General features: G+C 45.9%; 1 protein-coding gene across 1 annotated transcript; it reads right to left on the bottom strand.

Annotated features, from left to right (window-relative positions):
* Positions 1-1,489: 1,489 nt before the first annotated feature.
* Positions 1,490-54,755, bottom strand: EVC2 (EvC ciliary complex subunit 2). Its single transcript, XM_056855513.1, has 20 exons — positions 54,604-54,755; positions 52,528-52,593; positions 49,142-49,328; positions 48,264-48,370; positions 46,948-47,010; positions 43,228-43,350; positions 40,842-40,993; positions 37,011-37,335; positions 31,531-31,770; positions 28,903-29,078; positions 26,112-26,271; positions 22,671-23,125; positions 20,184-20,388; positions 18,183-18,302; positions 13,114-13,341; positions 10,729-10,943; positions 9,952-10,039; positions 4,654-4,847; positions 3,375-3,473; positions 1,490-1,735 (listed from the first exon to the last, which is right to left on the bottom strand). The coding sequence occupies exons 1-20, from the start codon at positions 54,745-54,747 to the stop codon at positions 1,495-1,497; spliced, it is 3,588 nt and encodes a 1,195-aa protein (XP_056711491.1). The 5' UTR covers positions 54,748-54,755; the 3' UTR covers positions 1,490-1,494.
* Positions 54,756-56,917: the final 2,162 nt, after the last annotated feature.

The raw sequence follows: 56,917 nt of genomic DNA on the forward strand, positions 1-56,917 counted from the left end.
ACAGGCATTTTACCACTGAGGTTTAGTTGATCCCCAAAAGAAGAAGAGTTGGTTTTTATTAGCCGACTTTCTCTACCACTTAAGGAAGAATCGAACCAGTTTATAATCCCTTCCCCTCCCCACAACAGACACCCTTTGAGGTAGGTGGGGCTGAGAGAGCTCTAAGAGAGCTGTGACTAGCCCAAGGTCACCCATCTGGCTTCATGAGGAGGAGTGGGGAATCAAACCGGGTTCTCCAGATCAGAGTCCACCGCTCCAAACCACAGTTCTTAACCACTACACCACGCTGGCTCTCTCAACCCAGGTTTAGGAAGTATCCACCTGACTGAGGCAAGGAAGCTTCCAAACTTGTTTGGCTGGCCCAGGACATGGAAATGTATCTCCTATATAAAGAATACAGCAATCATCATTATTTTATTAAAAATATTCAGGATATTTTACATTATATATACACTGTGCAGAGTAATCGAGGAAAGACATCAGAAATTTTACTTCTAACCAGATCGTCAGAAAGAGCTAAGTAGAAAAACCAGCACATCTTTGCCTTGTGCAAGTACCGTATTTTTCGCTCCATTAGACGCACTTGACCATAAGTCGCCCCCCCAGCTGGCCGTCGGGGCGGGGAATGTCGGCTTGCGCTGGAACGATGCGAGCTGGCTCTGTGAGCCCTGCCCGCCTCCCAGCTGTTCCAGCGCGCCCAGCCGGCTTTGTGCGCCCCCCCCCCCGCCTCCCAGCTGGGCGCGCTGGAACAATGCGAGCCGGCTTTCCCCACCTGCCTCCCAGCGCGCCCAGCCGGCTCTGTGCGCACATTCACTCCATAAGACACACAGACATTTCCCCTCGCTTTTGAGGAGGAAAAAAGTGCGTCTTATGGAGCGAAAAATACGGTAACTGGCCTACTTCGCTGCTCTTTTAAGGGAGCCAAAAATGGTGAGATGGTTTTCTGGACTAACACAGCTTTAATTTCTCAAATCCGAATGTTCGGGTATCTGTGGGATTACGGGGCCAGGAGCTGGTCTGCAGGAAGAGGAGATGCAACTTTCAATGCTCCTCCTTTCACGCTACAGTCTCCTTCAGAAGATCCCTTCGTGTTCCAGAACTGTGTTTTGTACTTTGGAGAAAGGAGCCCTGATCTCCGCTTCTGGATATGCTGAACCACTTACTGGGGACACCAACGCTCGCCGATGCAAAATCACCCTTTCGCCTTCCTTGGTGGCAGCAATCCAGTCAAAGGGAGGGAATGTTTCTCACAGGGCATGGGGGGCGGTCACCAACATCTTAAAGGAGTCTGTGTCAAGGAATAAACTCGTTGGTTCCATATCATAAGAAAGCAAATATAATTTTCTGAGCTGCAGGTAATTTTCAGGGAGTCCAAAACAGAGAGAGATTTGTATGTAGAACTCCAAACAGAACCACTCTCCGCTAACTGCCCATCCAAACGGGGAGATGTGCTCTGGGGGCCTGCTTCATGTAAGGGGCTGATCCTGCCACATTTCACTTATCACTCTTTTGAAGGCCCAACTTCTTTGAATTTAGAAAGCTGGTCTTCTTTTTTTTTGATGAAGTACCCATGGAAAATGTAGAGTCCCGGAAAACAAAGATCTTCTCTTTTGTGTCTGAGAGCTCGATCACATCTGTGGTGTTCTCAGCGTCTGGCTGAAGTTGTTCAGACAAACTTTCTGGATGGAAGAACGTGGCCTTTTCCAGAAGGGCCGGCTGTTTTTGCTTCAGTACACTGAATTCAGAAAGGCAAAAGGAATATTTCAAATAGTAATAATGAACAGGATCCGAGAGGTGAATCTACATTGCGCAAGGTACATACTTTGCAAATAGGGTTGCCAACCACCAGGTGGTGGCTGGAGATTTCACACTATTACAACTGATTTCCAGATGACAGACATCAGTTCCCCTGGAGAAAATGGCTGCTTTGGCAATTGGACTCTATGGCATTGAAGTCCCTCCCCTCTCCAAACCCCGCCCTCCTCAGGCTCCACCCCCAAAAACTCTAGGTATTTCCCAACCCAGAGCTGGCAACCTTATTTGCAAACCAGGATGAATGTTTGTAATAAAATGTGGCCTAGCTCAAAGTGATGTAGTAGCCAGAATATTTGCACGATGACGACTTGGGAGATTTGGGTGCAAATCCTCCTCTGCTCATTGGAGTGACCTGGGCCAATTACTCTCTCTCAAGCCAAGCTACCTTTACACGGCTGTTGTGATGAAAAAATGAAAGAGGGGAGGGCCATGCATGCTGCCCTGAGATCCTTAGAGGAAGTGTAGCAGGATAAAAGGTGACCTATTATTTTGAAGATCTATTAGGGTTATTATGTTGATAGCCCTCGCCTGGGTAGCCCCAGGCCAGCCTGACCCCGTCAAATCTCAGAAGATAAGCAGGGTCAGCCCTGGCAAGTATTTGGTCGGGAGACCTCCAAGGAATACCAGAGTCCTGACGCGGAAGCAGGCAAAGGCAAAACACCTCCAAACGTCTCCTGCCTTGAAAACCCCACCCGGGATCACCCATAAGTCAGCTGTGACTTGATGGCAAAAAAAAAAAAAGTTGATAAAAGGACTTCACATGGGTATAAGTTGGCGTTAGATTGGTGTATTTAATATGTAGTTGTAATTGAACAGCTGTAAAGTGGGAGGGGTTTCAGGTGCAGCAGCAGTACTCGGGAGGGACCCCACACACACACCTGCCCTCCTCTAAGACCATTTTGACCCAGGAGGACGATTTGGAAATAAGTTTAGTTAGGGAGAAAGTAGCTCAAATGTATGTGGGGGGGGGAGCACTGCGGGAACGAGAATGGAAGGCAGGGGCTTTCGTAGAGGGTCTCCCATCCCATGCAGTGTGCAGCCACTGAATGAGGAGACGGATCTGCTGCCATCCTATCATTTCCACTTCTGCTCCCATTCCCCCTGACTCCATGCTTTCAATAGCTGGTAGAAAAGTAGTTAGATATGAATACAAGAAGCGTCCTGCTGGATCAGACCAGCGGCCCCTCTAGTCCAGCATCCTGTCTCATCCAGCAGCCAACCATTTCCTCTGGAGGTCCAACAACAGGGCATAGAGGCCGAGGCCTTCCCCTGATGTTGCCTCCTGGCACTGGGATTCAGAAGTTGACTGCCTCTGAACATGGAGGTTCCCTTCAGTCACCATGTCTAGCAGCTGATGGACCTCTCCTCCATGAGTGTGTAACCCCTTTTAAAGCCATCTGTGCCCACGGCCATCACTACAACCCGGCAGTGAATTCCACAGTTTCCATATTAAATACGACAAAAGCCACATAATGAAATCCCAGAATGCTTTACTGAGCTTCAGCTTTTGTGCACCACCCCACCCCCACCCCCAAAACAGCTAAAAAGCTTTGACGGACCTTTTATTGCTGTGAACAGTATTCATTTTCCCCAAGTTTGCGTTTATCATCTCTTGCCTCAACTTGATTTCTAAGGTTTTCCATGACTGTTGGTGCCTCCTGAAGGAAAGTTAGAGAAAAGAAACCTCTTTAACACATTCCCAAAGATAAACAGGGGAAACAAATCTTATTTATCAAATAGTTTTAATAGCAAAATATTGTCGAAGGCTTTCACGGTCACAGTTCATTGGTTCTTGTAGGTTATCCGAGCTGTGTGACCGTGGTCTTGATATTTTCTTTCCTGACGTTTCACCAGCAGCTGTAGCAGGCATCTTCAGAGGAGTAACACTGAAGGACAGTGTTACTCCTCTGAAGATGCCGGCCACAGCTGCTGGCGAAACGGAAAGAAAATACCAAGACCACGGTCACACAGCCAGGATAACCTACAAGAACCAGTTCTAATAGCAGCTGGGACACGTTCAGCATGAACACAAAGTGACAGGAGTGTTGATCACAGACACACACACTCACCCTTCACCTTCTCAACCCAGCCATGCCCCTTTGCCCTCATAGCTTGAGCTGACAGAATTTTTCCTCCTCAGAGGTGAAATGGATGCCGCAGAGGCCAAGGGGAAGGGAAGAGACAGGAAGGGACAGAGCACAGCAGCTTGGCCAAGGAAGAGGCCCATAGGACAGGCATGTGGGCACAGGAAGGCTCTGGGGTCCGGCCAAGACGTAGCTAGTCGATCTGTTGAACAGGACTTTGCAGGACCCATGGGGACTGACCAGGCAAGTGGGTACTGGCCTGACCAGGCTGGCCTGATCTCATTAGGTCTCAGAAGCTAAGCAGGGTCAGTCCCTGATCAGTACTGTTGGATGGGAGACCACCAAGGAAGTCCAGGGTTGCTACGCAGACAATGGCAAAACTACCTCGGTTTCTCTCTTGCCTTGAAAGCTGCAACTTCATGGCACTTTTCACCACCGCTGCCAGTGGGGCCCTTCCACCCAACAGAATACATTATGCACACAGATAAAAAGGGACCAGGGCAATAGAGGCAGCAAGAAACTGAGGGCTGTCGCACTGCGGAGGTTCATCAGCTACACTGGGCAGCCTAGCCAAAATTTTGTTTAAAACCACGTCTTTAAATCCCTGTTTCCCTGAGAAATGGTCTGTTTACCCAGCATACTCATTCATTTGCATTTTGTTGCTGCCGTTATATTTAGCCACATGTTTCTTTAAAGCAACAGGCAACACCTGGAATTTTCCGCTAAAAGCATCCGCCAGCCCCCCACCCCCTACCTCTTCTGACAGTTGCCGGCTTCCTCTTCGCCGTCTCTTTTGAGGATGGCTTCAGAATGCTTATTAGCGATCGAGCCCAGAACAGAAAGGAGTTCATTCGGCAAGCGAGTTGGTAGAAGCAAGTGCAGGAGTCTCTGTAATGTCCCCACAGGCATGAGCATCAACTTTGTTAAATAAGATGCTAATCTGAGCTCCTACAGGAATATAAAGGGGGCAATAATTGAAATAAATATTGGTAAACCAAGATGCATTTTTAAGACTACATGGTGGGGGGTTGCTGCCATGAAAATACAGTCAGGGCTTTTTTTACACAGGGCCACACTGTAACAAAAAGGTTCAGTGTATAGTACATACAGTCTGTTTTAAGATCCTACTATGTAATTTCTGCATCATTTAATGAGTCACATTTAAATGCATTGTTTCAGATTTAAATGTTTGTTTCAGATTTCTGCTTGTTTTCACACTTCTGCGATTTAAACCCTACTGCGTTGTTTATTGGATATCCTGATGACCACACTGACTTACATCAAGCCACTTGTTTAACTGCTTATTCCATACATCAGGGAAAGAGAGGGGAAGATTCACATAATACCCTGTTTAGCAATGTGTAGTGAAGCTATTCCTTTCCTGAACAGCATCTGCATGCAGACATCATGGAGCTATTTTGAAAACACCCCTCTAGTCCGAGAAGAGCAAGCAAAAACTGTCAGCCAAAGACAGCTTCTTGGGGAGAAGGGATGTATGTTCCAGAAAGGATGAGGGCTTAATGTAGCCCTAAAGAATCTGTCCTCGCCAATGGGGGAACGGGGCCACCACAATGGAGAGCTGAAACCCTGTGGTTGTAGGGAAGAGCCATTCTGGCAAGGTCCTGGGCAGGGCCGCAGCAGGAAGGCAGAGGGGCTGTGGGGGGTGGGAGATACCCTTTTTTTTTTTTTTTCTGTTGGTATTGTTTATTATATTGTAATTTCCTCTGCCGCTGTGTTATAATGGTTATAATATAATAAAATGTTTTATTATGGGTTGAATATGATAACTGGCATACAAGTCTGTAAATAGCCCTGAGCTTTCCGGAAAGGCAGAATAAAATGTTCAGAAATATTTTTCCCCCTGGCTATCTCATATGTTTTTAAATCTCCTTCATTTAATTCTTTTGTTATGCTGCCATTTTAATAAAATGTTGTTTTAATAAAATAACCAGAGCTCTGTATACCTGGAAAAAACCAAACTGTTTGTAAAAATTACATGATTGTTCTTGCACTGCCCGTTTTACTCCACTTCTGTGACTAATGGGGACTGACAGGCCAGGGCAGGCCAGTGGTCTGGGTGTTGGACAAGGACCTGGGAGACTCAGGCTTGAATCGCGACTCTGCCTTGGAAGTTTGCTGGGTGACCTTGGGCTAGTCACACACCTTCAGCCCAACCTACCTCACAGGATTGTTGTGAGGACACAATGGAGGACAGAAGAACAATGTAAGTTGCTTTGGGGAGAAGGACATGGAGTGGCTGCTGTTGAACAGCAGCAAGCAGGCAGTCCTGGATGAGTCCTGGATGAGTCATGTGGTATCAAGTTACCAGTGGTTGCTGCCAGTCCTGGCCCTGATGAGCCCTCCCTCAAGGGTCAAAACAGCCCTGGAAAAGGCCCTGCCCCTCCCTGGGGCTTTTACTTACAAAAACCAAGGTTTTAAGGCGGGAAATATTGTTGTGGTTGCCCAGCAAGGGTCATAGAGAGCATTCATTATCATCATGGAATCTTGGAATCACAGAGTTGGAAGGAGCAATACAGGCTATCTAGTCCAACCCCCTGCTTAATGCAGGATCAGCCTAGAGCATCCCTGACCAGCCTCTGCTTAAAGACTGCCAGTGAGGGGGAGCTCACCCACCTCCCTAAGTAGCTGATTCCACTGTTGAACAACTCTTACTGTAAAAAAGGTTTTCCTAATATACAGCCGGTACCTTTCCGTCTGCAATTTAAACCCATTATTGTGAGTCCTGTCCTCTCGCAATATCCTCTCGCATTCATTACTTAAAGCTAGAGGCTCTGCTTCTATTATTTTGGGGGTACTTAACGCCCAGTGTTTTTGTTTGTTTGAATTTTAGATTTCATATTTTTCTGCAAACCTGGAGCTTTTCTCAGGATTTTAACAAGATCTTTCTGGTCTGTTCATGGTCCCAGTCTCCAGATTTAAGTATCCACAGATGGGGCAACATCGAGAAATAGATATACAAAAGAGAACCCACAATGACTTGTGAGATGCACAGTGAATGCTAATTTTGCACACTTTGATAACTTCCCCAAATCCGCCAGTGCTGATTTTGGAGCCTTCAGTACTTCTCAGAGCAACACAGCTTCAGCCAGTAAAGCTCTAGTGAATAAACCGAATCTCCACTCAGCAGATAAATACGCAGCTCTTGCTAATTTAGATAATATCTTCAGCACAGGGCAAGGTGGTAGCGAGCAAGGAAGTGGATTTGGTGTTGTCAGTACAGCACCAGCAGGTCCTGCTGTATCAGCCCCAAGTCAACCAAGTGCATCTTCAGACAAGTATGCAGCTCTAGCAGAATTAGAAAGTGTGTTCATTTTCCCCTTCTCCACTCTCATTTTCCCCTTCTCCACTATTTCTTCTTTCCCTTTCCTGAAAGCCCCCAGAGCTTCCCCTTTTCCTGCCTCTTTCTCTCCTTCCAGCCCAACAGCCAATCTACAGTTATCTGCCAATCTAGTTACCTGTCTTCAGCTTTCCCTCTCCATTCCCATCAGCCTCTACCTAGGAATTGTGTGGTGCTTGCTATTGGGCCAGGCGCACTTGAATGGTAAGGAACCCTCAAGGACTTGTGGGTGGGGGCAGCATCTCACTTCCCCCCCCCCACTAATCCTCTTTCCCTTTCCTGAAAACCCCCACAGACTCTCCCCTTTTCCTGCTTCCTTCTCTCCTTCAGGTTGCCAGCTCCAGGTTGGGAAATTCCTGGAGATTTAGGAGTAGAGCCTTGGGAGGGTGAGGTTTGGGGAGGAAAGCGACCTCGGCAGGGTATAATACCATAGAGTCCACCCTCCAAAGCAGCCATTTTTTCCAGGGGAACTGATCTCTGTCAGTTGGAGATCAGTTGTAATTCCGGGTGATCTCCAACCCTAGTTACCCTGGAGAAAATGGCTGCTTTGGAGGGTGGAATCTAGGGCATTATATATCTCTGAGATCCCTCCCCTCCTCAAATACCACTCTCTGCAGCCCCCCCCCCCCCAAAAAAAACCTCCAGGTATTTCCTGTATTCTAGCACGGTTTTAATGGATTATATTGTTTATTAGATGATCACTGAAGAAGACATGGTCGAAATGCGTTTGGTCATGTATTTCTGAATTGTTTTAGATGGAGATAATTTGAATTTATTTTGTTTGGTTTTGCATTTCTGGTTTGTTTTGGTACTTTATGTATACAGAGACTCTTTGTATCCATTTTTATAATATATTTATACATATTGTTTCTCTGCAACTTTTTATTCCTTGGAACAGTAACAAGCAGCCAGGCAGTATCAAGTCACCTAGAGGTTGCTTCCAGGCCTAGGGTTGCCAATTGCCAGTCAAAAAAAAATGTATTTCAAATCAGAAGATGTCACAGTTCTGCTGCACAGTGCATTGGTCAGGCCACACCTGGAGTCCTGTGTGCAGTTCTGGAGGCCTCACTTCAAAAAAGATGTGGACAGAATGGAGTGGGTGCACAGGAGAGCGACAAGGATGAGGCCTGGCGACCAAGCCCTATGAGGAAATGCTGAGGGACTTGGGGATGTTTCGTCTGGAGAAGAGGAGGTTGAGGGGGGACATGGATGCTCTCTTTAAGTATCTGAAGGGCTGTCACTTAGATGAGGGCAGGGAGCTGTTCCTGTTGGCAGCAGAGGATAGGACTCGGAGTAATGGGTATAAATTGTGGGCAAAAAGGTACTGGCTGAATATTAGGGGGGATATTTTTACGGTAAGACAGTTGCTGGGCAGTGGAATCAGCTACCTAGGGAGGTGGTGAGCTCCCCCTCACTGGCAGTCTTTAAGCAGAGGCTGGACGAACACTTGTCAGGGATGCTCTAGGCTGATCCTGCATTGAGCAGGCGGTTGGACTAGATGGCCTGTATAGCCCCTTCCAGCATAACTAATGGCCAATCAGAAGCCTGCAGGTTAAAACTCCACCTGACCCTGCCCACTTCTTTAAAACACTTGGTGGGCATGATGCACGGGCACCATGCTGGGGACCCTGATATAGGGTATCCATGTTTATCATCACCACAACTAAAAGATAATATCTAACCCTAACCTAACCTTCCCAATGTCTTACAACTTCCTTAGTGCTTTAAAAAAATCTGTTTAATTGAATACTAAATATCACAGCCAATCCAGAAAGCAACTAGTTAAGAAATTAATTCATTTACCACCACTGAATGCTGTAAAGTTAACATATAAACAAGCAATGACAAGAACTTCTTGCACATATAGTCTATGTCATACAGCAAAACATATTCTGATGTCAAATGATAAGTATGTACTTGTCCTAAGGATCACTGAGAGCCACAACAATATCATTGCTGAAAATACTCAGCGCCACAATGAAATTTCTAGGTGCCATGGCCACCGTGTCCCTGGGATTTGGTAAGCTCTGCCTTTGTTATCTTAAAAAAAACTCCTCACATTTGCAGAGCCTCTGATGGTCCCCTCCCCCTCTGTCTATAAGGCAAGTAATTCTCTTCTGTTACGCTAAGTGTGGTCCTTGCGGTCATCAACAAATGAAAAGAGAAACTGACTAGCACTTCAACAAAATCCCATAATTGCCCTGTTTCCCCTTCAGACACAAGAAACCACTTGTGCCAAGAGCATCATGCCCAAGAAATACCACTTTTCAAAGGTTTAAAATAAAGCACTTAAAAAAAAAAAAGAACAGGCTGTTAACGGTCTGTGCACAAAGAGAGGGTAATGTTATGTGGAAATATGCACTGGTTGAGTGGTTAAAATGTAAGAAATCCTTGGTGTGCAAGAAGCCCTGGTTGCCTTCCCAAAAACAACAGCAGGTACAGGCCATGCTGGATTGGTAGTAGAAAGGATGAAATATCACGATTTGATGTAAAGGTTTCACTCACCTTATTGTTTCCATCCATGACCTCTCTTTACCATACACACAGCAGCAAGTTCCCTTGGAGTTGCAAGAATCAAGAAAGCTAATGACTACGAACAGTCATTACCCAACCTAACCAAAATGTTGTCCGTCCCCTGTCCCCCTGCCCAATAATTCTATTTAAGTTTGAAAAAAATGGCATGTCCTTCCTTACCTTGGTATAAAGTGCCAAAAGGGTATCCATTTCTACGTTCTCCAGAAAATTTTCAAGAACCACTAGATTATTCTGAACTTCTCTTAAACTAAAGTAAAACAAGGCAACAATATTATTTTGAGAGTCAAAATATATTCCTTCAGCACTCATTGGGGGGGGGGGGAGCTGCAAGTTTTGCCCCTGTGAATTCTGGAGTCCAAACTGCAACCTGAGACTTTCAACAAATGCCACCCACAGAATCAGTGGGCCATACTGCACTCTTCTTTTCCATGTTTAAATTTCATTGCTCAACTTCTGAAGGCGTGGTGCATAGGTTTTTCCTCCCATTACTCAAGAGGTAGAATCACTGGCCATTGTAGCCCTGGTAGCAGTGGAAGGATATCAAAATTATCCTGATGCCCAGTGGCCAATGGATAGTTCATTGAAATGTTTTGGTATTTCTTCCAGCCACCTACCCAATTCGCTAACTAATCCAAATAATGCAGCCAATGCAGCCCGTCCCTACGGTCTGTCTTTATATTTGCTTTGAATTTCAGCTTCCTTTCACCCCTTTTCCTAATTTAAGTAATGCCATTTCTAAGTCTTCTGCCCAACTCCTTCCCAGCCTTGCATTACGTACTGATGTGATCACCTACTTAGGCAATAGTGGATACACCACCACATTCAATTTGGCTGTTTATGGTAAATAACAAACAAAACAATCCCCATGTCTGAAGAGAGGTCGAGAAGGCTGCACCAGTGGAACAGGCAGCGAGAGAGAAAGCCAGGGAGCCTTGCCTTTGTCTGTGCAGGCACACCAACTCTTTGCGCTGGGTCAGTGCTTGCTGTAGGAGTGCAGGCACTGGCCCGCCTGAGTGCCAGTCCTCAGCGGAGTTTGTAGTGCCCAGTTGGTCTGGACTCCGCTTCTTCCTGTTCATCAGAGAAGGCCGTCGCTGAGTCAACTCTTGATGCAACAGTTCATCCTCCATCTTTTTTTCCACCTCCTCAATTTCCTTTATTTTCAAAGCAAACAACAACATCAGCACTACCCCAGCCACACAAACTAAGAGAAAACAAAACTTGATTTCCCCCCCTGCAAAGTTACTTCTTTGACCTTTGTAAGAGAACTCAGCTGAAAACGCGGAAGGCACGTTCCTCTGCTTGCAAAATGCTCTACATTCTAGAAGGGGCTTTGGGGCTGTTGTTTTTTTGGCAGGAGGCAGGGTCTTCAAAGAAAGTGCTCCCCTTCCTCCAGCACATTGTGAATGAACTGCCCTCCCACAATGACAAATCTAACTGACTGCAAGACAATATTCGCAATGTTAAATTGGAAAACGGTTACTTTTCAAAGAGAAATGGTGCAAAGCTGAGCTGATGGACGTTGCAAACAACACCAAACCTCCACAAAAATGTAAGATTGGAGAGGGGTCTTCCAGGAAAAGTTTTTGCTACCCCCTCTCCAAACCTTTTGTTTCAGTGTGTTGAGAATGTTTGCTAGAAAATTCTCTGCTCAGCCCACCTTCCCTAACCCCATGCAACAACAGAGGTTTCTAAGCACTTGTGAAGGCTTCAAGAGAGGCCACACAGAGCAAGTTCCGGGTATGCGATCAGTGCCTTAACAACATTTGTCTCAGAGCAGCAGCAGGAGAAAAGCAAAACTGTGACAGCACTGACGTCACTACGTCAATTCTGGGTTACACCTGGGGGTGACGTAGTGACATCAGCAATGTTGCACCCCCCCATGATCCCGCCCCCAGGCCTCCTGCCAGGCTCTTAAATGGCAGCTGGACAATACAGTTGGAGAGAGAGGAATTGGGCCCACAGCCAGTACACCACTTTGGTGTGCTGTTGTCCCCCACACCCCAGCCATTCCCATAGTTACCTAACACAGAGACACCTTTTTGGCTTGTTGTCCCTGCAGGCCAGAGAAGGACCGTCAAGCCCCTGGTGAGCTGTCCTCCATGGCCAACTGGCTGAATTCTGTCATGTGGGTCCACACTTGCGGGGGCACGATCACATAGACATGCGCTGCTTTACAGGGATTGGCACATATTTTTGCCAAAATCTCACGATTTCAATACAGTGGAACAAACTGACCAGTGGAAACCAAGTCGCTATTTTTTGCAAAGTGCATTTTAACAGATATTTTTAAAGCTTATAAAGTTGTCACCATTTTGCAGAGCGCTGCTTGGGGGGCTGCCAGAATTAAAGGGGGAGCATAGCCTGTGCTTGTGAAAGGCAGCTGGAAAGACCCCTCTCCCCCAGTGGTGCAAAGCTTTTAAGTTACACCGCAGTTCATACAAAGTGCCCCCTCCCATCCACATCAGGACTTGTCGAGCTATGTGTAGAATGGGGGGGGGGGGGCTGTGTGGGAAGGATTGTTCCTTGAGAGAAATGCCTCAAAGCTGCCCTTCTTACACACAGTTAGAATATGCCAATATGCTTAGCTATCCTAGAGAGTCCATGAAGAACTCTCTACACTAATTTGTGTGATATAAAATCGCAAGCAGCCATACTGCTTCTTACACAGAACTAACCCCTGGGGGGGGGAACATATGTTTCTACTCCATTTTAATGCACAGCTCTGCTTTTTGACAAATCATTTTTACCTAACCCTGACCTTACTGGTCACAATTCTCAGGATGAACCAGGAAAAAGCCCCTCATCCTTGACCAAGAGTGTCACTGTGACTTTGCTTCAGGCATCACTCAAAACTTTTGGCTTCGTTACACTAACTACATTTAGTGTGATAGTCAGTACACAGATCACTCCATTAACTATGGTTAATTGTGATTAATCTAAACAGGATCTGACACAGATATCTGAAGTTGGTTCATGAGATGAACGAACACAGACATTCTGGCCTCATCCTGGCTTGTTCTCCAGCACTGCCCTCACATGCCCCCCAAACTATAGAGACGCCTTGTTAGAGAGGCTCATAATGAAAGCCATTCTCGCCTTTCACTGCCTGTTATTAGCAACCTCTATAACTTATGAAACCAGCATTCATTGAGGCAAGCCAAAATCAAAATGATTGTCTACTACCGAAATCCCGGTTTCACAAACTAACCAGTTAAAAATAAACCACGGTTTCATGTAACATCTGAACCAAGTCAATGTCAATAGTTACCTCAGTTTGTGCTCAATAAAGTCTCAGTTCCAGCTACTATTTCTGTTACTTACACGGTTGCTCTGCTCCACGATTTCAGCCCAGTCGGAGTTGCTCATGGTCTTCGATGAGCTCAGCTCTTCCAGAAGCAAAGTGCATAATCGTACGACAGCCATGTAGAACTCTAGCGTTTCTGGTATTTTTGCAATTTTTTGGAAGTGCAGAGAACTGATGTACTCCCCAATTTTATTCTCCAGAGCCTGCAGCTGACGTGATCTTGTCAGCTGCAGTTCACTGAGAAGCTGGAAGAAAAACAACAACCCAAATCTCTGGTTATGGCTAGGCTGACAAAATCCTGTCAGGTATTTCTAGAAATTGAAAATATACAATTGAAAATTTACAATAACTCCTATAGAACTACAGACTTGGGGTGAGATAACCCAAATGTTTGTGAATGTTTGTAAGTTTCCCCCCTAAATACTCTTGCTGGACTTAAGTGTGGTGGAATTTGAGAGATAGCTATAGTAAGATATGGCTGGAGAGCTTTATGTTGATCTGGACGGCCCATCTCAGTGACAGACTCTCTGCCAACTCTTTGCACCCTGAGGTTCAAAATACAAAATATGATTGATATGAGTTGGGTCACAGGTGCCCACCCTGGCCCATAGCCAAAGGTCTGATCAAAGCGTTCTCTTGCTCCATTCAGATCAGGAATGCTGCTGGGGAGGGGAGGGGCTTCAGGCCGCACTGATGGGCTGTTTTCACCAGCGGAGGAGGAGGAAGAAAAAGAAGAAGTAGAGTTGGTTTTTAACCTCTACCTTTAATGAGTCTCAAGCAGGCTTACAATCACTTTACCTCCCCCTCCCCCACAACAGGCACCTTGTGAGGCAGGTGGGGCTGAGTGAGCTTTAAGAGAGCTGTGACTAGCCCAAGATCATGATCATCCATCTGGCTTCATGTGGAGGAGTGGGGAAAACAACTTGATTCACCAGAGTAGAGTCCACCACTCCTAACCACTACACCATGCTAGCTCTCTTGAAGCCTGGGGGAAAGGCAAACAACCCCCCTGCCAAGTTCTGCTGGCAAAACAGTGCAGAAAGGAAGCCTAAAGCTGTTCCTTCCCACTCACAGCACTCCTGAGCCAAGCAAATCCAAAATGGTGCAGGCTTGCCTCCTACATTACTTTCTACAGCCCAGTCCTGAAAGGACTTCTTCTGGTGGCTACATCCCAACCTAATCAGAATTAAGTGCAATAATGTGCAGGTTTTCTACTTTCATCAGAGGATGTGCCAGCATCTACAGGCCCCAGAAGGGGCACACAGGTAGAGAGGGTACTCTCTCACAAGGAGACTGCTGTCAAGATTAATTCTATCACTCACATTTTATTATCGAAGAGACAGAACTGAATTTGAAATGTGACGATACAACAAAACTGCTTATTCAAGAGGATACATGAGCGTTCCTCAAATATTAGGCGATACAAGACGTCCTTGAACAAACAGAAAGAAAACTCATTAGAAGAGTCAGTGACTGCCTAGAATTTCAAAGGACACCCATTCTCATGACCTCTGTTATGCAGTACCAGAGACGAGAGAGGTTTACTAATCTTTTCAAGCTGAAATATGAAAGTACAAGCAAGTTGGAAGGAAAGAGCATCATTGTCATTAGCATCATTACAACGAACGACTCATGAATAATTGGCAATGCAGTTGCAGGTCCTTCTGGCTCCCAAAGAAATGGGGAGGCTTCGAGGACCAAATGGACCCCTTTGAACAGCAAAAGATTGCCTTTTCACTGCTGTGGGGAGGAAGAGAAGGGGGACTGGGCTTGGGGGACAATCTGCCAACCCCCTCCCTCCCAGCAGCTGGTTGAGGGTTTGTGCTTGTATGCTGCCCTCTTCTGCCTGGCTCCTCGGCAGTGGGAAGCCTATACAGCCCTCTGCCCTCACCAGGTTAGGGGCTAATGCCAGCCCCCATTTTTTTCTGTAAAGGTCAGTACTCTCCTACCATCTCCTGAGGTATCTGGGCTTCTGGGGTGTCCACAAGGGAGTACCCTGCTTTGCAAAGGGAAAATTCCTAAAATCATCATGCCCAGCTGGGGCAGAACAACCATTACCATGTCCCAGAAATGTTCATCAAAAGCTGTATCTATTGTATAATGCAAGGGGCTCTTAGAGTTTAATTCCTTGTTCCTTTGCTATCTAGCAACCACGCTCTCTCTTCAGCACACCTGCCACTCACTTTCTTGACCCACAAATCTTTCACGTCTTTCTCTCTGAACTGGTGCAGCTGCCACATGTGGCTGCCAACTTGAAGGTGAGACGGGGAAGATGACATTCTGGGTTCTGATTTACAAAGTTGGTATCCCCCAAGGAGGAGAACGCTGGCGACCGCTCCCCCTCTCCCCTGGTCTCACCCAGGAAAGAAGAACAACCTTCCTGCAAATACAATACGAGCCCTGCCTGTAAGCTCTCCTTTATGCCTCTCTGGCAGCCCTCCTCCCTGGGGATAATCTGGGGTTTGGGTCCAGAGCTCTCCAGCTTGCTCAGTTTTCATAGTAGGATACTGTCCCGGGGGGGGCACCCCCCATTCCCGGGCCGAGTCTCAGCCCCTCCACTCACCAGCCTTCCGGGGGGGGGGCGAGTCACGGAGGCCTGCTCTCTCCGCAGCGCCCCAACGAGCCGGCAAGAGGAGAGGAAACCCGCCCACAGCCGCCAAGAGAGCCGCGAGCCGCAGCCCCGCTGGTCGGGCCGACGCCGTCCCAGGAGCCGCGGACCACTGACGCACCAACCCGGCCGGCACTGTCTCAGGAGCCACGGGCTCCAGAAGTGCCGGCCCGGCCAACGCCGCCCCAGGAGCCGCGGCCCAGACGCGCCAGCCCGCCTGCGGCCAGGGCGGGCTGCCGAAGTATCGGCCCGGCCAAAGCCGACAAGGGAGCCGCGGGACACCGGGCCGCCAGCTGACCCGAGGGAGGAGGGGGCCCTGGAGGCAGCGCGAGGGGGGCGTCCCGGTTAGCCGGTCTCCCCGGGCCCCAGCTGGTGTGTGGGCGAGCTCGGGCGGGGAATAGGGGTATCCCTCGCCCGGCACCTCAAGGCTGGAAGACGACGCCTCCCAGTCCTTATATGGACTTCCGGGGGGCGGGCTGGGGGGGGCGGGGCTTGGGAGAGACTTCTCTGGCCTGGAGGATATATAAGGCCAGAGAAGTCTGAATGCCGGGGAGGAGAGAAGCCAGAGGCTGCCCGCAAGGTGTGTCCTGCGGCAACCTGGCGACGCCCGAGGGAGAGTCGAGCTCTGACTCCCCCTCGGACTGGTCTGAGGCAGAAGAGATTGTCTCAGCCTCAACATCCTCCAAGCCAGAGACCCTCCCGGCGGTAGGGCACAAGGCGCCTCGCGACAGATACATCCTGTGTTGCTGGGGGGGGGCATTAATTACTGAGGGAGGGCCATTTTCAGTACGCTTCTGGTTTCACTTTTTTGTTTAAAAAAAGCTTTGGGACCATGATGGTAAGTTAAAAACAACAACAACAAAAAGATGGGCAAGTAATTCGTAAATGAAAAGATATGCAAGAAACCATTTGTTCCTAAATGATAAAAGTTTACTTTACATGCATGTGAACTGGCAACAAGCAGAGGGATAATTTTCCTCATTAAGTTTCTACTCCTCTAATCTTCCAAATATAAACTCACTTTTGCTATGATTAGTCAACTAAAAGCAAAGACAGTCAAAAAGCAGACATGCCAGTAGATTCAATGATGTTCCTAAAAAAAAGACTGAGCAGAAGAAGAGTTGGTTTTTATATTCCGACTTTCTCTAACACTGTCTTAAGGGAGACTCAAACCGGCTTACAATCACCTTCCCTTCCCCTCCCCACAACAGACACCCTGTGAGGTGGGTGAGGCTGAGAGAGCGTGACTTGCCCAAGGTCACCCAGTTGGCTTCGTGTGTAGGAGTGGTAAAACAAATCCAGCTCACCAGATTAGCCTCCGCCACTCTTGTGGACGAGTGGGGAATCAAACCCGGTTGTCCAGATCAGACTCTACTGCTCCAAACTACCGCTCTTAACCACTACACCACACTGGCTCTCCATGTGCTATTATTCCAGTGTCTGTCCTGAAGTGTGCCAGGACGCACAAAACTCCACGCAAGCACAGGGAGAACTACAGAAGTGGACAGATTGCAGAAGATCCTTGCGCTACTGTAGAAGCAAGCTCCACTGTAACGGGCCAGCCCAATCTCATCAGTTCTCAGAAGCTAAGCAGGATCGGCCCTGGTTATTGGTGGTGGTGGTAGAATAAGAAGACGAAAGAAAGAAGAAGAGTTGGTTTCTATATGCTGACTTTCTCTGCCTTTTAAGGAGAATCAAACCAGCTTACAATTGCCTTCCCTTCCTCTCCCCACAACAGACACCTTGTGGGGTAGGTGGGGCTGAGAGAGTTCAGAGAGAACTGTAACTAGCCCAAGGTCACCCAGCTGGCTTCATGTGGAGGGGTGGGAAAACCAACTCGGTTCACCAGATTAGAGTCTGCCGTTCATTTGGAGGAGTGGGGAATCAAACTCGGTTGTCCAGATTAGAGTCCACCACTCTCAACCACTACACCACGCAGAATAGACCACTAATGAAATACAGGGTTTCTATGGAGGGGCAGGCAATAGCAAGCAGCCTCTGAACGTCTCTTGCCTTCAAAACCCTACGGGGTCGCCACAAGTTGAGTGTGACTTGACAGCACTTTCTACCAGCACGAGGCACACCTTCTCTACTCTGCCCAGAGACCTCTGGGGGTCACAGCCAAATATTATCTGCACTATGCAGACATTTATGGTCCGATCTTGTGTTATATCAGATCATCAGGATGTTCACTAGAATTACAGGTGCATGTCCTTTGTCTTGTCCATGCTTACGTTCTTCTCAGATCCAAAATCCCTGCACTGCCCATGCTACCAGCTTCACGCCTTTCTTTGGGCACTAGGTTCATGATCTCCACCCTCAGCACAGGGTGGCAGTCTTTGATGAAGAGCCCCCACTAAGGGACACTGAGGATTGTGCCAGACCTTCTGTTAAGCTCACTTTCCTTTTATTTACAGGCAACTACTGTAAAAATGATATTCTTTAGTCCCAACGAGCACAGCAATTGATCATCATTACCTGGTTCTCATATTGGTTTGTAATAGATTCTTTGTAGATGTGAATCTTTTTCTCTAAAGATTTCTTTAGAACATCTATCTTATTTTTGTTCCTTGTTTTTCTTCTGACTTCAGGCTCTTGCTGAAAGAAAAAAAAAGGATCCATATATTGAATTCAGTTCTCATTAGACAAATCAGAGTTACAGACATTATTACTTTAACACACATTTCCTCAAAATCAAATAGAAATATAGTTAGAGACAAATACCTGACCTGCATTCAAACAGAATGTTCTTGAAGGACAGGCATTTTTTTCAATCCTTCTCACTAGATACAATTACAACATTATGCTAGGATAGTTCCATCCGGATGGTATAAAAGTAGGAGGTTTTTTCCCCAGCCTAAAGTTTGGACGCTGAATGTATCTTGTCCTTCTAGCAGCCTGCCCAGCAACCAGGCTGCAGGCGAGACCAATCTAGATCGGGGTGGCACAGGGATGGCCTGTGAATGGGGACCTCTCTGCTTCTACCCACAAAGCAAACAGCAACTCATGGGGACAGTTAACCTGTTTGGTATATTTAGCTTCAAATAAACACCACAACACCACACTGGTAGCTTGTGTTGGAAAAGACCTTCCTCAACTAGAGATCCTGGAGAGCTGCTTCAAGTCAGAGTAGACAGTGTAGAGCCAGGTGTACCAGTGGTCTGACTCGGGATAAGACCGCTTCTTACATGGGCCGGCTTTGCCCATCTCATCTGTCCACATCTCTAAACTTGCTAAAAAATTTTTTACTCCGACCAGAAAGGTTAGATCAGGTACAGAAATGTTAGATTTTGTTGCCATCTTTTGGGCATGGAACAAGGCTCACTGGGGGTGTAAAGGGGAGGCAGTTGTGCATTTCCTGCGTTGTGCAGAGGGTTGAACGAGATGTCCCTGGTGGTCTCTTCCAACTCTATGTTTCTATCATTCTATGATTCTAGTTGCAGGACAGCTTTTGCATCCTCAGTTCTTCAGTTCAGGGACTGGAGAAAGGATATTCAGGCCATCCTGGATTCTTAAGAATATGAAAAGGGGAACAGATGAAGAGGGCCTGAACCTACAGCAGGCTGTTGCGGTTGTCAATATCTTTATGGTCAATAGTATGGATGATTGACAGCCAAAGCATTGATCTAAAATCCAAGTTAACATTTAAGCCTGCAAATAGAACCTGCAAATAGAGACAGACACTTGAGAAAAACAAGTTGTTTGTGAGACAGAAACCACAAAACAAGGTCCGACATTGTATAGTTTGTCAAGGTTACTGATAAGTACCAAGCAGTGGAAAACAAGTTTATCTGTTTTTGTGGTTTTCATTGCTTTCAAGTCCAAATGTGAATAACAAAGTTGTTTGTCTTTTGTGGTTAACAAGCCTTGAAGATGAAAGTGTGAGAAAGGAAATTTATTTTGAGAAAGGAAATGTTTGGGTGTTATTCCTATGACATCTGTCTGTCTGATATGAGATCAAAGTTTGGAAAAGATGTTTGTTAAAGGGATGTTTTGTCTTTTAATACATTTAGATGTCTGGGAATCTGACAAGAATGTCATAACAATTTCTTGTTGATTCTCATTGGTTCTCATAACCAAAAGTATATAAAGGGGCTTGAGATTGTGAGAGGTTGGATATTCTTGGCCTGGCAGGCTTGCATACTGTCTGAGAATTATCGCTGCATTTTTTCATTGTAATTTTTACTGTATTTCAGATCTGTGTTATTTTATTAGAATCTGTTAGATTTTTTCATGTAATCTACCTTTCATATATATTGGTGAGTTTTTTTAGTTTTTCACTTTTTTATTAGTATTATTGAAGCTGTTACAATAAAAAGGAATTTTTTGAAAATTCAAAGTTGTGTCATTGCTTGAGGTGGCTAGTTAAGTAAGATAAAGTATTTTTTAGTGAAATACAAGATCTAGAAACTTAGCCACTTATCACAGCAATTGATCTGCTTCATGGCAACCAAAAGGTGGTTCCGCGGGAAGTCTTGCCTGCTCGCCCAGGGCTCGCATCTTCTGATCCACCTTCCGTAGAGCTGCTTCTCTCCACTCAGACTGGTAAATCTGAAGCAACACCCTTGCCCGGATCTTTGGTAAAGCCAAACTGCAATCCATCTGGGAAAAGCAGCCATGGAACTCTTGCTGTATTTTCAGTAATTCTTCTTCAGATAAAGAGAGAGAGGAACCTAACAGTTTCCTGTCAAAACATCACAGAAACAAGCACATTCTTCAGAGTGTTCTCACTGTCCTGAACATCCATCCTTACAAAGAACTGGAGAGGACTTGACTGTTTAGGAAATGCTTCGTGACAACCTGATCGGTCTTAATGAGAAGGTATTGCACTGCTGTTTGGGGAGGATTATTCTGATGGGCCCGTAGGGTTCCTGACGCTCTTGATTTCACAACGAATGTAATTCTTCCACCAGAATAATTCGCAAAAAATGTGCCTTTCATTACCAATCTTTGTTGCCAAGCCCAAATGGTTTACATTGGACTCAACACAACATCATCAAGATGAACATTTCTATTTGTTAGATAGATTTCAATTACTTCTCCCACCCAAATGTCAGGAGGCCCATTCAGTCAAGACCATCTTTATCATGGCTTACATTTTCTCGCTTGCGGTTAGGGCATTCAAGCATGCAACCAGGAAAGGAGACAGACGGTGAGGGTGGCTCTTTCCTCTGCAAGGATGACATTTCTCCTTACTGCTGACCCCAAAGGATGGGGCACTGGGAGAACAAAAGGTCATGGGGTGGATCTTACCCCTATCCAATCACTCTCCTGAGCAAAGCTTTTTTCCCCCCAGTATATATACCCCACCTTTTATTTTGGCTCAAGTTTGAAGCCTTTCTCCAATCCCAGGAGACTTCCTCTAAATTAAGTGCCTCGTCCACTGGATGAAGAGCTACTTAAGCTGTAGGAAGGCTACTTGGAGGGTGGCCGGATCCACCCCCATATACTGCCTTCAAATACCTTTCTTCTACTCCCTCTCAGTTTTTTGCCTGTGAAGGAGAAAGAGGTGGACAGACTGAACTGAACCTTGTCCTTGTTCAGTGGTACAGAATGTGGTTATGCAAGATTTCCAGGCTTTGGTGATCAGCACAATCCACTGCAGTCTTGTAAGAATCTGTTCTTCCCACACAAGTGTTATTAAAAAAAATACACACATAAAGGACTTGATATGTGTAGACAGAACCCAACCGATCGACTCAAAATCTGGAGACATTTCTCTAGAATAGGACCAATTGAAACTAAGGGCTGATTCACATGTTATATAGTCCACAAAATACACATGTGGCCACCACAAATATTCTGCATCATGCCTGTGCCTGGAGTTCTGAGCTGGAAGCTCAATTCCCAGGTGTGCGTGGGCCTGATTCAGATTGGGACTGCAGCACTCAGTGACAGGGGGCTTTAGCATTCCCCGCTGCACTGTTTTCATGACCTGAAAGAGCCCCAGGAAGCCACAATTTGCCCCACACACCACAGTCCCAATCCAAATCATGCCCCTGCATACCTGGGAATTGAATTCCCAGCACAGAACTCTATGACCGTCTGTTAACAGCATCTGTTGATGGACCACATTTCTGCTACATTGACTCTGTAACATATGAACTGGCCTTAATACTTTTAAATCAGCTAGCATATGGCCTTGTATCTAGTGTTGCCAACCTCCAGGTGGTAGCTGGAGATCACTTGCTATGACAACTGATCTCCAGACGAAAGAGACCAGTTGACCTGGAGAAAATGGCTACTTTGGAAGGTGGACTCTATGGCATTATACCCCATTAAATGCCCTCCCTTCCCCAAACCCCACCCTCAAGCTCTAACTCCAAAATCTCCAGGTATTTTCCAACCCAGAGCTGGCAACCCTACTTGTATCTGGCACACACCAGATAAAACACAGAAACAGAATCACTTACAATTCTTAGAAGAAATATCTGTATCGATGCACAGTAGCTTTCTAGAAAAATTACATTTCAAAGAATAAAACCTAGTTTTGCTTGCTTATACTTTTGTCCCTATTGTTGCAACAATACTGACCTATCTGGCAGGCTGTTGTAAGCAGTATAAGATGATATATATCACCAATCAAAGCACTATGTTAATGCTGTAGTACTATTACTCACGGAGACTACTATGGATTGCTTAGCGATGTGCATACATTCTCTGCCATGTGGCTGTCCAGGTCTCACAGAACCAAGACTTTTAAGAATGGACTAAAGTGATCCAGCATTTGAATCCACTACTCTTGAAGCTAACTATGCAAACAATGTGCATTAATGTCAAACCCTAAAGACACTAAACCAGAACAGGCTTTTTTAAAAATGAAAACAGTCTCTGTACAGTTAGAGAGCCCAGGAGAATTGCAGCAGAAAAAGAATGCCAAAATTAAGACCATACATCTGTCAGGTATGTCTAAAATTTCTCCTCCTGGGACAGAAAACCAATAAAAGGGACAGGGCAGGTACTTACAAGAGCACTAACTGTTCCCAGTCCCTTAATTTCTTCTGTTCCCTAATTTGGTGCAGAAGTTCTTCGCTCAATTTTTCTCTCTTACTCTGAAGTAATTTTTCAGCAGCCGCAATTGTGCCCTGGTTTCCTTTTTCCCACCATCGCACGGCCTCGGCCAGCTCGCTTTGATGCTCCTCCATCGCTTGGTGCAAATACAGTTTTGGCACGCTGAGCTGTAACAGTTCTTCAACAACAGGTCCGTAGTGAATCCGTCTGATTTCCTCACTAGCTCTCTCGGCCAGGTGAAGCCTGAGCACGAAGAGTTCTTCTTTCCCCTCATTATCAAGTTTTTCAGCGAGCTCCTCCAGTCCAATGAAGTGATCCACCAGCAGCCTTTGCCACTGAGCCAGGTAATGGCAGATGTCTTCAGGGCTTCTGGAAGCTTCCTCAGGACACGTCTGTGCCAGTTGTTCTTTCTGTGATCAATTCAACAAAATTAAACAAAAAACATTATATTGATTATAACATGGAGATACTTCTTCAGGAGTGCAAATAATTTGTACAAGTTCATTCACTCATTCATTCCACTTCCCCTCAGTGGTTGAGAAGAAGCTTGTGTCTCATTCTGAGATGGTTTCCCACCCAGGCAACACAGAGGGCCAAACCTTCAGCGGCAGAACAGAAGAGCTGCCCTCCCTTTTTTATTTCTTACATTCAATAGCACTCATTTCCCATCCTTTCCTCATACAGGAGGCCTATGAATGGGGCGAGGCCACCAAAAGAAAGATGAGCCAGAGGTTCCCTTTCCACCACTTTGCCTTTTATATCAAAAGCACCGGCAGCCCTCAGCTGCTGTTTTGTAAGCTTCAAGCGTTATTCGCTTGTATAATTTTATGCAGCTCACCTCCTTAAAGCACCTCACAGAAAAACAGGATTAACACAATGGAAGAATCCTCCCTAAGCATAATCAGAACAGCAGCAGTAAGCAGGAAACAAAAGGAGCAGGCCCCAATCTGCAGACAAATGTCATCAGAAACAGATGAGTTTTCCATCCCTTAAAGAAGGCAGTGGGAAGAGGGCAGGGCCTGAACTCACAAGGAAAACCTTTCCACAGCCGAAACCTCCACCCGGCGCCAAAAATCTGTGCAACCCTCATAAGGTTGCACGGGAGATACGCCACCTAAAATACTCGGCCAAAAAAAGGGGGCGTTCCCGAGCCAAAACGGCTCAGGAGGCATCCTAATGGCAGCCCCGCCCCCCGGCCGGCGCCGAAACACCCCGGGAACACCTCCCGGGACACCGTAACGCCTCCTGGGACGTCGCCACGGCTGTTGCCGGCGTCCAGACACCAGCAGCATGCTGCATCGGTGGCCGGAGACCGGCCCTGCATGCTGGCGCTGGGGCCACCAACGCTGGTGTGCGCCTCTTGGACGCCAGCACTGTGGGCCCTTGCGCCAGTGTGGGCTGTCGCCAGCCTCCAAAGGGCTTTGGCCGTGGCTGCTGCCATAGCTCAGGAATGATCCAAAAGAGGGGGCACCTCCGTGCCTATACCAATATGGTTTGGAAAATAGCACTGGAGATAAAATGTACAAAGGTAACAAAGTTCTTATATTGTGCTTAGTTAACAATCACATACAAAAGTGGAGTACATAAACAGTAACACTTCACAAATATATACAAAACGTGTTTTGATGCAGTCTCTGTGCAACAGAATAATGCAATCTTCTTGGTATATTCTTGTTGCTAATGTTAATTTGAAAAGTCCATAAGGTACACACTTAAACAATCCCAAAGGTTCACTTATTGGGAGTAGATGGGGGACGGCCGTTTCAAGGTCTTTTCTTCAGCCCCAAATCCATTCAAGTTTATGTTTCCAAGCAATTTTTCTATCTAATACATCATCAAATTAGTTCACTGGTTCCCCGAAGGATACTCCAAAGTGCAGCAGTAACCTATGCATAGCTTACTGCTGCACTTTGGAGTATCCTTCGGGGAACCAGTGAACTAAGTGTGAACCTTATGGACTTTTCAAATTAACATTAGCAACAAGCATATTCCAAGAAGATTGCATTATTCTGTTGCACAGAGACTGCATCAAAACACGTTTTGTATATATTTGTGAAGTGTTATTGTTTATGTACTCTATTTTTGTATGTGATTGTTAACTAAGCACAATATAAGAACTTTGTTACCTTTGTACATTTTATCTCCAGTGCTATTTTCCAAAACAGCTCAGGAATGGGCTGTAACATCCGTTAGAACTCGAGATGGGTGCTAGGAGCCTGGAGCACCAGAAAAGAGATACGGTCCTACTACCGAACCCAGAACTAGCAAATCCAGAGACTTCGCACTGCCCACCAGATTTGTACATCTCTTTCCCTTCCAATGCCAATAGACCCATTTCTTTGGTTCTTGTAGGTTATCCGGGCTGTGTAACCGTCGTCTTGGTATTTTCTTTCCTGACATTTCGTGCGCAGCTGTGGCAGGCATCTTCAGAGGAGTAACACTGAAGGACAGTGGCGAAACGTCAGGAAAGAAAATACCAAGACCACGGTTACACAGCCCGGATAACCTACAAGAACCAATGAACTCTGACCATGAAAGCCTTCGACAAGACCCATTTCTCTTTCTTTCTTTCAACTGTTTGCCAATAAATTCAGGCGTGTGGATAGCAGAACCAGCAAGGCCCCCCCTTTACCCAGATGCCTCTCTCTTGCTTTCATCCTTGTATGAAACATAAGGCTCATGGGCCAGAGCCGGCCCCTTGAGAGCTCTTATCCGTACTGCAAGCCAGCCGAGGCAGCCACACACACACACACACACACACAGAGTCCCGATCTGGGCTGGCAAGGATAAAGTACAAAAAGCAGAAAACAACGCTAGCTCCGGCTATTTATTTGTGAATGTACTTAGTGGATTACTATAGTATAGATAATCTTGTTATGTAGGTCTGTGTTTGTTGTAGATATAGTTAAGAAGAGTATTTAATACATTGTGTTTGATTGAGCCATCATGCTGTGTGTTTCACTTCGTAATTACACAGTTGTAGCATAGGTCCTTGTCCTTTCATTACCTGGAGACTGGCAACCCTACAGGCATCCCTCCTGCAGCTGGCATCTCTTGCAAGGAAAAGGGAGTGGCAGCAGCCCACAGGGGCCTCCACTTAAGCACCCAGATGCTTGTTCAAGGTGCCTGCTGGAGAGCCTGGGAAATGGAGTTCGCAAAGCTTCCTGGCTCAACCCATCAAGCAGGGGAGAACCCGCGAGCTGCATCTCCCAGGCTTCCTGGCAGTTAATGAATGCCATGCGTGGGTGTTCAGGCCTCATAAAAGCAACTCAGGCAAGTTGAGTGTGGGTAGAGAAGCTTGTCCATCACTGCCTGCTACGTAATGAACAAAATACCTAGGATTCTCCTCACATTTATTCGCCTGTGTCTGCATTTTCTCACCCAATTCTCAATTACCTTCTGTAGCATTTCTCGTCGTCTTTTGGCAACAAGTTCTTGGTGAAGTTTCTCCTTCTCTTCCTTTACAATACGAGCAAACGTCTGTTGAGCAGAGCGCAGCTCAACTTGAGCTGTGTTTAGGACTCCCCCCAAATGATTTTCAGCCAAACCGCAACCTCTGCAAGGAGGATGAAAAATCCCATGAAGACTTGCAAGCCAGGTAACTCAATGAAGCCCAACACTCAAGACCTCTTTGACTGCAATCCTAAGGAGTGTTACTCCAGTCTAAGCCCATTCATTCAGTGGGCTTAAACTGGAGAAACTCTCCTTAGGATTGTGCTGTTTGTTAGTCAATTGAATCCTTTGCGTTCAACATACTTATACACTAACCACAGCTCATGTCCAGTTCTAGTTACGCATTTCTGAATGAGAAGCAAGGACATGCATTCCTCTTTGAGTCAACAGGTGCCTGAGAGATCCCATAGGTGGCACCTATTCTCAGATCCAGAACTCTCACCAGGTACTTAAACCACTTTGCCATCTCTTGCGAGGGCCTCTGTGTCACTTTGGGTTCTTTCCAGACAGAGGGGTAGAGACAACATGGAGCCCATTCACAGTGCAATGCCACCAACCTCGTACTGAGCCTGTAGGTGCCCAGGGTGCCTCCAGCCGGCATGTTGTCAAATCTCTTCTGCCAGCCTGCCTCCAGCACCATCCTGCAGCCTGCTTAACACCCCCCCTTTGACCACCCCCGTTGCTCCAATCAGGGGCATAGCAGCTCTAGTTATGATTCTGTGGTCTGTCACTACAGCTTTCAAAGGCACAGGAGTGCTGCTACACCAACAGAGCAGGCGGCTCCATTCACGTGACCTGTATTCAGAATTCCACTCTTGCTCACATTGTTTCAGAGCTAGGGTTGGTAGGGAGGGAGCTGTGCCCACCCCCCTACTCAGCTCCCCTATACTCAGCCTGGGAATCACACTGGGAGGGGACTGAGAGGGTTCTCCAATGCCTGCACAGCAGTTGTGCCCTAGCAAGGGAAAGGGGTTCACAATCATAAGATACCTGTGATGGTATTTAAAACCCCTCTTTTTCCACAGTGAGCTATGGGGGGATTAGGAATGCTCTCTGGGAATGTGCTGTGTCCCAGTGTCTGTAAGTCCTTTGCCTTGAAAAGTGTTGCTCCTCACATCCCCCAGCCCTGACCCTGCATGCTGAACCCACGTCTGGGGGGATGGGCACGGTCTTTCCTTGAGAGGTTTCTTCTGAGCTGTGGAGGTATCTGGATGATCAAATCAGAGTGGGTGTGTCCCACCCCATGTGTCCAAAATGAGGGGATTTGCCAGAGGGGGATCTGAAACCCTACTTACAGAGCTACAAGGAGTGTAGTAGCCACAGTCCTCCAACCAGTAGAGGGTGCTGTTTTGCCTTCGTCTCTTCCCTTGTTGGGATCCCTGCGTGGGTGAGGACATGTCAGCAGCCTCATGTTGGTTGGCTGTTTGCATACATGGCTGGCATGGGGCACTGTCAGCATAACAGGTGGATGTTGCTATGCACTCCTGGGCCACTGCAATGCTCTCACCTTCTTGAATCTGGGTCTTTTTTGCCTTTTTTCTTTTCCCTGCTGAGGGACCACAGAATACTGACCAGCCATGCCCCCCGGCAATGCGCTTTGGCATGAGCTACTCTCATCCCCAGTGACTGATACGATGGCCACTAATGGCACTGTAATTAGCTATATTTTATGAGGAGTTATAATACTAAACTTTACCATACATTGTAAAGTGTAATGCATGAGAAAAAGATCCAATTGAGCTCTTTTTCTTGCATCTCTCCTGCTGTTCGTATCGCGGATACCCAATATTCACTTTGTTATAACGGAACATTATAAAAACCCCTACTGGTTTCCTTGACACTTCTTTCCTTTTGAAGATAGATGACATTTACCCTTCGTTATATAGGTTGCCGTTCTGTGTGATAACTGGCCATGTCTTTCTTCTCTCTTTTAAACAATTTCTTGTCCATTAAGAACTTTCATGATGAGGATGATGAGGATGAGGATGAGGATGAGGATGATGATTTATAGGGCACCCTTTCCTGGACAATGTCTATTGAGGGTTTATTTTTACAATCTTTCAATTAAAGTATTTTTGAACACTTTTTATCATCCTTCTCTCAACTATGGGCTCGGTATGACTTCATGCGAAAATTTGACTCTGCCAGCAACTGATGGACACTCTTCTTCAACATGCCACGTACATACACCAGTGTTCCTGAGGAAAACTAGCTTGTGGACAGCTGATCAGCTCTACTCTGTTCTACAGATACAGCACCAGAACTGAACTAGGCATTAAGAAAGCCCCCAGAGGAACAATGGGATAACCTCTGCAATATGTAACAGCTGTGTAATTGTTTTGAACGTATCTTTTGAGTTTTAAACTCCTCTGAGTTCCGGGGATCCTCTCAGGGTCTGCACCTAGAACCTTAAGAGACCACGAAGAAGGGAAATGACCTTCACACACTGATCTGCACTAACCAGACAAGTCTGCTCTGGAGGGAAGAAGAGGGTGCAAACGAGCCCCGGTCTGGGACTGCTCAGGTGCATTCTCACTGCAGAACGCAGGAGACCGGCCGGCTGGCCAGAAGAGAGGGCAGCAGAGCTTGGCATCTTTTAGCTTCTTCTTCACAGAAACCCAGTTTTTTCCATAGCAAAACTTAAAACCTCTTGTTGAACATTTAATTTTTTCCTCTTAGTATAACCACCCCCTGTGCCTCTCCAAATACCGCAACACAGTAAACAAATATTTACCTTTCCACTTTACTAATGAACATAGCTATCTGGTTTGCCGCAAGGTCCCACAGGGATGTCATCTGGGAATCCAGTAACTGAATCATTTGAATGAGGTATTCTCTTTGAGCAAATCTTTTACTCAGATGATACTTCTTATGAGCTTGCAAAAAATCCATCCGCTCTTCAATGTCTCCCTGTAGAGAAAAATATATTAAAACACATCCAATTAACTTTTATGTTCATTAAAAGTAACACCTTAGAAAAAGTGGGAATTAAATATTTGAATTAATAAGATTAAATAGCCTTTAAAAAACTAAATAATAAATTTACTTGTGTCTTTTAAAATCAGATAGTTCTGTTTCATTTCAGAAGCTGTAGCAATTGAGAGAATTCATACGCTACAAATTCAGTTTTTTACTCATTTTAATTCCCTAGGCCAGAGTCTGCTTTCTTTCCTTCTTGTGTGTGTGTTAAGTGCCATCAAAACATGTTTTCCTCAGCAAAGCGGGCCCACGAAACAGCCAAGGATAGACTTTGGCCAATATTAAGCTCATTACACATTCCATTAAATCATTCCAGATAGGTAAGCTGTGTTAGTCCCGTGGCAGCAAATCATGGTAGGGGTCCAGGGGCATCTTTAAGACTAACTCCATTTATTCCAGCAGAAGCTTTCCTGAGTCAGAGCTCACCTGCCTCTGATGCTGTGACTCATAAACCCATATGCGGGAGTAAATTGTTGTTAGTTTTTAAGATGCCGCTGGGCTCCTGTTTTACATGAGATTCGTGCTCTTCAGACTGTGTGCTGGGAAGCTATGAAGGTCCTCAGAAGCTTCACAAAGATTCCATAATGAGAACATCAGCAATGACAGGCAAGCTTCCCTCCAAGATGGCCCACCTTCTACCAATCCCCCCTGAAATATACAGCCACTGGGAGTGGAGGCCACAAAGTCCATTCACGTGGAGGCAACTGGGGGCCCCCAGCTCCCTGGCCTCAGACACGGAATTTGCTTAATGGACATCCCCCCCCATCCTCATCAACACTCAGGGGGGTTGAGGTAGCATGTAAGGATTCCTCAGCCCACAAGTTGATGCAGAAAGGATTTCCTTAAGGGGAAAACGTGATCTCACCATGTTTTCTACCTAAGAAGAAGGAAAGCACTGTGTCAGTATGTTGCAAGCATTACTAATAAGAAGGGTTCACCACCAGCAGGAAGTTTTTGGGGCAGAGCCTGAGGAAAGCGGGGCTTGGGGAGGGGAAGGACTTCAATGCCATAGAGTCCAATGGCCAAAGCAGCCATTTTCTCTAGGTGAACTGATCTCTATCAGCTGTAGATCAGTTGTATTAGCACGAGATCTCCAGTTAGTACCTGGAGGTTGGCAACCCTGCCAATAAGGATGGTTTAGAGGCAACAGAAAACTGGTAATATGGGCAGACAAAATGACCGGCTGCTGGAGAAGGCCCATATTCAATCACAATGTCTTCTCTTCCCTGGTTTGCTAAAAAGGAAGGCTCTGTCGTATGCACAGCTGCAGAAGCTCTGCTAGACTTTTAACCGAGCCTGGATTTTCCAAATGTGTCACTATTCTGTAGACCTCTCTTGAAGTTACATGCCAGTGAAAGTAAATGGTTGGCAGCTAGATGACCAGTTACCTCGGCCCACCTCCCTCAGCTTCTCCTCTGAGCCGAAGGAGGCAAAAGGCTCATGTTCTGCGGAGGAAGGAGGACTGAGGCAGCTGCCTCCCCTCCTTCTCTTCCTCCCGCTGCCAGTCGGGCAATGTGGTCTCTGGGGAAAGGCTTGGACATCCCTTGGAAGAGGGGGCTAGCTTGATTCATGGCCCCAGGGTCCACAGTGAGAGGAACCCAACCACCAACACAGGCCTCATTCTCACTTAACTGAAGCTGTGGATATACCAGTTATAGACCTAGATCAGGGGTCGGCAAACTCATTAGTCAAAAGAGCCAAATATCAACAGTACAACGATTGAGATTTCTTTTGAGAGCCAAATTTCTTAAACTTAAACTATATAGGTAGGTACACTGTTTATTAACTTAATAAACTTTAATTAAAGTTTTAAGTCTTAATTAAACTATAGGTACACTGAATAAAACTTGATATCATACTTAATAGTGATCTTATTTATTGATAAAAATTAAATTGTAAGTCCCTGCCATTTTCCCCTCCCCGTCCGGAGTCCTTGTCTGGAGGCCTGGTCTACCGCCATAAAAGCCTATTGGTAGACCTGGCCTCCGGCTGAGTCCCATTGGGAGGCCAGGTCTACCCATTGGCTTTCTTGGCAGTAGACCTGGCCTCCGGAGGCCCATAGAAGCCAATGGGTAGACCTGGCCTCTGAAGGGGGACTTTTTCCCCTCCTCGGAGTCCAGGTCTACTGCCAAGAAAGCCAGTGGGTAGACATGGCCTCCCAACAGGACTCAGCCGGAGGCCAGGTCTACCAAAGCAAGCCCGCACCGCCCAACAGTTGAGCGGGTGCAAGAGCAGGGGCTCCGAACCAAATTCGGAGAGCCGCACTCAACGGGCCAAAGAGCCGCATGCGGCTCTGGAGCCGCAGTTTTGAGACCCCTGACCTAGATAAAGTATTTATTTGTTGTTGTTGCTTCATGAGGGATATTGTTGTAAATTCCAATACCTGTATTTTAGAGTAATTCTCAACAAGCGATTTGGCGGCTTCTAATTTCAGTTCTCCTTTACAAATCATATTTCTTATCTGAGTGAAAAAGATGTTATGGATCTCATTTCTTTCGGAACAAGCCAATTCTCTGTAAGCCACAGCAAAGTATTCTTCTTGCTTCACCAGAAGAAACCTCTTGCTATGGAGGTGCTCCAATTGGTGTAGTTTTTCCAGGAGGGTTCTGCATTCTGCAGCTGACTGAGGAGGCAAGCAAGCAAAACAGGAGGTTACTACCAGCCTATTCAAAACTCAAAGGCCTAGTCCATCCAACCCTTTAAATCTGAAGCAAGTATGGTTGCCAGGCCACTGGTGGGGGATGGGGGGGGGGTAGGGTTGCCAGATCCAGGTTGAGAAACTCCTGGAGATTTGGGGATGGAGCCTGAGGACAGGGACCTCAGTGGGGTACAGTGCCATAGAGTCCTCCTCCAAAGCAGCCATTTTCTCTAGGGGAACTGATCTCTGTAGTCTGGAAATGAGCTGTAATTCTGGGGTATCCCCAGGTCCTACCTGGAGGCTGGCATCCCCAGAAGCAGGGAGTCGAAGTCACATTATATAGCCCAGCTCAAATGCTCGTTCAGGCACAGCACTGATTTTCTCTCAGTAAAAGTAACATTTTATTTTTAACCTGGATGGCCCAGGCTAGCCTGATCTTGTCAGATCTCAGAAGCTAAGCAGGGTCAGCCCTGGTTAGTATTTGGATGGGAGACCACCAAGGAATACCAGGGTTGCTGTGCAGAGGAAGGCACTGGCAAACCACCTCTTTTAGTCTCTTGCCATGAAAACCCCAAAAAGGGGTCGCCATAAGTCGGCTGCGACTTGATGGCACTTTACACACACACACACACTCACTCACGAAAGTAACATTTGGCTAGGCCCTAATCATTGTGTAGAGTTTAAGGTCCACCTCAAAAATCATGTGACAGCAAACAATTGTTGAATGTATATGGCTGATTCCAGGAGCATAGCCCATGTCTACAGTTTTATTATATCCTTAAAATGCCTTAGGAGTACATCTGAACACGGCAATCATGATTTGGCCATAAGGCATTGTCAGAGTATCAAGTTGATTGTAATAATCTGACAGTAATAGCTGTGTGATAGCTGTCAGATCTGAGAGATCTGAGAGGTCAAAGATGATGTCAGCAGAAGCAATAGCCTTGCTGGTACCAAAGGGAACTGCAGGAATCCGGATCTGGGCAGTTTGCTGATGCAATGCTTTGCACAGGTCCACAGGTGGCCTAATTCAGATCAGCTGCAGTGAGTGTATATAAGGCTGTGTAACTGTGCTTCTGTAACACCAATTACACCAATTACAGCCTGGAAGTAGTAGTGGAGAAGTGTACGTGATGGTATGTTTTATCTGTGCACTGTAAATAAAAGACACTGTTTCTTATAAAGCAAGACTGATGGTGGTTATGTCCTGGAGGAACTCCTAATCCACTTGCTTCCTCGTTAGGGCTATGGGCCCAGAATTTGCTTCACTGCGCAGGAGTCGTGTGGTGAGAGCTCGGCTGAGTTTCCAGGACGTCCAGAGGCTTTTTTGAAACAGTGAGAGATTGAGTGGGAGTGATGGCTCAATCTGCAATCCCGGTGGAGCGGCTCAACGCTGACAACTATTCTATATGGTCGGTGAGAATTGAGCATTACCTTAAGAGAGAAGGTTTATGGGATGTTGTGGCCCGGACCCCCGCTGCTGCTGCTGATGAAGGGCAAGAGAAAGATAAGAAGGCACTTGCCAACATAATACTGACGGTGAGGGATGGCCAATTAGTTTACATTGCCAACAAACTCACAGCAAAATCCTACCGTTTTGCTGATACCAATAACAAAATTACGATAAGCAGATCTGCCAACTTCGGTGAGTCATTTAATTGGGCAAAATTGCATGGCTCAGATGAGATCCCTGACACAGTGTTTATGCCCTCTAAAGAGGAGCAAGGAGCCAGAGGTAACGGTGGTTCTCCGGCTAGTACTCCCAGAAGGGAAAGTGTAAAAAGTTCAGACAGCTCAGAAGGAGAAAGTTCTGACACTTCAGGGGGAGAAGCTGCAGTCAGGAGATCTGAGAGAAGCACCAAAGGTGTGCCACCAGTGAAGTTTGGTTTTGAAGATTGTGATCATGTTTGAAATATGGATGCTGAAAGCTATGAACCTGACAGCTATGAAAGTGTATTAGCTGAAACTGAAAGAGATAAGCTGTTGTGGTTCAGAGCTAGGAAAGCTGAACTGGAAGCTTTGCAATAGCTCAAGGTTTTTTCTCACACTAATCTACCAGGTGGTGGTTTGGTAATTGGCTGCACCTGGATATGAGACTGTGAAGTCATGAAGCAAATACCTGGTTTTGAATTAAGGCAGGAAAGCATGGTCCTAAATTTAAACAAAGCTTTATATGGTCTCCATCAGTCTGCTAGAGAGTAGAACCATTGTTTGACTGATGCTATCAAGAAATTGGGATTCAAGCAGAGTGTGTCTGATTCCTGTTTGTTTTCCAAATGTTCAGGACAGAAAGAGTGCTTTGTGATGTCTTGGGTAGACGACCTGTGTTTAATGACTAATAATAAAAGTGACAAAGAGCATTTTGAGAAGCTACTTGGTGAACGTTTTAAGCTAAAATGTATTGGCAGAATAAGTAACTACCTGGGAGTGCAAATAAGCAGAGGTGAAGATGGAATGTTTTTTTTATCTCAGCCAGATAAAATACAACAGCTTCTGGAGAAGTTTAAGATGTTAGAAGCTAATGTTGTAGACTCTCCCATGGTAACAGGTTATGTGAGTGGAGAAACAGAGGGACAGGCAGAGTGTGATAGAACGATGTATCAATCTCTGGTAGGAAGCCTGCTGTATCTCACAACCTGGCCTAGACCAGACATATATCAGGCTGTGCACTGCCTGAGTAAACAATGCATGTCACCAACAGTAACTGACTGGAAGGCAGCAAAAAGGGTGCTAAGATACCTGAAAGGATCTATGCACAGGAAGCTGTGCCTTGATGCTTATGATGGAGAACTGGTTGCCTATTCTGACGCTTCATGGGCAGACCAGTCAAAAGCAAAGTCCACCAGTGGGTATGTGTTATATCTGGGCAAGGCTCCCATTCACTGGAAGTCAGTGACTCAGTCATTCGTTGCAATGAGTACTTGTGAGGCTGAGTACAGTGCAATAAGCGAAACAGTAACGCAGTTGGAGTGGTTCATGTACCTATTGAAAGAACTGTATATAACTGTAAATGCACCTGTTAAAGTATATACTGACAATGCTGCAGCAATGAGCTTGGGAAACGAGCAATGTTTCAGAAGCAAGAGCAAGCACATAAGGATAAGAAATCAAAATGTGGCTGATGCAATAAACAGAAAGGATGTATATATTGTAAAGCGTGCAGGTGAAAGAAACGTGGCTGATCTGTTCACTAAAGCAGTGAGTAGTGACAGATTTAAACAACTGGTCCAATTATTATAACAACTTGAGAAAGAGTGTCAGAGTATCAAGTTGATTGTAATAACCTAACAGTAACAGCTGTGTGATAGCTGTCAGATCTGAGAGGTCAAAGATGATGTCAGCAGAAGCAATAGCCTTGCTGGTACCAAAGGGAACTGCAGGAATCTGGGCAGTTTGCTGATGCAATGTTTTGCACAGGTCCACAGGTGGCCTAATTCAGATCAGCTGCAGTGAGTGTATATAAGGCTGTGTAACTGTGCTTCTGTAACACCAATTACACCAATTACAGCCTGGAAGTAGTAGTGGAGAAGTGTACGTGATGGTATGTTTTATCTGTGTACTGTAAATAAAAGACATTGTTTCTTATAAAGCAAGACTTGCTTCCTCGTTAGGCATATCCTCTTGTGCTGCCCATGAGCAAATCCAACTGGAGATCTTAAACATGCATTAAAATGGCAGGAGGACGACAAACCAGAAGAGAACAGCAACAAAGGAGAGCAAATCCCTATTAGGGAAATTGCCAAAGACCAGAGAAATGTTTACAATAAGGCTGAAATGTTGGTTGATTTGGCTTTTAATCACCAGTTGTCATACATCATGGCTTTGAACTCATTTAATCTCTCCCTGTCTCTGAAATGAAAGATAACTAGAAGCTACCAGCTGATAATTCTGCTAAAACAACTGACAAACTTGCCAGTGCAGGAGGGAGGCGAGTGTATTGATGTAAGGCTGTCGATTCGGTTCGTCCTGAACCGAAAAACAGCCGAATTTCCCCCGATTTGACGGTTTTCAGTTCGGGACGAACCGAATTCAAAAAGGGGCGGGAAAACGACGAGCCAAATTCGTTGAGTTCGGGCGATCGCCAAATAAATTCGGCAGGTTCCCCGAACCTGCCTTTTCCCGCCTTTAAAGACCCACCGCCCACTTTCCCGGGAGTCCTGGGAAAGCGGGCGGTGTGTCTTTAAACTGCTCCGAGCTGCCTGGGCTGGCAGCGCGGGGCAGTTTAAAGACCCCCCGCCCCCCTTCCAGAGACTCCCGGGAAATCGGGCAGGGGGGTCTTTAAACTGCTCTGTGCTGCCTGGGCAGGCAGCGCAGAGCAGTTTACAGACCCCCCCTTCCAGGGACTCCCGGGAAACTGGGCGGTGGGACTTTAAACTGCTCCACGCTGCCTGGGCAGGCAGCACAGAACAGTTTACAGACACCCCCCTTCCAGGGACTCCCAGGAAACCAAGCAGGGGGGTCTTTAAACTGCTCCACGCTGCCTGGGCAGGCAGCGCAGAGCAGTTTACAGACCCCCCGCCCCCCTTCCACGGACTCCCGGGAAACCGGGCGGGGGGTCTTTAAACTGCTCTGCAGTGCCAGGGCTGGCAGTGTGGAGCAGTTAAAAGAACCCCGCCTGCCTATTCAGCCGAATTGATTTGGGAACGCCGAATCTTGTGCCAAATTCCCGGATCCGAATTGGGGGAGTTCGGACTTCGGCATTTTCTGAATCAAAACGGGCCAAATTTTGCCGAATCTGAATTTTCCTTTTTTTTTTCAGGAGGAAGGCTAACCGTTTCCCATGAGCATTCCCCAGCTGGTAATACCGGCTGCATCACAGGAAAAGCACCGTTCCTGGGAACCTTAAAAAACCAGTGTTTGTTGGCTTTTGCACTGTTCCAACTGAGCTATGATTAGTATTCAGGACTTGGGCTAAAAGCAGAGCAATGCTTTCAACCCATCACCCACATTTAATGAAAGTTTTCCCCTCCCTGAGCTTACTTTTGCACGTGTTTCTGCAGAACAACCTGGTCGGCCTGGATGCGGATCATGGATACAGCCAATATCGTTTTACGTTCTAAGATAAAGAAGAACTTATTGGAAAATGAGGCTTGACTCTTTATCCACCTGGCACTGCAAGCTGGGCAAAGAGTATCCCAAAGCAGGTAAATTATCAGCAACATCCTCCCTCCAAGGTGGGGAACGCCAGGGTCTGCTGCCTGTTGAAACTTCTGTGCCCGAGTTACCTTTTCGTTGGCCTTCTTCAACAGTTCCTCAGCCTCTCTGCTCCTCCCTCTCTCTCTGCAGTGCTGAGTCTCAGCTGCCTTCCTGTTCTCCAGGCTACACTCAGCTGTTAAGGCCACCATCTTCCGGTTGTACTCTTCTTGAACCTCCATCTCCATGGAGCGAAACTGCTTTCTGAGAGCCAAACTCATCTTTTTCTCCAGGTGAGCAGACAGCCCACAAGTTGCAAGCATGTTCTTCATTAACAGAGCAATTGCTTCTTGGGAAATCTGCATTCGACAGTCTTCCAAATCTCTATCTGCGTGGGTCAAGTTTGCTATTTCAAAGCTGTAAAATGGAATCAGGATGTTCAGAATTACTCTTTGGATTACTGCAGTGTGCTCTATGTGGGGTTGCCTTTGCAGACAACCTGGAAACCACAACTGGTCCAGAATGCAGCAGCAGGACTATTGTCAGGGGCCAGCTGCCAGGAACATATGTTGCCCATTCTGAAACAGCTGCATTGGTTGCCATTCTGTTTCAAAGATCAGTTCACAGTGCTAGTTATGACCTTCAAAGCCCTTCATGACCCGGGACCCCCATATTTGTAGGACCACCTCCTTCCATGTGTCCCTGTGCGCCAACTACGGTCATCAGGCCACCCACCATCTGTTGGCTATCCCACCACTTAGGATGGCCTGTCTGGCATCAACCAGATACAGGGCCTTTTCTGTCGTGGCCCCAGCACTGTGGAATGGGCTCCCTGAAAGGGGGGAACAAATAAGCCTGCCTCTTTCTCTCCCTCTCTCTCTCTACACACGCACACACACACAAAATGTTCCTTGGAGATCTTGAGGAGGTGCGGCAAGGCCTGCCTGTTTGCCCAGGGCTTTGAAGGGAGTCTGAACTGGCAGAGGGGGAAAACAAGAAAAAGCCAAAAACCGATAAGAAAAAGATTAATCTAGGTTCAGAAGAATGGAAAAGTACTAACAGCAATGGGCTTTCATCTAGGGTTCTTGTCAGAGGATCATTTTGCTCAAACAGAATCATTCATATGGGTATCACAGGGTGAGGGAGGTGAATGATTCCAAACAGACACCACATCGTGTGGATGCAGCAGACCAAGGGGGGAACAAATAAGCCTGCCTCTTTCTCTCCCTCTCTCTCTCTACACACGCACACACACACAAAATGTTCATTATATGCACTGGTAACTTTTCATGCCATAGAAGAATTGTCAAAACTTCTCGATCATCTCAAATTTCATTTTTTTAGGAAGTATAACAGCAAGGTACAATGAGAAATTCACATTTAGAAGAGAGTCAAATTAAACATAAACCACCAAATGCTTTTTAACATCACTTCTGATACTCTTGGGAAATTTATTGGAATCTGCCTTCCAGCAAGGTTCCAGTCTGCTAAACAATCCCGTTCTTAGGATGCAAACCAGCCAGAGAGGTTGCAAATGTTAGCCAGTCACACCCAGCGCATAATAAAGTGGACTAATGAAGACTTCCAAAGGCCTGTGGGCCAAAGGTTAAGAGCGAGTAAAATTATCTGTGGATCAAAATTGTATTGCTGGTAGAATTGTGTTAAAAAATAAAAAAAATAAAAGCTACCTCTTCTGTGCTTTCACACATGCTGAATAATGCACTTTCAATCCACTTTAACAATTGTTTGCAAATGGATTTTGCCGTTTCACATAATACAATCCACTTGGAAAGTGCATTCAAAGTGGATTGAAAGTGCATTATTCGGCATGTGTGAAAGCGCCCATAGTCTCATTACAGTACAATATAGCTAAGCATCCTGAAGTGCATGATGACCAACCCCAGCCTGACAAAGCAGGTTCTAGTCCACAAAAGCCCAGCTAAATTTGGTAAGGTACCAAAGAACAACATAGTGAGCTCTCTGGAATTGGTTTCAGTGCAGCATTTGATAAAGGCCCACTGAAGAGTTATTAAGACGACACAAAGCCACATCACAACAATTTCAGTTTCAGGCAGATGAATCAATTTCTACCATGGCGAGCAGCTGGACAAGCTGAGCCTTGAAACGCCTCACAGTTAAATTCTAATCTTTATTCTAGCAATAGTTTAATTTTTATTTAACAGGGAGAAACCATTTCTGGTTGTACAGTATGCCAACCAAGCCCAGAAGTGAGTGCTCGGTTTCCACGGCTGGTGCAACGGAGTACCGCAATGTTGCACTGTGCTAGGGAAGAACACTTGTGCCCACCAGAGGACAGCCCAACCTTCTGCAGATTCAATAAACCAGGCTTCAAAGTTCACATACTGATTGCAATTCTTCCTTCATTGAAAACCTACTAACTCACAGCACCATCCTTCAGAAAGTTACTTCAGTCGACGCCCATCGAAATCTATGGGAGCAGATCCACGTTGGATGTTTCATTTCCTTTCTGGCTTGCCCCTGGAGCCTTTTATATTCTCAAAAAGCAAATATCAAATGTAGCAAAGCACTCGTTGCTTTGGCTATGAGTACTCATGTTCCCTCGTGCCATGTCTACACTTTCAGAATACACCCAAGAAAATATGACCTCAGGAAGTTAGACCTTATGCACCCATCCTATCTCAAAGGCCTTTTGCATCTTCCCCCAGAAAGGTGACACGTCATAGCCGGTGACGGGGGGGGGGGAGCATCTTCAGACTATGCAAGCTTCCCGCCAACAAAACAATGAAGGACAAAGGGCTTTCAGAAACTGCCCTCTGTCACTCCTTCTTCCAGGTGTTTGAAGAAGACACCAAGATCATGAATACATCTCAGCAACCAATTTCTACTGACAGCTGCCCTTTTCCATCTACATGAACAAGGCCATACTAGCTGAAAGGTAAACTCTGCTCTATAACAGTATAATAGGCTACTCATCTTTACTGTGATGAAAGCCACCTTGAGAGGATAAATGCCAGGCACTGAAGGGACGGCTTTCCAAATCATCTGAGACTAAACAGTCACCACAGACTGAGAGGTTTGTCGAGACAAATCACCGTACATCAATTCCTTCTTTGCAGCTTATCAGCAGAAAGCAACCTTTTTGTCTCAGGTTGACACAATCCACTGGGGACACAATCCATAAGAAAAATATCTTACACCTGAATGAGAGCTATTTAGTTAGTCTAACAGCCCATTTCTGAAAGGAATGGCCGCGCCGGGCATAGGGCTCAAACTAGCGCCGTTGCCTCCTAAAGAGGTTTCAGCACAGCCGAAAACTCTGCTCGGCGCCAAAAACCCGTTCAACCCTCATAGGGTTGCATGGGAGATACGCCAGCAAAAAGCTGGTGTATCTTTGTAAATAGAAAAAGGGCCGTTCCCGAGCCGAAAGGGCTCAGGAGGCCGACTAACGTCGGCCCCGCCCCCGGCCAGCGCTGTCACGCCCCGGGAACGCCTCCCGGGCCGCCAGAATGCCTCCCGGCTCACCGCCGCGGCCTGTGCTGGCGGCCAGAGGCCAGCGGGAGGCAGCAGTGGCCGGGGAGCAGCGCCCGGCCCTGCACGCCGGCGCCACTAACGCCGGCGTGTGCCTTCCGGGCGCCGGCAGTGTGGGCCCCTGCACTGGCCGTAGTCGGCCTCCTAAGGGCTTTGGGCCCAATTTTCAGGAATGGGCCCTAAGGCAATGAAATTCAGAATCTTCTGGAAAACAGGAACCAAGGAGTTTGAAAGCCAACTACTTCAATGAAAACTAACGTTAAATGTGTCTGCTTTGTGTAGTAATAGCTCAGACCCTCCATGGCCTTGGGACAGACCATGAGCTTCCTGCCCCATTATACAGCTGCTCTTCCCAATTTCTGATTTCCTATTGTGTGCCATGAAAGATCATACAATGGTAGAAAAATGCTTACTCTTCTAAAGACTGAAGCATGTTCTCCGGTTCTTCAAAAAACAAGATGTCAATAATATGGTCATTCAACAAGATGTCCTCGTGGTTGGTGCCACCTGAATTAAAGTGGGAATGTTCCTGCTGATACTCTGGGTTAGGGTCTTGTTCCGCCTCCTAAATTCATATACAAAACAAATGTTTAGACCATGCCATGTGGTTTGAGACACAGGAAAAACTCCTGTTCTTGAACTACAAAATTTACAGATTACAATACCGATATACTAGAGCATCTCAAAATAAATGCACAGTCTGGTCATTCTTCAGCAATTTCATGATGTTCTTTTATATTTTGCAATTAACTCTTTTTGGTTACTGTTATTATTTCTTGAAAATGAGTGACTAATCTAGTTTGTTTGATGCTGCTGTGTTTTAATTAACTACATAAATATTCAGCAGTAATCCTGATTTAAACCAGGCTCCTTCCCCAACACCGCCCTTCCAGGCTACAGACAGAATGCAATGAAACTGGCATTTCTTGAAGCAACAATCATCTGTGAGCTGAACCTTGGTTTCAAAAACTAACCATTGTTAAAAGAAACCATGGTTTTGCATTATGCCTGAACTAGCCAATGAGTTTGCGCTGTTCTCCTTTCACACACATCTACAAATGTCCTTAAATTGTCTCCTTTTACACACATTTATAATTTTCAGTACATATTTTCAAGTACCGGTATCACCAGGCTCTACATAAAGTGCAAAAAGATAAGCTACAATGAAGGTGCATTTCAAGGGACTGGTCTGCAGCAGAAGAGCAAGATTCAAGTCCAGCAGCACCTTAAAGCCCAACAGGATTTCCAGGTTAGAAGCTTTCGAGAGTCCCTTTTGTCAGACAGCAGAGCTGATGAAGGGAGCTTTGGTTCTTGAAAGCTTCCACCCTGGAAATCTGTTGATCAAGGAAAAGTACCATTTGTTGGGTTGGATACAGCCAGTTTTTCACTCAGTCTCCTCCAATTCTCTTCCTTACCGCAGCCCTCGCCCCACGGGGATCTCGTCCGTACCGGCACCAAGATCCACAGCAGAGGGGTTTCGGGTGACCAAAGAGCTCCTCTCCTCACTTTTTTCAACAGTGGAAAAGCTGGCTGGATCTAACTCACTGGATCAACTTCTGTCTTGAGGGATAAATGTCCAAAGACAACTTTTCCCAACAAACATTAATCTATTGAGATCAAAGGCATCTCATTATTTCACTTTTCATTTCAAAAATGAAAATGCGCCAACCTTTGTGGCAGTTATGTGCCAGTCTGTACTGGGGAGGAGAAAATAGTAGGTTTGCCATTGCAAAATCACTGTATATACCCAACACAAATGTGATCATCAGTTTCACACTTTTTCAATTCAGCGCCAGCTGGGAACTGTCAACACGAATGTTGTATGCACCTCCCCATTACCAAGAGATTGATTTATGTAAACATTAAAACAGCTTTAACAAAACAGCTCTTAGTTTAAAATCACTAGACGCTCTCCTTCTGCCCTTAAAAAGGTAAAGGTGCAAGCATCGGGTCCTTACTGACCCATGGGGTGACATCACATCATGACGTTTACTAGGCAGACTATGTTTACGAGGTGGTTTGCCAGAGCCTTCCCCAGTCATCTACATTTTACCCCCAGCAAGCTGGGCACTCATTTTACCAACCTCGGAAGGATGGAAGGCTGAGTCAACCTTGAGCCGGCTACCTGAAACTGACTTCCGTTGGGATCAAACTCAGGTCGTGAACAGAGCTTTTGACTGCACTATTGCAGCTTTCCACTCTGTGCCACGGGGTTCCACCTTCTGCCCTTGCCTACCTTGAATTAGGCACAATTAGCAGGAATGTGGGAGAGGGTCTTTCCAACTGTGGCCCCCAGGCTCCATAATTCCTGGACCATGTGACCTGGTGCCCCCCCCCCCATTGTTGGCTTTCTGGAGGTGGGTTAAGACGGTTCTTTTCCAGCCTTTGAAAAGGACTTAGCCCATCTGTCACTGTTTCAGTCCTGGGCTTTTGGTAGCATCTGGAGATTAATTGATGTTGCTGGACTGGGATTTGGATTTGTTTTTTTGGTTGTGCTGTTGTTTGGGGAGGGGCTGTGGCTCAATGGTAGAGCATCTGCTTGGCATGCAGAAGGTCATGGGTTCAGTCCATACTGCCAGTGTAAGTAAACAATAGTGACCTTGATGGACCAGTGGTCTAATTCAGTATAAGCCAACTTAATGTGTATTGCTTTAATCTGTTGATTTGATATGGGGGTGAAGTTTTAGAATTTCAGGTTGCTGCTGAATATTTCCTGATTTATTGTTTGTTTTTAAGGAAGGAACCTGGGTATGTTGGTAGAAGGGGGGATAAATATAGTGAGTAAATAAATTGCTTCACCTGGCTCTCCCTGATAATTCGCCGGGTTCTGTAAGCAGTCCACAACATCACACTCGTCAGCATAAAAGAAACGATAAAAGAAGCAAAGAATCCCAAAGCGTGGGTGCCGTGACTCAACAAAATCTAAAAAGAAAAGAAACACTGCATAAATTTCTGTGGCACCTGCATCAACACAGAGAGATTAACAGAAACAAAAGCAATTTAGTCCAAGTCGATTCATTGACATTCACAGCACCACCTCAGAGGAAACGGAGACTTCTGCGTGAGGTTCCAACAGAACATAATACAGTCAACCTAGCCACTGTCCTGGGGGCCTCAGAGCAAAAGCAGAATAAAATGCAGTAAATGAGTAAGTCAGTGGATACAGACTGGGGGAGAATATTTTCCAACTGTTTCGGTATGCCCACAAGCAGTGCTTTAAAGCAGGAAATCGCCAGGGTGTTGATAAAGAAAACCCAAAACAAGCACTGTGTATAAAGAAAGTAGTCAAGGGTTACAAGCAATTTTCCTGGCTTGCTTGCAACTACAAGGGGACCCCATTACCAGAGAAGAAAAAGAAGACAAAGATGAAGAGATGGTTTTTATATGCCGACTTTCTCTACCACTTAAGGAAGAATCAAACTAGCTCACAATCACCTTCCCTTCCCCTCCCCACAACAGACACCCTGCGAGATAGGTGGGTCTGAGAGAGTGTGACTAGCCTAGGGTCACCCAGCTTGCTTCGTGTGTAGGCGTGGGGAAGCAAACCCGGTTCTCCAGATCAGAGTCCACTGCTCCAAACTACCAGTGTTATCTACTACACCATGCTTGACCACTGAGTAAATCCTGATTGCCAGGAGTTTGGGCACAAAGTTGAACCATAGCATGGTTTGAATTACTAAGACCTGCTGGGAAATGTCCGGACCCGAGGACACCTTTGCCAGAACCAGCCCCACTCCAGAAAGACTGACAGGAACAGAATTCCAGGCCAGTGGGCCATTTGAATTAGAGCCAAGACCCATTTGGCCCAACAGCCCATTTTCCAGGGTGGCTGGTCAGATGCATCCAGAAGCTCATCAACCAGGATGTGAAGACAATGCCCAGAGCCCAGCTGCAGCAGTGAGGATCAACTAGCTGATACTGAAGACTCCTCAGAAACTCCCGCTGTGCCAAAATGCCAGAATGCGTACACAACACCTACTCTACAGTCTCTGCATTGGCTATCAATTAGCTTCCAGGTACAATTCACGTTGCTGGTTATTACCGACAAAGCCCTTCCATGGGCTAGGAACCAATATCTGCAGGACCACCTTTCCGCTGAGGCAGCTCCACTCATCAGAACAAAGCCCTCGGAAGGTGCCACCCTGCCAACAGGTAAGATCAACAGCTGCCCATACCTGAGTGGCTCACACTTGGCAGAACAGTTCACCTGACCAGGCCAGGAAGGCTCCTGCACTTCTGACTTTTAGCAGAATGAGTGAATCAGAACTTTTCAGGAAAGCATTTGTATAATGTGAATTAAGTTGAAGTTAATGGCAAATCAAAGGAAATCGTCACTGCTCGGATTATGCTTTTAAAAAAATTGTGCTCTGATGTCATAATCCAGCCTTTATTAATCTGCTGGTTGTATGTAATACCATATTTTGCTTCATCACTCACTGATCCTGTAATTCCCCATTTTAGTGTATTGTTCTCTAATTTTGTTGGTTGTGTGTATTATACTGTTCTTACTACATTGTTTACAGTTGGAATTCCCCTTCATTCTCAGCAAGAAAGGCAGGCTATGAATGAAGTAAATAAACAGTTCTGAGGTGTCTTAGACTAGTACTGAATATTTGGGTATTATGATTATTAACCAGTGACGGACCAGTCCCCCACAAACTTGTCTAAACCCCTAGCTGGTTACCATCACAAAAAGTGTGGCAGCAAATTGCATCCGTTTATTGTGCATTATGGGAAGAAGTTCTGATTTTGCCTCTCTCAAATCTACTGCCAATCAATTTCCCCACAGGATCCCAAGTTCCAGTGTTTCAAAAAATCTCTGTCCAGTTTCTCCATGCCAAAAACGATAACCGTGGCACCTTAAAGATGAACACATTTACAGTTGTGTAAGATTTCATGGGTAGACCCACTTTGTCAGACACATGAAGTGAATTCTCAGTCAACAAATCTACACACAGAGTTAAAGGCCATAAAATCCAAGAAAAAGAGGGCAGGATGTGGTAAAGTATATTGAAAGCTCCCTGCATCTATGATCAGCAGGAAAGGACAAAGCAATTGCAGTAAATGTATCTCGGTGAATCACTCAGTACAGAGAATGCTTTACTAGAAAGAAAAAATAAGCAAAAGAAGAAATGAATAAAATTCAAGATGACTGGAGCAATGGCAGAACATGGATACCAGTAAGTGCTGGCCAAAACCCCCAGAAAAAGCCTACAAGTTACTGAGGGACAATGGAAAAACAAGTACTTTTGTAATTATATTAGATGCCAAAAGATGAAGATTAAAAAAAAACAGAATTAAAAATTGCATCTTACAAAGCAGGGAAGGTTTGATAAGACATTTAACTCAGGCTCGTAAGCTGGTCATCTGTGATAAGGAAATATTTCCCCCTGGGTAACTAAGGAGGGAAGTGTTTGTAAATTGGCATAGAGAGGCCCTTTGTTTATCTTAGATTTATTATTATGGCATTAGCCAGAAAAGTTACAAACCTTGTCAATAAAACTGATTACATGATAAGCCCTTTGTTTGTCAATGTTGTTAGGCCCTCAATATGCCACAAAAGGCCAACAACTCTTAGCCAAGAAGTACGGCTTGGCGCAGGCTCACCAATAGGAAGCACATGCAGGGAGGCTTTGCCAGCAATCAAGCAATGCTTTTTTTTTTTTAATTGTTCAGTCATTCTTCTTTTCTGAATTTTAGTTTCTTGAAACTCCCACACCATTTCTATCACACTGGAAGAGCAGTATGCCTCTCCAGCACGTCAATCTCTATGTCTAATCGTTTGCCAGCTGCTTTAGCAATATATTCCTTCGGACCTCAAATAAACCTGCCAGAAGTAGATACTTTGGAGAGGAAACAATATTTCCCTAGTTTTGTACACTGTACAATTAATTGGTGAGGATGAAAACAAACGATGTGGAAGGGTGTAGCAGGTAAAAATAATATATTAAATTTTATTTATTTATTTTAATTGACTGTTTATTTTACGGTCCAGTTCCTTACAATCCTCAATTTGCCAAATGCCAAAATATTTTACGGCTAGGTAGCATGTCAGAGAATCCCCATCTGTGACCTTCTTGTGAGCCTTACAACGTCCCTGCAAGTTAGGTCAATATTATTATAACTACAGTGCCGAGGAGGCAGACGACCTAAAGCTGAGAGAGGGAGAAATAGTTTGCTAAAGACCACCTAAAGAGTGGCAACAGTGAGATCTGAGCCAGGAACCTCCAGATTCACCGCTCAATTTCTATACTAGCTCTCTTTGTCGTGCCCTAACCAGCTCCAGCCTCGGTTTGAGACAAAATAAAATGCCAGCATAGCCAGTAACCCTTCTAGAATAAATCTGAATTGTTTTTTCCTCTGTGATCACCACCCTCTTACATAATCTTGAAGCTGAAGCCTTTACTTCATTGTGATGATATGAATGAGCCTCACCAGGAATTCCATCGCGAATTGGTCCATAAAATTTGATAAAGAGAAGAAAGCAAAGGGCTTGTAGGAGAAAGCGAAGTGATTTACCTTTGTCTTTTTTTCTCCTGTTATTCTCAATGATGCTGTCAGTGGATCGAACTGAGAATTGTTCTGAAAACAAAGAAGGGGGGGGAGATCCATTTATCAGCTGTTTTCAGTCAGCATGATCCAACCTGATACCGGGATCACCTTTTGAGAAGAAAGTCATCCCATTCCTCCCATCATATAATGATACAAAATTTCAGACAAAAGGCAGAATTTAATAGCTAAATGGAAGAATACCAGATCATAACCAAGCAAAGCACATACTTCCTAACCAGCTTCTTGGAGGTACCACCACCTACCTATCGGGGCCTTGTAAAACAAAAAGGGGTGCAATGAAAGCCAGCCAAAGCAAAATGGCTCTTGAAGGCTGCCAGGAGCCATCCCACGAGAGCGCTGCCTCAGACCACAACTGCTGGATGCCATGAAAATGAGGCTTCTCTATTTATCTTCAGGTCATCATTATCTCTGCATAACTGTAAGGCCTGGTGGTCAGCACGAGAGGCATGCAATACATGGACCTCTGAACGCCTAGGAGGCCAAGGACCTGTTGGTCTTGCAAGGCTAAAATCTTCAGGTCACCAGGCCTTGTCTCATTTATCTTCAGATCAGAAGTTGGCAAACGTGTGATTTATATTAAAAACATTTTATCCCTCCTATCTCCACAAGGGATGTGATGAACACATTGTCTAGAGCAGAGGTTCCCAAACTGTGCTCCAAGGAGCACTTGGTGCTCTGCAAAACATCTCCTAGTGCTCCATGAAGAGATTGGAAAGAAAAATACTACTGTCATTCAGTTTAGTATATAAATTGATTATTTGGTGTTGTATTATGTATTATTGTTATGGTTAAGCTCAAGACCTTTGGTCAAAGGAGATAGTAAATAAATGGAATGGAGTTTAGTATATAGATGCTAGGTGAAAATTAGTGCTCCGTGACTAATTTCTCTCCTGAAAAGTGCTCCATGACTCAAAAAGTTTGGGAAACTCTGGTCTAGCGCATATGTTGTTCCGAAATATTGTCTTGTTTCAGCCACATCTGGATGGGACAAAACCTTAGTTCAGGCAGGTCAAACAGTTGATCGTGCCAGTACAACAGTTCCACAACCATACTGAGGGGTCCTTCTGCTCAGAAGATGTTCCTGATGAATGCTTCTTAACTGGAGAAATTACAAATATCCAGCAAGCTTTATGGCAAAACGGGAATCTGAACTGGGGTTTCCCTCGGACTAGTTCAACACTCTAACCACCACACACACTGGCTTCCACACTGACATAGAATTGTGCATGATAATTAGAACATTGAGAAGATAAAGGAAATACCAGTGATGAGCGAAAAGTCAGTTTCGCAGGCAGAATCAATACCCCGGCATTCCCCGTTTCTTTTGTATTAACAATGGCAATATAGTCCAATGAATAATGTTCCCCAGCTGAAAGTAAAGAGAAAGAAACATGTGTGGAAAATGCTGGGATACTTTTCTCCTCTATCTCCGTCCTATAGGACTACATCTTGGATATACACAAGATATAAAAGAATCTGCCAAAACCTTGTAATATCCAAGCCATACGGCGCCACTTGCCCATGACAGGCTGACTTTTCACAAATATTTGTTTGGAACGATTAGCATTTGGCGGCCGGAGATTCTAAAGGCACTGGAGCCAAACGACTTCTTCTGCTGGGAATCCAGGGTAAAAAATGGCTTCCGGCAGGGGAGGAGTAAAATCCAGACTGGGGCTGTCATGCTGGGTAAGTTTCAAACTCTTCCCTCCCCCCCACACACACACCCAGAACTGTTGCCTCAAAATGCCCCCCCCAAAAACCAATACTATATTTTTCACAACTGAACTGTACTTGCAGCAAACCTTGCTAGCACGTACACACAAGATCTAAATTACAAATACTACAGCAGAGGCAAACCAACTCTTTTGTTTCTGTAGTTTGTTTTTTTCTCTGAACACAATTTATTTAACTCTTTGACATTTCTTTATAGCTTCCCCTTCCAGGTTTTTATGAAGAATGAAATGGCCATTTTCTGCTTTCTCACAATTATGTTGCTACTTTAATTTTATCTGAATGCATTTGATTTTGTTGCAAATAACTGAGAATGCGTTCCAGGTCTGAAGGGTCTAGTTCTGTGTCCAAATTTTATTTAGGCTTTTTCTTAGAACAACTGCATTCCATGACAAACCAATGAACGTACCATGCAGAAATTGCATTCTGAATGTTTGGAACCCATCTGCTGTCTGATTACCCTTTGCTCCTTGAACATGGAGACCTGTGATGTTATCCAGTAAAACAAGGTCTGTGATATTTAATGCATGTAGAGTATTTGTGTTGTTAATCAGGAGTTTCACATAAACGCTTTGAGGTTCATGGTCAGTACGAACCTGCAGAATGAAACAAGGACCAATTATAATGGAAACATCAACCAACCTCCCCCACCCCTTAATCTTAGAGCCAAACTATATTGCACAAAGTTTCAAGTAACTTTCCTCAAGCATTATTTTAATGAAAAGAAACCATTAGAAGCTGCAATCTGGAACACAGAAAAAGCACAGGGATGGGTGTGGGGGGAGCGTTAATTCTTTCCCTTTCCCAAGCTGCTTTTCTTCCATGGGGGAATGTGTTTCTACCTGCTTGCATGGAGATAAGCAGCTTGAAAAAGCAATTCTGAGAGGAAAAACAGGTAACAGAAAAAGTAGCAAGCCCCCACCCTCATTAGCCTCTCCTTGACTCCCAAACGCAGTGGTTTCTTTCCATTCAAAATAAAAATTGGGGAAAAGTTACAAAGAATTCAATCTAATATTCAGCTTGCCTGATTCAGTCCTGGCTCTGAGAGGGCCAAGGCTCATTCCTGCCTTGCTGGGGGCATTTGGAGCAACCCACAAACATCAGCAGACTCTGATTTCAAATTCTCAATATGATTTTAATCTCGAGGACAGCAAACCGTTGCTTGGAAACCAAGTAATAGAAAGCCGGCGGTTTGAATGCAAGAGAGCTGCACATGTAGAGAAAGGACTGAATGAATACGAGTAGCGGAACATCCCGGAGAGGAGGCATTCAGCAGAAAAGAATTGGGCCTGGCTAATCAGGCTCTGGGAAATGCAGAACAGTGGAGCACTTGAGGGTCTGTCAGGCTCCCCACGGGTGACTCCCTTCTGTTCCGCCCCATTTTCCCTTCCGTTTCGTTGTCTGGATTGGGAAGGGCGCTGCGCACAAAACATCACAACTGAGATTCTGTCCCCAGAGCTGAATTTGAAATTAATGTCGCTCCCGTCTCTTTTTTGTATTTTATTTCTGATTCAGCACAACTATTTTGAGAGGCGTTTTGGGAAATTACTGTCGACGCAATATTACCTGCTGGTTGACTGCCCGATCCATTGAAGGGGACAGCAGTAACTTGGAGAGCACCCTTCCCTTTGGCCGCCCAAACTCCAAACCTCCTATGCCTCCCCCCCCCCATTTAACCTTCCCCCCAAACGCTGCTATCAGTTCCAGAGAGCAGACAAGTACAGGTGCTGCAAGTACAGGAGCAGACAAGTACAGGTCCCATCCCCATGGAACTAACTGCAGCTTTCGGGGAGGGAAGGCAATTCATGCCAGGGAAAGTCATAGGAGGAAAGGGTTAAAAGAATGCATGCACATGTGCACACACACACGCATGCCACTGACCCTTCCCTGCAGCTATTTGGGACTGCTAATAACTTCTGAAAAATACTATGCGAGATCCCATTCGCAGGTTCCTCGCATCGTGTCTTATAAGACCCTGAATGGCCTGCCTCCCCATCTCGGCTCTAGGCAGCCTTCGGCTGGCTCCCACATACAGAAGCAGCTTGGATCCTGCCACTGGCTCCGTCTAATGTAACGGCCCTGTCCACACTGAAGGAGGAGATGGCTGTGGAGTGGGGCTGGCCTCAGCGGTGGTTGCATCTGCCTCAACATTAATCTCCCTCAGCATTAACCTGACGTCTGGAAAACTGATCTGTCCTCCTCAGAGAGGAACACAAAAAGAAGGAGTTCGTTTTTATATGCCGACTTTCTCTACCTTTTAAGGAGAATCAAACCAGCTTACAATCTCCTTCCCTTCCTCTCCCCACAACAGACACTTTGTGAGGTAGGTGGGGCTGAGAGAGTTCAGAGAGAACTGTGACTGGCCCAAGATCACCCAGCTGGCTTCATGTGCAGGAGTGGGGAAAACAAACAGGTTCACCAGATTAGAGTCCAACACTCTTAACCACTACACCATGCTGGAGAGAATATGTAAGGTGGGCCTTCCAAAATCAGATCAGGGGTACCTGCTGGATGAGTACCGAAGTGTGAAGGGAAAGGCCTGGCTGTGGGGACTGGGCCAGCAATCAGGCAGTCATGAATGAATGTTTGCTTCTCATCACTCAAGCAAACGCCTTCGTCGAAAGATTCCATCTGAAGCGCCAGATGAGGGAATCCGACAAGGCCCACAACCACTTCTTAAGAGCTCTCGGGACCCTGCTCTGGCCTTTAGAGAGTTGTCCTTAGGCCTAGGGGGGAAGGGATTGCTGAGGTGACATGGCACTGCACCCCCAGAAGTCTGGAGCCTCCAAGTGTCCACTCTCCCAGCACGTGAGGAACTCAAGGGGGAGGGAGAGGGCAAAGCCCCCACTGTCTCTGTCAACCTGGACTCCACCCCTCCCCTACTGAGCTCACCACACTGGAAACAGTATGCAATACTAAACCAGGGTGCCTTGAATTTTTGCCAGTGGTGCATTATTACATTTTGCCAGAACGAACAGTAATTTGCTTTATTTTTTGAGAAGTTTACTTTTTGTTGACACTCTCTAGAAGCTATTGGTACTCAGATCATGATTTTAAAGTTGGACCCGTATTTGTGACTCTCCAAGCAAAACCTCCGTGTGCCCAAGCAATTCTTCCACTGAGCAGAGGCACAACAGACTGTTGCAGTTGGAAAAGCAGCAAGCATACTTTATAAACTTCTGGAACTTCACAGAAATGAGAAATGGCACCCAAATAAAAATACACGAACACTCTTCTGTAATGATTCCTGACTTACCAGTTCATTTATCATATTTTGTAATACTGGTACCAGTATTGTTGAACTGATGAGGGAGAAAAGGAGGCTCTAAAAGCCATCTGAAGAAGTGAGCTCTGACTCATGAAAGCTCATGCTGGAATAAATGTTGTTAGACCTCAAGGTACCACTGGGAATGGTCTGGTTTTTCTAAAATCACTGACCTCTGCAGAACATAAATGTCCTACTTGGCTTTTAAGTAGCCTCTCCCCACCTGCAGGTCCTAAATGAGAATGCAGACCTCTAGCCAAGCATTCAGTCCTTCAACTCCTGGATACGACTGCTATATTTAGATCATATTTATTCCCCAAGTAGTCTAAAAGAAAGGTTTAACCAGTCCAAATTTTGATTTCACCAATTACATTAACTCCAGGCTATCTCTAAGGTTGTGTTCCAGTGCTTAAAGTTTTGATCCTACTTATTAGTTTGGGGTTTATATATCTAAAAAAACAACTTGTGGCTGAAACAAGTTTATCAAAGATGCAGATCCAATGGCTCTAAGAAAGTACTTTGAAACTTACCACTGCACATTTCTGAAAAGTGATTCCATGTGCAGAAGACGCCGCAATTCTTGACACATCTTCATGCTGCACAGAAAATTTAATAGCCTCATTTTAACTTAAATGCATGATATGCATTTTATCATTCTAGGATCAGGAACAAGTTTAGCCAAAGACATAAGGTGCTTAACCTAATATACCAACAAACATGGAAACCATAAGTTAAGAGGCCAGCCTTTACTTTACACAGGCATTGGACGAAGGGGGGCTCTGACACGCAAAATAATAAATGTTGTTAGTCTTTATCAAGCTGCCATGGGACTCCTGTTTAATTCCCCCAACATGTTGTGGTTGCTTACAATTTAGCCTCTGTGCACCCATACTTTCCACTCTTCTGTCAGCCCAGCCATCTGCCTCTGAAGACTGGAGGAGCACTGATGCTCAGGATGCTCACAGTCTGCCCGCTTCCCTGACATAATGGGTGTAAATTACGGATGGAACGGTACCGGCAAGATACTGGAGGAAGGGGAAATTTACAGTGAGAGTAGTTCAGCAGTGGAATCGGATACCTAGAGAAGTGGTGAACTGCTCCTCTCTGGCGGTCTTCAACCAGCGGCGGGATGAACTCTTGTCAGGGGCGTTCTAGGCAGAGCCTGCTCTCAGCAAGGGGTTGAACTAGATAGCCTTGTATTGCCCCTTCCAACTCTATGGTTCTATATGCTTTAGTTTGTATTACAGAGGATGATGCATAGGAGTACTGATACTGATGGGGTGGAGGGGAGGAAGGTCCAGTTCTCCACCCCAGCAGCTGCTTGTAAGATGCCCACAGTCCAAGGCACTCCATGAGCACGGCTTGTGCCTGGCAGAGCAGGAGGAAGCAACAGGCGCATCTGGCCTGGGATGGCAAAATCCTTGACCTGGCCCTGGTGGGAGGGGGAGCAGTCAGAAATGGTGGCAGCGGAGAAGGGCACGAGTCTGGGGGCAGAGGGGCCCAGGGGCAGCTGCCTCGGCGAGCACCAGACAGCTAACAATTCAGCAAGATAAAGGCGGCAGTAAGATCTGCCTTTATGGCCCAGCAGCATGGTGTGGTGGTTAGAGTAAAGGACTAGCATCGGGGAGACCCAGGTTCGAATCCCCACTCTGCCATGCAAGCTCTCTGGGTGACTTTAGCCCAGTCATACATTCTTGGCCTAACCTACCTCACAGGATTGCTGTGAGAATAAAAAGGAGGAGCGGAGAATGATGTAAGCCATTGTGCGTCCCCACTGAGGAGAAAGGCAGGGGATACATAAAGTAAATTAATCCGTTTTTAAATGTACTGGAGTGGCCTTTGCAACAGTCTGGCTTGATTTAAAAATAATTCATTGCTTAGAATTTGCAACCAGACCAAGTCAGATACTGTATGGGAGGTGTGGCTGGTTATGGGACTGATTTTACTTCAGGTCAAACATCCACAATACTGAACACTTTAGCTCAAAATAAACTTCGAAAAGAGGTGAACCCAGAATCTGAAAGTGTACACCTTATGAAACACTGACCAACAATTGACTCTCGTTTCACTTTAACCTGCATAGGAAGAGGGAGGGAAACTGTGGGGGTGCAGGGGCTGACTTTGCAAGCGAGCAGACTACAGACCCCGTTCATGGATTGTGCTTATTCATTTATGTAAGAAAACATGCACCTCAACTTTGTTCATCGTTTTAACACACAAAGCAGCTGATTAAACAAATCACAACAATCAGATCAACTACAAGAGCCAACAGCACCGTGGAGACCCCAACGAATCATCAGAGAACCATAAAATAGCAGCAAATCAACAGATAATAAAACAGCCAAGCAGATCCCAAAAATCAGCAACATATCCAATCAAAAGCATAAGAGAACAAAGTAAGCAAACGAGCAAAGGCCACGGGGAACAAACGGATCTTACCAACAGTGAGGGGGCCCAAGGTCCACTTCCTGGGGCAGGGAATCCCCACCAACTTTGGGGCTGGCCAAACTCAAACAAAATTATAATTTCCACCACGGCAGCCATCAAATAACAGACAGTCAGACCTAGATTAAGCAATGCATTTGAAGACATGCTCTATTACTGACCATTCGATGGTTAACGGGCGCTTCCCGTTTGAACTTCTTTGCCCAGGAGGCCAAAGCAAAGGAGCAATGGATGAGGTGAGCACCTGGTGCTGCAGAGGTTAAATGCACTTTCTGGTGTTCACTTTGTCCCCCGACCACAGGCATTTTGACAGCTAAAAAAAAAAAAATCAAAGGAAAATTCAGCACATGACTCAGACAATTAGCAGACACCTTTCAACCAGTGACATTTCCCTTTGCCAGTCTGAAGCAGGAGATGTGCCGGGCAAGGCAGTCAGCCCAGCGCATGGCTTTCAGCTTTCCAAACTGGAGCCTGCCCCACCCCACAAAGCGCCAGCTCCTGGGCATTAGACACAAGAACAAACGTTGGAGCAATGGCCAGGAACCACTTTTGGCCCTCCACAAGGGCCAAGCTGATTCCGCCACAACACCTGCTGTGCAGGCCTATTAGAATGGAGGGATGGGTAAGCGCCACTCTCTGCTCTGAACTTCCTATTGGGGAGGATTTTGCGAGGGCGATGCCCTCTCCTTACCAAATGGCATCGGTAGCACAGCCCAAGCAGTCTCCTGCGACACGGTTTCTCTTCATCCACAATGACAAGCAATAACATTGGGCAACCCGCTCTGCCAAAAAGGAGTTGTGTAAAATGGTGGAACAACAGTCAGCACTTACCAGTTGTGCCAAAACGCTTCCTTAATGTCTGAATTCGAAGTTCATTTGGAGCCACCTGAAACATTATATTGGGTCAGAAATGTTTCAATTTACTCCCTAAATCAATGTGTAGAAACAGTGCTTGTGTTGCTATGCAATTTGTCCTACTTCAAACTTCTCACACAGCATCCACTTGCTTCCACCATCACTGCAAGCTGTTTTCAAAGGTACAATGCGGCCCTCTTAATTGGGACTTATATTAATGCTAATATTATCATCCAAAGTTTACCGATCGAGGGTGAATTCACACAGAGATTTAGTTCTGAGCAGAGTAGAATTTTCCCAGTACTGAAATGGATTATGTTCCTCCAGTACTAAGTGCCACAGTGAACATCGTGGACTGTTATGCTGGCTGAGAACTCTATGATGGACCACTTCCGCCACTGGACTAACTTTGGGAAATCCAGGACAGTTTCACAAAATACAGTACTGGGTCTGGTATCAGATGGGAACAAAGGAGGAGCAGGAGAGCAGCGGGGAAGGTGAAAGGGAGTAAGAGCCAGGGATGGACACAGTTCAGGCGAGGGAGATGCTCTGCTCTTCCACAGGTGACCGATGGCAAAGTGGTAGGGCAGAAAAGGTCTGTGGAGTCCTTCCAGTTTTGGCAGCTGAAACTCGCAGAATGGTGGACTGAGCTACCTGCAGCCATCCCAACACGACCATTTAGTGCGAAGGAGGCAACGGACCTGTCATTTAGCTTTAGTGCATACGAAAACATGCTCTAAAAAACCTGGATTTCCAATGGTGCATTCTAAATCTGGAAAACATGCCTGCGCCCAAATCACACAAGGTAGTGGCTGTATATATTGAAAAGACTGTGCGATTTTTCCTTATGCCGTGGCTGGATTGCCAAAACAGTAACAAGTGAAGAGGACTGAAGTCTCGGGTTCATCCCCTGACCTCTGCGGTTTAAAGAATCAGGGAGGGAGACCCTGGAGATTCACTGCCAGTCAGAACCGCTGGATCCAAGCCCAGTAGCACCTTAGGGACCAACAAGGTTTGTTTTTTTTGGGGGGGGGGTATGAGCTTTGGAGAGCCCAACTCCCTTCAGAAGATGGCAGCCAGAGTGGGCAATGATGCCCTTGGTGGGCCAGGGGTCTCCCATTCAGGCGAAGGCAGCAGCTTTGCGTGTTCCTGCTCCCTTTCCCAGGATGAACATGCGGTGCCTTCTTGTCCCCAGCCAGTCTGGACCAGCGCTGTCTCTTGTCATCCAGAGCAGCCAGCGGCGGGGTGGGGTGGGGTTCAGATAACCTCTACCTGAACCACCAGGAGCAAATGGCAACCATTACAGGACAAGTATGCCTCATCCATGAACCTGGCCAGCTGTATTTCGCATGTTAACCCGATAACATAAAACACGTCATTGATATACTTTGCTTTAGCTTATAAGAGAGGATACTTATATTACTATGAGAGACGTTATCAGTATGTGCCTATGAAATGTCTTCGAAGATGAAATACTATACATTTTACTGCCAAAAAAAACCCCCATAGGGTGTGTTCTTAAGCGAAACTGGTTTTCGAGATAGGCCCTTAGCGTATCGACACAGTTGGCGGCAGAAGCGCCCCCCGCCCCTTTTCGATGGTGGCGCCACCCACCCACCC

This window comes from Euleptes europaea, chromosome 9 (genome assembly GCF_029931775.1).
Source record: "Euleptes europaea isolate rEulEur1 chromosome 9, rEulEur1.hap1, whole genome shotgun sequence".
Classification (NCBI taxonomy): Eukaryota; Metazoa; Chordata; class Lepidosauria; order Squamata; family Sphaerodactylidae; genus Euleptes; species Euleptes europaea.

Coding starts and splice junctions, on each gene's coding strand:
- EVC2 (XM_056855513.1), bottom strand. CDS start 54,747: ATGCCTGTGGTCGGGGGACAAAGTGAACACCAGAAAGTGCATTTAACC. Junction 49,329..52,527: donor CTTTTCAGAAATGTGCAGTG/GTAAGTTTCAAA, acceptor TTCATTCTGCAG/GTTCGTACTGACCATGAACC. Junction 43,351..46,947: donor CAGGAGAAAAAAAGACAAAG/GTAAATCACTTC, acceptor TTTTCTTTTTAG/ATTTTGTTGAGTCACGGCAC.